At 40.1% G+C, this 72,089-nt stretch overlaps 3 protein-coding genes across 3 annotated transcripts; all 3 read right to left on the bottom strand.

The window, feature by feature from the left end:
* Positions 1–8,917: 8,917 nt before the first annotated feature.
* Positions 8,918–9,556, bottom strand: LOC129766953 (uncharacterized). Its single transcript, XM_055767551.1, has one exon. It carries the CDS (start codon positions 9,554–9,556, stop codon positions 8,918–8,920), a length of 639 nt encoding a protein of 212 aa, XP_055623526.1.
* A 10,100-nt stretch (positions 9,557–19,656) lies between these two features.
* Positions 19,657–20,985, bottom strand: LOC129766952 (uncharacterized). Its single transcript, XM_055767550.1, has one exon. The coding sequence runs from the start codon at positions 20,983–20,985 to the stop codon at positions 19,657–19,659; it is 1,329 nt and encodes a 442-aa protein (XP_055623525.1).
* Positions 20,986–21,011: 26 nt separating this feature from the next.
* On the bottom strand, positions 21,012–68,007 carry LOC129766951 (uncharacterized). The gene is made up of 4 exons (XM_055767549.1): positions 67,893–68,007; positions 67,679–67,833; positions 25,146–25,365; positions 21,012–24,445 (listed from the first exon to the last, which is right to left on the bottom strand). Exons 1-4 carry the CDS (start codon positions 68,005–68,007, stop codon positions 21,012–21,014), a joined length of 3,924 nt encoding a protein of 1,307 aa, XP_055623524.1.
* Positions 68,008–72,089: the final 4,082 nt, after the last annotated feature.

Here is a 72,089-nt window from a genome sequence, read left to right as displayed (position 1 = left end):
GTTACGCACTCTGGACCTCCGATTTTTCTCGAATGCCACGATGGAGACAGGACTACATTGGTAATAACCCAGTTCGAGCAGTCATGCATAGTTTCAATGCCGTGTTTAATCGTTATGAATTCAGCGAAAACTCAGCTCTGTTTCGCACAAGGCTCCGAAGAAATTAGCATAAGATTATATTCATTAAGACCATGTAACGTCGGATGAAATAAATAAAATAATAAAAATAATTATAATAATAAAATAATAATATGGGTTTTTCCAAAACCTATATTATTAAATGAAAGGGCTTGACTAATAGAACACAGTTTTTTTTTTTATCCAAAATATATATTTTTATTAAGGCTCATATGGCGTCAGCCTAACGAGGCCGGGAGTTCAATATTTCGACAATGTTTGCTTACAACTATGTTAGTAATATGTAACCGATTACTCGCGGTTGGCTCGAGGTTAGTATTACAAGTGTTCTCATAATTGGTATGTCGCAGTCTTCGATGCTCTGTACGTGTGCCCGACATGGGATACTTCCTATTGGGATGCAGCTGACCATTAATCAGCAACGCCCCCCTAGTCTGTACCCCATATCTAACGTGGTGCGTCTTTCTCGACTCGAGGAATCCAGGATAGAATGGTCACTAGCCGGCGCAATCATCAGCTCGTGTAGAGTTGTCATAAGCGGTACAACCTTTGGCTCTTGTTGAATGATCAGTGGACTGCACAACCTTTGGCCCGTGTATCTGTAAAGAGTGTGTGTATGTATTGCCGCGACTAAGTAAAAGTTTATCGTTTGGATAGGAGAGATATGAAACGGGGACACAACGAAGGAAACATCATTAAACGTCGACATCGGCGTTTCTGAGGAACAGGTATAGATGAAGCAGAAGATCAGGATCACGGCTACCTAAGATATCCCGGACGGGGATATCCGATTGTCTGCCTTGTGCTCTCAGTGCTCTAGAGAGCTGAGAGCGAGCAGCATGGACCCGGATACACGACCAGACAACATGCTCGATGTCGTGGTAGCCATCGCCACAATCACAAAGATTGTTTGCTGCGAGCCCAATGCGATAGAGATGCGCGTTTAGGTTGTAGTGATTGGACATAAGCCGAGATATCACGCGAATGAAATCACGACCTACATTCAATCCCTTGAACCATGCACTCGTCGAGACCTTAGGGATAATCGTGTGTAACCAACGACCGAACTCATCTTCACTCCACATGCGCTGCCAACTTACGAGCGTATACTGACGAGGAATGTGGAAAAATTCATTATAAGCAATTTGCCTTTCAAAAAGTGTGCCTTCTGAAGCGCCCACCTTAGCTAGCGAGTCCGCTTTCTCATTCCCCCGAATCGAGCAATAAGAGGGAACCCATACTAAGGTAATCTTGAATAATTTTTCGACCAAAACACTCAATAGTTGTCTTATTCTTGTTAGGAAATAAGATGAGCATTTATCAACTTTCATTGAGCGGATTGCCTCTATTGAGCTGAGACTGTCTGAAAAAATAAAATAGTGGTCGATGGGCAATGTTTCAATTATCCCTAATGCGTAATATATCGCACCCAGTTCAGCGACATACACGGAACAAGGATCTTTGAGTTTGAAAGAGGCACTGGAATTTTCATTGAAGATGCCGAAGCCAGTGGACCCGTTTATGAATGAACCGTCAGTAAAGAACATTTTATCAGATCTAACTTTCCCATATTCTGCCGAAAATATCGGCGGAATAGAATCGGAGCGTAGGTGATCTGGGATTCCATGGATTTTTTGTCGCATGGACAGATCAAAAATGACAGAGGAATTGCAGAAGTATGGGAAGCAAACTTGGTTGGAGATGCCTGGTGAAGGGTGCACGTCGTGGGTAAGGTACTCATGATATAAAGACATAAAACTTGACTGAGTAGTCAGTTGGAGTATATTTTCGAAGTTATCAATCACCAATGGATTCATGATCTTGCAACGGATGAGAAATCTGTAGGATAATTCTGTGAACCGAAGAGTAAGCGGGGGTACTCCTGCCAAAACTTCGAGACTCATCGTATGTGTCGAATGCAAACACCCCATGGCTATACGCAAGCAACGATATTGTATTCTCTCCAGCTTGAGAATATGAATCCTGGCAGCTGATCGGAAGCAAAAACTGCCATATTCTAACACTGATAATAACGTTGTTTTGTACAACTGGATGAGGTCTCCTGGATGGGCACCCCACCATGTTCCGGTAATTGTTTGGAGAAAATTGATTCTTTGCTGGCATTTCTGTTTCAAATACGCAATGTGTCTCCCCCAGGTACATTTAGAGTCAAAATATACTCCAAGGTATTTGAAAAACATCGAGTGCCTGATCGCTTTACCGGATAGTTGAAGCTGGAATTGGGCGGGTTCGTGCTTCCTAGAAAAAACGACCATTTCAGTTTTCTCCGTAGAGAATTCGATACCCAGCTTGAGGGCCCACGTGAACAGATTGTTCAGGGTATCTTGCAACGACTTTTGCAGAACGACGGGATTAGTACCCGTGATGGAAATAACTCCATCGTCTGCAAGTTGTCTCAACGTGCAGTCTCTAGTTAGACAATCATCCATATCATTGACGTAAAAACTGTACAAGAGGGGACTTAGGCAGGAGCCTTGTGGTAGGCCCATAAAACTGTAACGAGAAGATTTCGAGCTGCCATGAGAGAAAATCATGTGCTTTTCTGACAGTAAATTGTACAGGAAATTATTGAGAATTGGTGAAAGTCCACGATTATGAAGCTTCTCTGAGAGAATTTCCATGGAAACTGAATCAAATGCCCCTTTGATATCGAGAAAAACGGAAGCCATTTGTTCTTTGCGAGCAAATGCGATTTGGATTTCAGAAGATAGCAGCGAGAGACAATCATTTGTCCCTTTACCTCGGCGGAAGCCAAACTGCGTATTTGACAGCAAATTGTTCGTTTCGACCCACTTGTCCAAACGAAGTAGAATCATTTTCTCTAACAATTTACGAATACAGGATAACATTGAAATCGGCCTATACGAGTTGTGATCGCAAGCCGGCTTGTTGGGTTTCCGTATGGCTATCACTCTCACTTGTCTCCAGTCATGCGGGACAATATTCAGCTCCAGAAACTTGTTGAACAAGTTCAGCAAACGCTGTTTTGCCAAGTCGGGAAGATTCTTCAACAAGTTGAATTTAATCTTGTCCGACCCCGGAGCTGAATTGTTACGTGAGAGAAGGGCAATTGAGAATTCCACCATCGAAAAATTCTCATAATCGCTTTGAAGTGGAATGTCGCGTACGACGTTTTGTGCAGGAACGGTGTCGGGGCAAACCTTCCTTGCAAAGTTAAAAATCCAACGGTCAGAGTATTCCTCACTTTCGTTTGTATGGTTCCAGCCACGCATTTTCCTAGCCGAATTCCAAAGAGTGCTCATAGCGGTCTCCCTTGACAAACCATTGACGAACTTCCGCCAATATCCACGCTTTTTTGCTTTAATCAAACCTTTTAGTTTGGCTTCTAGAGCTTGGTACTTTAGAAACCATTCCACTAATCCAGTTTTCCTGAATTTTTTGAAAGCGGATGATTTTTCAAGGTAGACCTTTGAACACTCCTTGTCCCACCAAAGTGATGGAGGACGACGTCGGAAAGTGGTAGCCGGTACACGTTTCTTTTGAGCTTGAAGTGCGCTTTCGTAAATCAAACTCGATATAAAGTTATACTCTTCGAGTGGAGGAAGTTCATGCATTGAAACAATTGCTTCAGATATTATTTCCGCAAATGTTCTCCAGTCAATATTCTTCGTGAGGTCATACGAAATATTGACTGACTCACGAAAGCTTGATTCATTAGCGATCGATAAAATTATTGGTAGGTGATCACTACCGTGGGGATCTTGGATTACCTTCCACATGCAATCCAGGGATAACGAAGAAGAGCATAGAGATATGTCTAGCATGCTTGCCCGTGCAGGAGGGTTGGCTATTCTGGTTGCTTCCCCAGTATTCAAAACTGTCAATTTGAAGTTGTCGCACAGATCATAAATCAAAGTGGCACGGTTGTCATCGTAGAGTGATCCCCATGCTGTTCCATGGGAGTTGAAATCACCTAAGATTAACCGCGGCTCCGGCATTGCCTCGATAGTATCAAAGAACTGATGGCGGCCTACCGTAGTTCTGGGAGGGATATATATCGAAGCAATGCAGAGGTCTTTGCCATTGATTTGTGTCTGGCAAGCAACAACTTCAATGCCTGTCATCGATGGGAGAGTGACTCTATAGAAGGAGTGTTATTTTTTAATCCCCGATAGTACGCCACCAAACGAGTCATTTCGATCGAGGCGAATAATGTTGAAATCGTGGAAATTCAGCTCATTGGCTGAAGAAAGCCATGTTTCACAGAGAGAAAATACATCACAGTTAGAGCTGTGAACTTAAAATTTAAACTGATCTAGTTTAGGAATAATGCTTCTGCAATTCCACTGTATTACAGTGGTCAAATCCTTGACCTCTTGCCCTGAATCAGGCATCGAGGGAAATGAACGCTGCCAAAAAACCACATTTTTCTTTCAAAAATGTTCTCACAATCGGAAGCAAACATAATACTTTTAAGAGGGTCATTTATATTTAAAGCATTTAAAATGTTGTCCACCAGGTCAGAAAGCGCAAGCAAGCCAGATTGTTGCTGTTGCCTCGACCGCGAAAAAGGAGCAGACGTGTTGGGTGCTGCTCCGGGAAGTGCTGAGGACCCCTGGTGCGTAGAAGAACCGCTTAAACCAGGAGGTACTTGCTTCAGTCTATTCTCAGCACGTTCGATTCGAGTTTTCATTCCAACTTGGGAAGTTTCGGTTTTCTTTCTGGGGAGTGATGGAAAAGAAGTAATTTTTCTTTTCCTGATGGCACCCTGCGATGTACCGGAACTTCCTGCATTGGGAACGTCAGCAACAGGCTCGTCGTTCTGCAGAATGGAGTAGGGATTGTCCTGGGTCGTTGGAACGGGACTCTTAAGCATTTCTGCATAAGTCCGCTTGGAACGTTCTTTTAAGGAACGCTTGATTTTTTCCCCTCGTTGTATGTACACCGGGCATTGAGTAAGATCATGAGGAGTCCCGCCGCAATGAAGACACTTGCGCTCTTTCGGGCAAGGATTCTCATCATGGATCTCTCCACAATCTGCGCAACGTTTTTTGTTGCAACAATAGGCGGCCGTGTGACCGAGTTGCATACATTTGTTGCATGGGGGATCCTCCCCGCCCTCTGCCATATTAATAAAAACGAAGAAGTAGACAACTGTTCGATATGAACAGAATATAATAATTTGGAAAATATAAATTAGTAAAAGAAATTATATTTCTATATAAGTTATTGTTGAAAATTTTATTTATTTCAATTGTTGTTATTATGTGTAATTTGAAAATGAAAAAAGTTCCAATAAAAGTTCAACGGTGATGTAAGAAATGAACACCCCTAATGTCAACGCTTGCCGATATGATAAACACAATGATAAACAATGGTATAAATCGAGCACAGAAGCTATACTGAATGATGGAAGAGGTAAGAGGAAAATAAACTTCTACTTGCCCCGCTGCTGTGTAGCGTGTGTGATGATGTGACTTGCTGCCGGATTGTCTCGATAGCGCACCACTTTTTGTGAGCTTTACTCGCTCGCAGCGCACCAGATGAAAAAATACACACTAGAAACGGATGTAAAAAAAACACCTGTATCGGATCAAATATAGGTTCGACCGATCTGCTTGCGAGTTGTCGAAGCAAGCATTATAGAACACAGTTATTTATGGGGAATGCAAATTCAAAATGCCCGCCACCACAAAATTGCGATATATATATTTTCTCCAAAACCCAATCAGTATGGATATCAAATGGAATTATTTGACTAATAGTATAAAGTATATCACGAAAACAACAAAAACGAAGTAAGAAATAAAAATTGAAAAAAAAATTGTTTAATAGTTTAAATGTAGATAATACTAATGATACTAATAATGTACTAAAAACTAGAAAATCAAAAAAGTAAGAAAAAACTTTTTAAGTAAAAAGGTTTCATTGTAATGAAACATAACAACAATACAGATATTGCACTAAAAGCTCAAACATAATTAGGCAGAAACCAGTTTGCAGTTATCACACCCACTTATATTTTTTCCAAATGATTGTATGTTTTGTATTGGAGCGATGTTTTTTTTTCGGTTTTCCCTACCCCTCCCCCCGGGAGGAGCCGGACAATTTCTGGCTACGACACTGCAATATAAAAATAAACTAAGGAAACAACTTTTTAAGTTAGACGGTTTAATGTACTAAAAGTTAGAAAATAGTTAGGCAAGTAGCAGTTAGTAGTTATCACATCCGTTCCTTCATAAATTTAGGGCAATGATGAAACTAAAATCAAATCGTGGGGTATATGATGAAACAACTAACTGTGGATAATGGAAATCCAACGTTTATTTCTTACCTAATTTTCTTCGGAATATTTTAATGACGTACTGTATTCTATAAGTCAAATCATATCAATTGATACCGATATTGAGGGGATTTCAAAAAAAAAAAAACATAACCGACCATTCAGTGTCGGCGACCTTTTTGAATTTATGTTGTTTATTATGTTTTGTGTTCTCCAAGTCAAGCCATTCAGCCATTTTTTAGCGACGGCCAAATTAAATTTTCCAAGATCATGGAATACGCAGTTTTATAATGACAGTACACCCAAACTAGCGTTGGCAGAAAACATGTCATCTTTGGCAGAAAAGATGCAATTTCCTGGTCATGAGAGTCAAATGCGCAAATAACGAGCTATTTTGAAGATTAAATATGGTTTGTATGTATGCGAGCAGACATCTCTTTCTGTTTCCTTTTCTCTTTTCATTTGGAATTGAGCAAAAAAAAAGTCCATACAACGTCAATGGGGATCGAACCAAGGCCTGCTGGAATGCGAAGTTGCTTTACACGACCACGCTATCCATATAGCTGCCAGCGCTATTATAAAGGAGTGTGATAATATTACACCTCATCATAAAATGAAGTTGGAAGGTGTTTTCTAAGCCGAAAAATAGAATGAAAGGTGTCTTCCAAATTTCAGATGAATCGGTCAACAGGAAGGGAGTTAAATTTCTATCAATGTGGTACAGCGCTACAGACAAAGTTACAAAGTTACAAAGTTACAAAGTTACAAAGTTACAAAGTTACAAAGTTACAAAGTTACAAAGTTACAAAGTTACAAAGTAACAAAGTTACAAAGTTACAAAGTTACAAAGTAACAAAGTAACAAAGTTACAAAGTTACAAAGTTACAAAGTTACAAAGTTACAAAGTTACAAAGTTACAAAGTTACAAAGTTACAAAGTTACAAAGTTACAAAGTTACAAAGTTACAAAGTTACAAAGTTTCAAAGTTACCAAGTTACAAAGTTACAAAGTTACAAAGTTACAAAGATACAAAGTTACAGAGTTACAAAGTTACAAAGTTACAAAGTTACAAAGTTACAAAGTTACAAAGTTACAAAGTTACAAAGTTACAAAGTTACAAAGTTACAAAGTTACAAAGTTACAAAGTTACAAAGTTACAAAGTTACAAAGTTACAAAGTTACAAAGTTACAAAGTTACAAAGTTACAAAGTTACAAATTTACAAAGTTACAAAGTTACAAAGTTACAAAGTTACAAAGTTACAAAGTTACAAAGTTACAAAGTTACAAAGTTACAAAGTTACAAAGTTACAAAGTTACAAAGTTACAAAGTTACAAAGTTACAAAGTTACAAAGTTACAAAGTTACAAAGTTACAAAGTTACAAAGTTACAGAGTTACAAAGTTACAAAGTTACAAGGTTACAAAGTTACAAGGTTACAAAGTTACAAAGTTACAAAGTTACAAACGGGTCAAGCTAGATCAAACCTTTTAACCCTTTCATTACGGCAGTGTGCTCCGCCGAAGTGCTACCTGTACGGAGCACTGCGTCGAAAAGTATGCACATCGCGCTGGTGTGATCGAAGAGCAGAATGAATTGGAGGGGGTTGTATCCGAGACACGACCCCTTAGGACGTAAGACTACGCAATCTTTTTTTTAAGAATTTGTTGGTTTATCATTTCGGGTATTATTTGCGAATACGTCGAAATTTCATAAATAACTCTTTAGTAAAACAGTTCCAGAGACCCTGAAATGGTTTGATGATTTGCATGGTTTTGTAGAATCATTTCGAGAAGCAACGATTATGTCTTGCCTTTGCAAGAACAATACACTAATTGGTCATATGTCGCAATTTGATTCTTTATATCAATGCACGCATTGCACTGAGTATTTAACGAGAGGCATTTTCCGTGCATCGCCATTCAACAAGCATCAAACACGCGTCTAACAGATGCACGCAATTGCAGCGATATACAGGGTGAGTAGTAATAACTGTCAGTAAAGCAAAATTAAACACAAAAATTAAATCACAAAATTTAAACGCTTGAGAAAAAAATTTAATTTAGAGTGTATTTCATTTTAAGTACATCCATAACATTTCTCTTAAATTAGTCCAATTCGAATCTTGCTCCCTTTGCTTTAATTACCAGTCGCAATCGTTGTTGGAAAGCGTTACAGCTGGCACGCACGATATCCTGAGGCATTTCATTCCAAACCTTCTCCAAACGTTGCTTGAAGGCGTCCACTGTCAATCCTTTGGTACCCCCAGTTTGCCAAGCATGTAACCCCATGCAGAGAAGTCGAGAGGATTCTAATCTGGCGAAGAGGCAGGCCACTCTTTCCAAGAAATAAAATCCGGAAAATTGTCTTCACACCAAGCCTGTGTATCTTTTGCCTGATGAGACGGTGCAGAATCTTGTTGGAAGCAGTATGGCGTATTCTTGTAGTGTTTTCCGACAATGGGAAGCAAATGGTTCTTCAAAACATTGTCGATGTAGTCGATGTCGATGTCGACACTAAATAGTGTTGATTTTAACACCAGGTTCGATGAGCAGCAAGGGAACTTTCAAATTTTTGGAGAAACATCCCCATACCATACCATATCCCTGGAAACATTTTGGAATCTTTTTAACAGCCAGCTTGTCCCGAGGAATATCAGAAAGATGTGCTGCATATATCCGATCATTTTGTTGATTGTGGTGATCCTGTAACAGGAACAATTTATCGTCCGAAAACAGAATTTCACAACCACCGTGCCGCTTGAGAAGCTGCCGACATCTTTCGACTCTTCCAGCCTTCTGCTTTTCAGTCAAACCGTGCACCCGTTGTTTTTTGTATGGGATCAACCGAAGATCATCTTTCAAAATAGTCTTCATGGTTGACTGCGATATCCCCAGCTCCTTCGCCATCTTACGTCCAGACTGAGCCGGATTCCGTCGAACTCGCTCTCTTACTCGTTTGATGCCTTCCGGACTCCTCACAGTGCGTTTACGACCAGGCTTGGGGAGTATTTTCCAAGAACCAGTCTTGTATCGCTTGATGGTACGAAAGATGAATCTTTCGTTGATTCCGAGTGGTTTCAGCTTCTCTAAGATATCACACGGTCGAAAACTTTTCAAGAATAGACTTATCACAAGCTCCCTTTTTGCGGCCATGGTTACCACGACTCTTAAACGAATGAAAATTCAAACCAAACTTGCGAGGGATGTTGACATTTGAATACACTCTAAACGAAAAATATGCAGACACATCTGTGATTAACCCATCTTAAATTAAACAAGTCTATAAAACACGGAAAGTTATTACTTCTCACCCTGTAAATGAAACATCGCGAGAATGATCGTTTATGATAAATCGTTTCTCGACTCTCGGTCAAAACCATCAACAAAGCTAGGAGCTTGTTGCATCAGAACAGAGCCGATGCGCACGTAAGCAAATACGATTGGCAACTAAAAGTATCGAGGGTGTGCTATTCACATGTACAGGAAATGAACAAGTTCTAAGTTTCTAAGCGCAACGAAAACAAGCAACACACACAAAGCTAAACACTGATGGCTAGAAGCGACTTATAATCATTTGCACTCTTCTCTTTCTTCCCCTTCTTTGCCATGGCTCGGATGATTGTGCACTTCAAGTGAAATATTCATGTGAGCTGTGAACGCACAGCTCGAGGGGAAACATAAAACACAAATCGAGCAGACTAAGAGATCTTTGTTGTTCCGGGCACAGGAAGATTCTGAGAATTTTCCTCTTTTTTCACTTGAATTCTTTTTATCTCTTCATTTGGTTTACATTATAATATAATACTACATTTCATGTGATAAACCTAGGGCTTTAAGTTAGAATTTTCCTCAGAGGAGATGCGATACATATACGCTAGCGACAGCTTACTTACTATGCGAGGGCGGAGTTTACTTCGCAAATATTCTCTTTTCGCCCTTCGTTGTTTCTATTTTAGCGGCTGCATAAGTTGCCCGTTATTAACAGCTCTTTTCGAGAAAGTACACAAATGGACAGAAAAAATGGGGAAATGGAGTACTTCCAATTTTCATCAATTTAAACCATATACAGACGACGGGATTGCAATGTATAGCACATCAAACGAATCTTAGAAAATTTCCGACTCGATTGGTATGCAAATCGTTAAAATCCGTTCGCAGCAAAAATAGTTATTAACGTTAACTTCATTTCATAAAAACGTAATCTGTTTTCTGATTTGGCACCCTTAACCCTCTACCGCCCAAGTTTTTGACGTAGGACTACGTCTAACCGGAAGATATAGGGGGTGAAATGGAAATCTAGGCACTGAACAAGTAGGAAAAAATGCAAGATTTGGAACGCTTATAACTCGAGCATTTCTCAATAGATCGCGAAGGTTTTTGCATCAATTGATAGAAAATATATCTACGCATCTATCATAACGAATAACATTTCATTTTTCTTGAGATAAATAATTGAATAATTGTGAAATATCAAGCATTGTCAAAATGCACTATGTGCCCATTTTTGATTGGTCCATTTTGTGCTCCTCAAATCGTACCGACCAAAACGGGCAACCAGCGGCAGCAGCGAAATACAATAAAGCACGATTGGAAAGGAAAAAGAAAAAATATGAACGAAACATTGGTCGCAGTCTCACACATGCGTAATTCTCGAGCCAACCAGTCAGCTTAAAAATCCCCGCTCCGCTGCCGTAACGATCATTCTTTGTGTGGACACCGACTGGACAACATCGTTGCTGGACGGGCTGGACGGCGAGGGATCGAGTGCCTTTCTCAAGGCAAGAGGGCGGAGGTGGTAGCGCTGGAGTAGAATAGAGTAGATTTTTCAAAGGGCCTTTCTCAAGGCTAGAGACGAATGAACTGCAAAAGTTTAAAGTCTCTATAATACAATACCTTCCTTCCTTCCGTAACGATCATTCTCGTTCAAACCGTACACCACATCGGTTCGCATCACAACACATCAACAAACCAACCCAAGCAGCCATGTCTGGACATGGTAAAGGGGGAAAAGTGAAGGGAAAGGCAAAATCCCGCTCGAACCGGGTTGATCTGGAGTTCCCCGCAAGGGTAGCTAGGCCGAGCGCGTTAGTACCAGTGCACCAGTCCACCTAGCCGGCGTTATATAGTTTCGGCCGCCGAAGTGATCGAGTTGGCTGGTAAAGCTGCTCGCGACGATAAGAAAAACCGCATTCAGAACAGAACACATCAAGACAACAACAGGCAGTTGCAGCGAGTGGCGAGTGGCAAACGCAATCGCAAAACGGCATCAAGTAGCAGAAGAAAAAAGTTTGTTCTTTATACAAACTGCTTTGGTGGCAAATCCAGAACAAGGCGGCATGGAGGGCGTTCGAAATGGTTTTTTTTCAAAACCACGAGTACTAAGTTTTCTAAATTGGAACCATTCCATAAAACAAGGCGCTTTTCAGGGCCATTAAACCTTCCAAAAAAGAGTTTAGGAAATACAGTTCAATGCTTTCTAAAACAATATCCAAAATAATAATAAAACACAAATTGATTTTTTCATAATATGATGAGTATGTGAATTTGGCAGTTGTTCTGAGCTTATTGATTTTCACCAATTCTTAAATTGCTTCCAGATTGAAAGTACATTAATTTACACTTATCTCGACATTTAGCTAATTGGACGGACCTGTAATGCGACATCTTTAGTTGGACATTTTTGTAAACATAGAGTTCGGGGTCCACATTATGACCCCACATTGAAAGTCGACATTGCACCACTGTCATCGCAAATGTTCAATTACAGGTTGAAATTACCTCCAATCCGATACTGAGTGGTGGTAATGCGACGTGCCATTAAATGTAATTTACTGTAAAATATGTCACAAGCTGGATGGAAAGAAATTTTCCAACTGTGAAAGCTGTGACGAGTGGCAAATGCAATCGCTAAACAGAAAGGTTTAGCCGAACAAGATGGGGATATCGAGTGATAACAAAACAATAAACTCTTTAGATTGAAGATAATTTTGTGATCCTGAAAAGGAACCTTTTTAGCCCGCATGTGAATCCAACGAGCGAACAAATCGTAATGAATGTATTTTTTTGCCATCGCTCCCTTTTAACGCTCATTCGTTCGTCTCGTTGGACTCGCCCCTCTGGCTGAGTCTGCCGATTTGTCTCTATCCTGTGAGTGTGTACCGCTAGAGTATAAAACACGCGGACCCCAAAAAAATATCTTATTTTCTTTCAAAGCGTAAACCCGTGTGGTTGTACGGCATCAGCATCGTGGACGTAACAAAGGAGGACAAGTTAAGGGAAAGGCAAAGTCCCACTCGAACCGTGCATGTCTCCAGTTCCCTGTTGGTCGCATTCACTGATTGCTCCGCAAGGGTAACTAGGCCGAACGGATTGGTGCCGGAGCACCAGTATACCTAACAGCGATTATAGAGTTTCGGCCGTCGGAGTGCTCGAGTTGGCTTGCAAAGCTGCTCACGACAATCAGAAAACCCGCATCAAGAACAGAGCAGCTTCGGTTCGGCGCTCATCAAGGCATCAATTAGTTTCAGTGAGTGGCAAAGTGTTTCTCCGTCGCATTAAATGTAATTTACTGAACAACATGTCACAAGCTGGATGGGAAGAAATTTTCCAACTGTGAAAGCTTTGGCGAGTGGCAAACGCAATAGCAAAACAGGAAGGTTTAACCGAACAAGATGGGAATATCGAGTGATAACAAAAACACAACACCAAAGGTTCTTTTCAAAACCATCAACATATTCATAAAGAGTAAACAGTAAACTAATCCATTTTTCAGGTAGATTTTCAGGTTCACGTAGGAGAAGAAAATAAAACAACATATTTAAAATATATCTTTAACAAAAGCTGTCCCCTTTGTATAGTCCTACGTCACTCCGGTTATGTCCCCGACATTACCCACCCGTCTTTTTTTATTTATCCATCTCGAATTTCTGACTTTCAACATAAGATACTCCTATCAGAAAGCTACCAGCATAAAAACAATGTGTATGTGTGATAGATGAAAATATTCTAAAGACGTTCTAGTGGGGGTTAATGTAAGACGTAGTCCTACGTCAAAAATCAATACTCCGGATAATCGAGTCAGACCTGTAATACCACAAGGCGTTCAAATTGTTCATTTTCTATGTTTTTTAATGATTTCCTTCAAAGATAAATTATAATCATGGTTTGTCCGGTTTTAGAAATCACCATTTTTGAATGAAAAAATTGTAATGGGTTGTGTTTAGGACACGATTGCATATTTTCGACGTAGAACTACGGAATTATATTATTCATTCCACTTGTTTATCACTTCGGATATTATTTTAGAATGCATCGACATTTTTGTAATATATTTTTAGCTATTCAATTTTTTATTACTTCAGTAGACTCGAAAGCTATCAGCACTTCTCGTTTATTTGGTTCAACTCGCATCAGACTTTCTCCTTCCCACTCAGATATCGATCACAAACTATGAACCCTTTTGCTCCTATATTCCGCTTGAGATGTGATCGAACCCCACAACATGCAACAGTAAGGTTACCCTGCTGGAATTTGAAAGCGTACTTTCATGAAATATACGTTTATCTAAATAAATGCAGTGTATATCTATATTCCAAAATTTTGGATACTCTTCCATATCCCCACTAACAAAAAAAATCTCGTATGCTGTTCTTCTTTGTCGTAGCACACCTCGATACAGAGGGCTTCTTCCCCTTGTATCGAGTTGTGTGTGTGTGTGTGTGTGTGTGTGTGTGTGTGTGTGTGTGTGTGTGTGTGTGTGAAATCAGTATTAGGCATGAATGATCCGCTCATTGTGTTATGCTAGCTCACTCGCATCTGTGTTTCCATTCTATTCTATTTTTGGTTTCCGCCTTTAGCCCTGAGATAGACCTTTGTGCAAAGAGACTCTATTCCATACTCCTCCTTCACCCGACAAGAAAACAGTCCTCTCCCGCTCGACGCTCTGCGGCAACCATGTTGCTTCGATGACCACAACAGGTTAGGTCAGGTTTTGTATTATAGAGACTTTAAACTATTTCAGTTCATTCGTCTTTAGCCTTGAGAAAGGCCCTTAGAAAACTTTACTTTACTCCTGCACTACACCTCAACTCTCATTGCCTTGAGAAAGGCACTCGATCTCTCGTCGTCCAGCTCGTCCAGCAACGATGTTGTCCAGTCGGTGTCCACACAAAGAATGTTTTTGTGTGGCTTGAAATCGCGGATGGTTTACTTAAACCAAATATGTTGAAAACGGGCAGAAACGTATGCATCGGTTGCTCGTTATTGACAGCTATGTTCGAGAATGCACACAAATCGGCAGAACAAATGCATGGGAAAATGAGAATGCTTCCAGCTTCCATTAATTTGAACTGCTTAGGCATTAGTGTATTGTACTGTATAGTATATCAAACGAATTATAGAGAATTTCCGATTCCATTGGTGTGCAAGGTATCAGAATTTGTTCGCTGTGAAAATAGTTATTAACGTTAACTTTATTTCACGAAACGTGACCTGTTTTCTGATTTGGCACCTTTCATGAAAGACGTAGTTCTACGTCAAAAATTCGAATTGTCAAGTAGATGTTGCATTTATCATTGTTTGAGTTTACTGTCAGCATATTGATCCATTCATAATTCAAACTTTCTTAAGAATATTGCCTTTTCTTGGGCTTTTTTAAAGTGTTCACCTCAACACACTCAACACAGAGAAACTTTATTTCTGCTATGCGTGAAGGTCACCATAAACCAACTGCAACGCGGCGAGCGGTTGCCATAGAAATCATGTGGACAAACAACATTAGTGAATTGGACAACTCATGATTAGAATCAAGGTAATCGAAATGCATTAATTACATGCTTTAGCTATGAAAATATCATACAAATGGTGTTCAAGTATGATGTTTACAATATTTGTGAGTGTTATAATCCAAAAAATGTCTGAATAATCATCTGGTGATTGATTAATAGTTAGCTCAAATGAGGGGCGCATTGACACCAATACAAGGTGGATTTCCTAATCGTCTAAAACACGTGAATCCGTGAAAATATGCTATAAAACTACTGTAAAAAATGAAAAAAAAATTGTTTATTTATATGTTTTGAAACATTCTAATGCCTGATTTGACACGGGTGCGCTGAATTAGAGGATTCAAACAAGTGGACAAACCATGATCATATTTTCGACTGGACAAACCAAACTCATTTACCTTAACTGTTCTGTCACGTCACAGCCTGCTATTCTCCATTGAAACACCGAAACGTAAAAGAGAGTGCTGCATTCGATCTAAAGCCTTTTTATAGATGTCGATTGCCGGAAGTCAACTAGTTTTTTTTTTCTTGATTTTTGGTTTTATGGTTTTATGGTTTATGGTTCTCATAGATGGTTCTGCATTTGTTCATCAAACAGTTTTATTTGATCAAAGCGTACATTTTTTTAAATCAAAAAGAGCCAGCTTGAAGCATTCATTTTAGATAGGGACGACTATTTGATACTAACGAAATGGGCCACAACAAAATCGGCGTTTTTTTCAAAACCCGTAAAGTAAACGATAACCCTTCGGCAGAGCCTCGTTTACGAACCTAAAGAATGTGCAAATTGCATCTGTGAACAAAAACGTCCCTCGTACCATAATGTGAAGAAAGTGATATAAAGATAGGCAAAAGATGGCAAGAAAGTAATGCTCCTTCCATGCGTCGATAATGATAAAAAAAATATCCTTGGAGATGTCGGCTAGGTTCCGTCATAAAATTGGAACCGTTTGTCCCAGGGTGGAACACGTCTATATGGCATGGGATACATTTATAACTCGGAGACAACAAAAGTTGTTCGATTCCAGAGGACCTCACTTGAGGCTTTATTTTACCTATTTTTTAACCCAAATCCAATCTCACATATTGAAGATTTAGTCAACATTTCTTCGTAGTTTGAGCTGTCTTATACCGAATCATTCCTCTTCGAGTAGTCATCCGTACGGTATCAAAATTGTTGTTTTTCGATATGTTATCACTAGCAAACCTCGCCGTAGAGTATTGCCGAGTATTATCGGTCACCTCCAATTGTTCGGTTAATTTGTCATCCCGTAGCACCATTTCACGATAAAGCAACTCGCACACCAAACTTTCTCCCCTCACTCACATCTTCTGGCTTCTCTTGACTTTCACCACTCCCAGAAGGTCCAGTGGCTGAAATAAATCAAGTTCTGCAGCAGTGAATGTCAAAGTCTATAAAAGCGTTGGCCGGGAACCAGCGAGTCATCATTACTCACGATTATTCTGCCTGTCATCGTTCTGCTTGTTTTGTCCGCTTCGATCCGGCTGGTTTGTTCCAATTTAGCAAAACTTCTGATGCTGCTGCTGGACACGCTCCGGCGCTGAAAAACAAACAAAATCATGTCAAATACTTTGCAGTAAATGATTTGACGGGTTTCCACCCCAAGCAAGACTGTTTACTGATTTTTAGATTCATTGTTCAGGTTCATTGCGTTTGGCACACAGGAAAAAAAACACTCTCATTGAAATGCAACGACTTTCCGTTTGATTAATCATCCCAATTTTCTAAATTTTTTCGTGTACAAATCGGGAAACAGTGGAAACAATCGCGCGAAAATTTGTGCTACGGCGTTTGTTGCTGGACAGCTCCACCGTCATTCGGCTCGGAAGGCTCAACTTTTCCGGGGGAAACGGCGTTCTCCGACTCACCCTTTTCATCGTTTCCGGTACTGAGAATCAATACAATCAGCCCGATGTCAAGTTAATCTAATCGATCGCAATGTCAATTCAATCTGCTCAATTTGTCCGTCGAAGATGGATGTGCACACGCACAAATATGTACGGGGGATGAAAGTATTAAAGGGATCGAGTTTGAACGACGAGAGCGGAATTCAATTTCTACGGCACTCGTCGATCGGCAAATTTATTGTGCAGGAAAAGTTGTGTTCCATAAGAAGGTGAATCTGCCAATGTACAACGTAAGAAATGGGAAGGATGCATCCTGTTTTGCTCCGCACCATGCAGAAATTTAAACCCACAGATTGGTTACATTTTGTGAAATTGTACTCGAGAGGAAAAGTATTCAATCTATTGCTGCAATCGAACCAATGAAATCCAAACTACCACTATTTCAGTGGTTATGTGTGCTCCAACAGTAAGTGAAACCACTCTCCGTAATGAATTCGGTTCCCTCATTTCAGCACATGAAAACACTTCCAACCGAGTGCAAGTAGCATGATTCATACATCACCCTTATCCTTTATTGCTACTTGTGCAAATAGTTGCTGCAAACCACTGGAAAGTTGTTTCGTATTGTATGCAAAATTCGTTCCATTTGCGAGATGGATGTGATTATCGCAAGAGCAGTTTCCACTACAACTTCTACTGGGAGAAAAAACAAAAAAGAAACCCACCATCCGTCGGTACCAAAAAATAAAACATCAATTGGATACAAGACGGAGTGTAATGTTTCTATCTCCCATCGGATCCATGTGCTCCCCATCAGCAACAGCAGCAGCAGTAGCAGAGAATCATTATTGGGTTATATCAAAACACCATTAGGATCTCGTTTGAACCCAACTCCCGTAGGGGCTGGTGTTCGGAGTGCAACACCAACAAGCCTGCAAATGGAAACCATTATTTGGACATCCTAACGATGAATGTGTAGTTTTGGTCAGCCAGGAGGGAAAAGTTTCGCAGCGAACCAGAGGGCAGCATGAAATAAGTCTCCGATGTCCTCCCGCAGGATTGGCATCATTAGTTTTTAGCAAATTATTTCGCTCGTTTCTGCTTTCCACCGGAAAGTGGACGGGTAATGTGGCAGAAGCTCCGACGGAAACTTTATACTCCGGCGGTGGGGAGGGTACGATGAGTTGTCATCGGAAGGAGGCCAACGGACGAGAACGGAAACAGCGGAATCGATTTGTGAACAAGAAATAATAATAGGATTTTGCACCAAGCACTCGAAGTTGGAGACACCCTCTCAGAATTAATTTATATATGGCGAATGAGGAAATATTACCTAATTAAGCATGTTTGTGTACAATATTTTTTTTACAAAGTTGGTCTGGACCAGCGGTACTCACCTTTTTTTTCATAGGGGCCACAAACACGTGTTAGTCATGGTGTCGCGGGCCGCAAAGAAAACAAAGGGTGTTATTCAAGGCACGACCACATTGTTAACATAGAACTACAAAATTATTGCCGGCGAGAACAAACATTAAAGAAATTCAATAATAAAACTCTTTGATTCAAATATTTGATAATAATGAAGGGGCCGATAAATGAATCCTTTCACTGGGTGATGAGCGCGAACGTTTCGCGAAGCAATTTAAGTAGATTGTCAAATTCATCCTAAGCATTAACATGTACAGTTGATTGCTCGCTGTCTAGAGCACTGGAACTGAAATACTGATCTTTTAGATTATCCAAGTAGTTTTTCAGTATCTCTTAGCAAAATTAAATCTCCAACGCAGAACGAAACATCTCAGAAGACGCAGAACGGCAACAGAAAATCCGAATAGAATCTGTTGTGTGGTGGCGGTGGAGGTGAAAAGAATAGCTTCGAAACAAATTTTCATTTACAGTTATCAACCGAAGAACACAACTCTCAACGCAGAAAAAAAGTTGATTGATTGAAAAAACCACAAATAAGTCATTAGCGATTTATAAGTCATCCAGCTAATCCTGGACGGCAACAAGGCTTTTCAAATGGTATTTCTCAAGGCCAATTTATTTAGTTTATTTTTTCAAATTTCAATGCTAGAGACGAATGAACTGAGAAAATTTGAAGCGTCCACAATTCAAAACAACATCATTACACCTGTTACGGCGAACCTGGGCGACTGCTGGCGTACACGGACGATAATACGGTGGAATCCGATGCTATGATGGACGAAGTCCTTTTCGGGATCTAATACTGAGCGTCAAAGCGTCGAAGTCCAATTATGTTTTAATAAAACCTCACTTTCGAAAATATAACTTTATTCGATAACGTATCGACCAGAACTGAACAATTCTATCCTATCGTGTAATCGACCTCGATCGTCGTCGGTTTCCCGCGCAACGATCGGGTGGGAGAAAGATAAAAAACGGAAATGCGGTTGATACGAATTAGCATACTAATTTCAAGCTAGCTATAAATTGTTTGGTTCACAATATGTAGTGGGATTCTGAGTTATACAATTAAATATGGTTCACTATTTTTCTTATGTTCTAACGTAAGATCTCCAACATGCCGGGCCCCGTTGAAAGCCACTTTCAACTAACCACCAAGCGTCTCCTTGCTTAGTGGGTGGTCGGTGGTGCATCTGCAGGAACTGTAGCGCTGATGTCTTGGGTGCGAGGCTGCTCGATAGGGAGTGGGCACACCTCTGTAATGGCTCGTCGGTAAGTACCTTGTGCGGTCCGGACCTGGACCACACGCACGTGTCCGTCTTTTCCTGGGAAAATTTGTTCCACCCGTCCAAGGTTCCATTTCATGGGTGGTGTTGACTCCTTCTTCAGCAGAACGAGTGTGCCTACGTCGACATCAGGATGGACCACTGGCCATTTCTGGCGGTTCTGCAGTTGGCCGATGTAGTCGCGCGACCAAGCCTTCCAGAAGTGCTGGAAACGTTTCTGCATTGTCTGGAATGAGTTAAGACGGTTGTCAGGAAAGTCACACAAATCTGGTTGCGGGAGCGAATTGATTGGCTCTCCCACAAGAAAGTGCGCAGGCGTTAGGGCAATCACGTCCGCCGGATCGGAGGACAAGGGCATCAACGGACGAGAGTTCATCACTCCTTGTATCTGGGTGATGAGCGTGTGGAAGTCATCGATGATCAGCAGCGAATCCTTCATTATACGGTAGAGGTGATATTTGAAGGTCTTGACGGAGGCCTCCCATAGGCCTCCAAAGTGGGGTGATCGTGCAGGGTTGAAATGAAAGGTTATTCCATTGTCAGCACAATGCGAAGCGAGTTTCTCGGAGCAATGCATCGCGTTGAACTCGCGACGATATTCCTGGAGCACGCGGTTTGCTCCGACGAACGTCCGCGCGTTATCGCAATAAATATGAGCTACACTACCGTGCCGCGACAAGAAACGAATAAGAACGTTCACGAAGGCGGTAGTCGTGAGACTGTAGACCATGTCAATATACACTGCTTTCGACCACATACAAATGAAAATTGCGACGAATATTTTCATTGACGAACCTCGACGGTTCGGTGGACGAACAGAAAACGGTCCGCAATAGTCGACGCCACTACTAACGAACGGACGCGAAGGCGTAAGACGAACAGCTGGTAGTGGTCCCATGATCTGGCAGATGCTTTTGGGTTTACATCGAAAACAAACCATGCACTCTCTGACGATCTTCGTAGCGAGGTCTCGTCCTCTGATTGGCCAAAAACGCTGTCTCAAGGTGGCTAGTAGTAGTTGAGGTCCGCTATGCAGCATTCTAAAGTGGGTCGCCTTCGCAATCAGGAACGTTAGATGCGCTTTCGATGGAAGAATTATGGGATATTTTGTATCGAAAGGAGCATCCAGATTTTGTAGACGTCCAAATATCCTCAGCAAACCTTCTGAATCGAGGAAAGGATTAAGCTTTTTCAACGGCGATTTAAATGTCATTTCCTTTCGTGCAGGACCTTGATGACCTAGCAAAAGTATTCCTTTTGAGCGACTTTAATCAAAGTTTTCAATGCGATATCAATCTCTGTGGCAGTAAGTGGGCCACGATGGTGATTTCGGGCTTCTCTCGCGCGGGCGTTGTGACTAAATTGGTGAATCCAAGCGACCTTGCGTAGCAGAGGAGAAAGAAGAGACTGTCGTTCGATCAATTCCGAAAGCAATGAAGTTGTAATGGTGGTTATCATGGACACTATTTGTCTGGCTTCTGTCTCTCGAGCCTGTAAGTGTAACGGCGAGAGCGCTATATTGTTCGGCGGCCAGCTTGACTCATCCTCGAGTAGGAACGGAGGTCCATGCCACCACAAATCGTTATCAATTAAGCGAGATGGGAGAATGCCTCGTGAGACTCGATCAGCAGGGTTATCGGTGGTTGGAACGTGGCGCCAAATACTACCTCGGGTGAGCCGATGTATTTCGGCGATTCTATTCGACACAAACACTTTCCACGAAGATGATGACGATGCCAGCCAGTGAAGTACTATTGTCGAATCCGTCCAGTACGTTACTGGGCAATTAATCTTTGTGGCGTCCAGTACAAACTCGGCCAGTTGCGCAGCGAGCACAGCGGCACAAAGCTCGAGCCGAGGAGTTGATAGTTTGCTGAGTGGGCTGACGCGAGACTTTGAAATGAGTAAATTGCATTTGCGTTCTCCCATTGAATTGATAGATTTGAGATAGACGCAACATCCATAGGCCTTGTCGGATGCGTCTGAAAAGATGTGAAATTCAAGTACCCGAGGATTATCCACCATAACACGGCGAGGAATTTTTAAAACAGCGAGTGTCTGAATCTCGGACCGATATTGGATCCACCAATCTTGAAATTCTTTTGGAACTTCTTGGTTCCAGTCAAAGTTTTTCGACCACATTAATTGCAGAAGGATCTTCGCGCTGACGATAGCTGCTCCGACTAACCCCATCGGATCGAAAAGGCGCGACATCTCTGAGAGCATTAAACGTTTTGTGATCGTTTCCGACGATGAAAATTTTGGAACGTTGAAACTAAAGTGATCGGGAAGGGGGTGCCAGAGGAGGCCGAGTGCCTTCACCGATCCTGACTTGTTGATTTCCAACTCTGTTCGAGTATCTCGAAGTGATTCGGGGATGTGTGAGAGAATGTTGGGGTTATTACTACACCACTTTCGCAAATTGAACCCTCCACAACGAAGCAGATTTATCAGCTGATTATTTGTTTCTATCAGGCGTTGCTCATCGTCATCTCCCGAAAGATAATCGTCCACATAGAAAGAACTCAGCACTTTCGCAGCAGCCAACGGGTAATTTTCGGCTTCATCCTCGGCCAATTTGTTTAACACGCGGGTGGCGAGGTACGGAGCAGGAGCAGTGCCATAAGTCACTGTTTTCAAACGATACGTTTTCAGTTGATCCTTCGGGTTCTCTCTCCACAAGATCAGCTGCAGCGCACGGTCTTCTTCGTGGATGAGAACTTGCCGATACATCTTCTCCACGTCGGCAGTTATTGCGTGCTTCGGCAACCGAAAGTTGAGAAGTGTAGACAGTAGCGGTGGTTGAACTGTGGGTCCAATATAGCAGAGGTCGTTTAACGATAGATTGTTGGAGCTTCGACACGAGGCGTCGAACACTACTCTCGTCTTTGTAGTAGTGCTCTCGGGACGTTGTATAGCATGATGAGGAAGATAAAAGTGTGGTTTCGACATATCTGGTTCAATTTGTTCCATGTGTCCCAACGAAATGTACTCGGTCATGAATTGTGAGTATTCTACCTGGAGCGTAGGATCTTTTATTAGTTTCCTCTCGATGGTCAGGAATCTGCGTTTCGCAACCGAATATGACGCTCCCAGAGGACACAACAACTCCTTACGAATCGGCAGACGTACCACGTACCGACCGTCAGCGGCTCTATAATGCGTATTCAAAAATGCTTCCTCGCAATGCTGTTCCTCGAGGGAGAATGCCTTTCCCTTCTCAAAACTCTCCACCTGCCAGAATTTATGAACTGCTGACGTCAAGTTTTCAACAGTTGATGCGTTGCAAACTACCACAGGACTATGGTGAACCGATGCTTCTCCTGCGACAACATATCCGAACACCGTTTTGCGCAACACCGGCATGCTATCGCCCAGTGTGATCTGCTCATTTTCTAAGATCGAGAAGAAATTCCTTATACCGATGATTATGTCTACATCGTGAGCGATATTAAATTTAGGGTCTGCGAGAGGGAGGTGGCGAGGAATAACCCATTTCGATATATCTACATTGGCAGTAGGTAAAATCCGAGTTAACGTAGGTAGTATCAGACAGTCTATACTAGTACTGTATGATCCAAAGCGAGAGGCAACTGTAATAGTTGTTTGGTGTTTCACTTTCTTGACCGATTGACTGATGCCGTAAACATCTATGTCTGCGAGCTTGCGCTTTGAGCAAAGCTTTTGGGCTAGTTCTTCGGTAACGAAATTGGCTTCGGATGCGCAGTCCAACAGTGCTCTGGCGAAGAGATAAGTGCCATCAGCGTGTCTAACTTTGATATACGCTGTGAGCATAAAGACAGCAGATGTGCTGCCTTTCGAAACGAACGATTGGTTTGGAGTGACGGATTGGCAATTAGTCACTTGCGAGGAAGAGCGGGCTGAGCATGACGGTGTAGACTGCGTACCCGACGAAGGTACGTACGAAAAAGAGCGATTAACAAGCCCATCCGACGGCGACGGGGCTAGTCCCGTAACCCGAGGGACCACGTGACATTGATCGGCAATGCACGTAACCGACGGTGGCGCTTCGACAACCGTGGCCGATTGTGAGAGTTGTGAATATTGGCCGACCTGTGCTGCCACAGATTCAGATTGAGCGACAGCATCCGAAGACTGTGAATTCAGATGCAACAGTGTGTGATATCGTCTGCTGCATGTTCGACACGAACCAGCTGAACAATTTTTCATCAAATGTGACGCCTTCAAACAATTTAAGCAGAGGCCGTGGCGCTTGGCCACATCGAAACGTTGTTGTGGCGAAAGTTTCTTAAAATCGTCACATTGGGATAATATGTGTGAATTCTTGTACATGATACACTTCGGGAAACTATTTGTAGTGTGATACGAGGAGGTTTTACTTCTGACAGGTTTTAACTCGTGCTTTGATTCGGATTTGTTCACTTGGTTCGAAATCTGGGAGAGCGTTAGTGATTGTAGAATTCGTGCGCGTTTCTGAACAAACTCAACTAATGTTTGGTACGTTGGTCGTTCAGTTTCATCGAGCTGTTGTTCCCATTCCTTCTGCGTTGTCGGGTCGAGCTTACTGCTTAGCAGCTCTACAAGGAAAGAATTCCAATGATTGTTGGAATCTTCCAATTTGTTGAGCACATTGATGTACTTTTCGAACTCGTCAGCTAAGTTGGATAGAGCAACTGACGATTCTTTACGTACTGAGGAAGTAGATAACAGTGCCGAAAAATGTTCTTGATCAGCAGATTCTTGTTGTCAAATCTCTTCCTCAACAGATCCCATGCGATTGTATAGTTAGTGGATGAAACAGTAAGCGATTGAATGAGACGTAAAGCTTCTCCTTTCAGCACAGCTTTCAGGTACTGAAATTTCTGTACCGATGAAAGATGGGAATTTGTGTGGACGAGAGTAGTAAAAAGGTCGTGGAAATTCATCCAATCATCAAAGTTTCCACTGAACTCAGGAATTTTCAGTTCAAGGAGACGAACAGAGGAAGCGTATGCAGGTGGAACACCAGGCGAAGCGGGAGGTCGGTCAGTGCGCTCGGTAACAATTTCGAGTTTTCTCGCCAAAGACCCTTTCAGTTCGAAGTATTCAGTCTCGAACGAAGCTCGAATTTCAGCTAAGTCGTCGGTTAAGTCCTCGTCTAATTCAATTTCCGCCTGAACCTCATTGAATTTCTCCCACAGCTCATCTAGTTTTTCAAGACGAAACTTCAGTTGAGGGAAATCGCGATCAAATACAAAATTCACGTCAAACGCTTTCAGCAATTTAGCGGAACCAACGATGTTATTCCTACGCAGAATCATCTTCTTAACCTTTTTTGATATCATTTCGATGTCCTCGTTTATTTCACACAATCTCGCTTTATTTTCACAATAGAAAGCTTGGTCCACTCACCTGCTCCTATTCGATATAGGTTACCTGGGTGCTCTTGACTAAACCTGCGTTCCTTGTTCGTCAGCGACCACGTGGTGAAGAATTCCGTGTCCCGTCTAGACGTCCAGATCGAGAAGACTGCCTTGGCAGTGTGATGTTCCGCCTGTAGATTCCGTGGAAATAGCAGCAGCAGCAGCAATAGCAGCAACAGCAGCAGCGAAACTCCTTTGAACAGCGATGTCTATTGTTCAAGGCCAACCCACGCTAACCTCTCAGGTCGGTCGAGAATGATGATGACCAGGCAGTCCCGGGTTTCGGCACCAAAAAATGTTACGGCGAACCTGGGCGACTGCTGGCGTACACGGACGATAATACGGTGGAATCCGATGCTATGATGGACGAAGTCCTTTTCGGGATCTAATACTGAGCGTCAAAGCGTCGAAGTCCAATTATGTTTTAATAAAACCTCACTTTCGAAAATATAACTTTATTCGATAACGTATCGACCAGAACTGAACAATTCTATCCTATCGTGTAATCGACCTCGATCGTCGTCGGTTTCCCGCGCAACGATCGGGTGGGAGAAAGATAGAAAACGGAAATGCGGTTGATACGAATTAGCATACTAATTTCAAGCTAGCTATAAATTGTTTGGTTCACAATATGTAGTGGGATTCTGAGTTATACAATTCAAATATGGTTCACTATTTTTCTTATGTTCTAACGTAAGATCTCCAACAACACCAATAAATCCAAACACACTCCTGAATTCTTCCTTCAACCAAGAATAATGAAACATAGGTTTTTGGATTTTGTTCTGTAGGCCCAGCTGAAGATGGTTGATTCATGACTCATTCTTGTTCTCGAGAGAACAATACACGCACTCAGAAGAATACACGTAACGCACTCAGTATGCATCGCGACATTGTTCTCGTATTACACACAGTGCGGCTTCAGGCGATTATTTTTTCCCCCACTACCGTTATCAAATAGGATAACGCTTTGAATCAATAATTCGTACAATCCCCACGGTATTAGAACTGACAACGTACATCCTGTTTAATATTTCTCTTCTGTTTCAATTCTGCTCTACACCATGCTTGCTTCTTGCCTCTTCTGAAGACGTATTCTATGGTGAAAAAAATTGTTCAACACAGTAAGGTAAATGATTTTGGTTTGTCCAGTCGAAAATATGATCATGGTTTGCCCACTTTTTTGAATGCTCTAATTCAGCGCTCCTGTGTCAAATAAGGCCTTCGAATGTTTAGAAACTTATAAATGAAATTGCCTTTTACATGATTTATAGTAGTTTGATAGTATATTTTTACGAAATCACATGTTTTAAAGGATTATAAAATACACCTTCTATTTGTGTGAATGCGCCCCTCATTCGAGCTAACTTTTAATCGATCACCAGATGATTATTTGGCACGTATTCAGATATTTTCTGGATTACAACACTTATAAATATTGTAAACATCATGCTTGCTCACCATTTGTATCGGATTTACATAGCTAAACCATTGAATTACCGCATTTTGATGAACTCAATTCTAATCATGAGTTGTCCAATTCAATAATGTTATTTTGTCCACATGATTTCTATGACAACCGCTTGGCGCGCTGCAGTTTGTTTATTGTGTCCTTTGCGGATAGCAGAAATAAAGTTTCTCTGTGTTGAGTGTGTTGAGGTGAACACTTCTAAAATGCCCAAGAAAAGGCAATATTCTGAAGAAAGCCTAAATTATGAATGAATCAATATGATGACAGTAAACTCAAGGAATGATAAATGCAACATCTACTTGTGAATTCGAATGTTTTCATTCAAAAATGGAGATTTTTAAAACCGGACAAACCATGATCATTTTTTGGGCAAACCATGATCAGAGGTGGTCAAACCATGATCATAATTCTTCTTTAAGGAAAATCGTTAAAAAACATAAAAATTTGAATAATTTCAACACCTTATGGTAGTATTAGCAACTAGAGACTTGGGGCTTTTCAACAAACCCAAACTCGTATCGATTATGTGTGATTTTCATGAAGAAACTTCGATTTGCATTTACTAGTTGCGTAAAAACACCCCAAATTGGACAAACCAAGATCATTTACCCTAGCAAAAAAGAAATTTATGTTGACCAGCGCGAACGCAATATTTCAAGAACTTTCACTGAAAACAAACGACATGCATCGACAAATCTTGACTAAGATAGACTTTCAGGCAGGTACCGTCATCCGGGGACAAATTGATAACCGGGGTGAAATTGATCAAACGTATTACGTAAAACAAACATGAATTTTCAGAGGCATTATGCAATTTAATTATGAACTTGTTTAATCTGACATTTTCAATAATCATCTGAAGATTCTTTTTGTCAATGTCTCTCAACAAATCACTTATTAGATGGCAAGAAAATTAATATTTTTTCTGAATAGTATTTTCGTTTATAATTTAACTATGGTAAAGAAACATATTTTCAACACATCAAAACAATATTTATAGACGCTCAACATATCAATTCACTTCTAGCCAATACTTGTTGAGTTGAATAAGTAATCAAATACTTGTAATCACTATTCAAACAAGTGAGAAAAAACTATTTTACAAAAAAAAGCACCACGAATGACCAGAACCGAATCCCAACATGGTCTCCGGATGACCTGCAGATCAGTGTTTAAATCGAGTTATGGAAAGGCATGACCACACCTTTAGGTGGATGTATATTGTATCCTCAAACCCTTGAATTGTCATTTAAATGACCTTAGGAGAAAAAATAATTGATTTTCTTTACATTTTTGTGCATATGACACCAGAAAGTCCCGAAAAACATAGATTGATCAATTTCACCCCCACACCTCTAACACATGTTTAAATTTTCGCTAAAAATATTACAAATTAACGCCTCAGGATTTTTTTTTCGAACAAAACATTCCATTACGTTTTGTAGCCTTGGCACCAGTACTGATTTTAAAAATAATTGGATATAAATCTGACACAAATATTCAGAAATATTCACATTTTTCTGTAAATAGTGATCAATTTGCCTCCGGTTTACGGTAGGGGAAAGAGGGGTAGTTTCTGACGGTGGCAGCTTCGGACAACGTAAAAATTGAGTGGTACAATTTTCAACCAAACTAAAAATATAAGTAAGTTAACAGCCCTCCCACCAACAGCTGTCTTATGGTTTGACATCTCCTGGTCGTTTATTACTTACGAAATAAAAAAACGTGCATCCAACGGGGAAATAAAGGTCTATTTATTAGATAAAATTATGATTTGTCTACGGATGGTGGTTGGGCACATTCGGATACTGTTTAATACGTCATAAAATTTGTGTCTGACTGTTGTTTACCAACAAACATCAATCTATTTTCAGACCTAATGATGGTTCGAAACTACAAAAAGAAAACCGATAGAACCAGCATCAACGAAGATAAGATGGAAAGAGCTGTCGAACTAGTTTCGAATAGAGTCGTTTTCATGATTCTAGCTCACAGGTGGCTAACAACTGGGTCCATTGTCTTTGCTAATTTTCCAACTAACGGTTGCATAACGGGAAAACGGTTTCTCAATGCTCTGAAATATTTAAAAAGGGTTGCAAAAAGCAACGTAAACGAATCAATTTTAAAATAATAAAAAAATAATCAAAAAAGTCATTGCATTTTGGAAACAATTAAATATTGCCGAGAAAATTGCACAATTCATGTATCTTTTCCACCTTATGTCACAAACCGCTTACAACCGCTGGATGTTTCAGTTATGGGCCCTTTCGTGCAAAAGCTCTCAGTTTCCCAGAGCGATTGGTCACCCAACCATCCTGGAAAAACTATTTCGTTACACGACCTTTCAGGCATAGTTGCATCGGCTTATAATGCTTTTTTCAATCTGAGTAATATCCTAGCTGGATTCAAAATGACAGGTTGCTATCCATTCACAAGAAAGGTTTTTCCGGACAAGGCTTTTGAATGCTCAAATGATTTCACAGAGGAACGGAACGGAGGTAGCAACTGGGTAATACGACAATGCTGCAAAACATTGCGTCTGCAGCACAGATAAATTTTACTTTGGCAACTTTCTCCCACACATGGGGCACATTCGGACAAAAAGGCAATTTTCAAAAATTCGAATAAACCATTCGTAATTGCATCAACGCACACCTCTAACACGCTCATATGATGTATTGATGTCTAAATGACAACCAGGATGAATTCAGAATTGTTTTTAAGTTTACAAAAAATATTAAATATCATGCAGAAAAAAAAATGTGTCCGAATGTGCCCCCTCTTCCCTACTCATATTTATAATTTTTTGTGATTTCAATAGTTTGATTTCAAAGCAGTTTTGAGCAATTGAAACTAGTTTTCGGATAAATATGTAACCAGCATCTCTCATACACCTTTTATCTTTCGAAGTGATTGAACATATCAAAATCTTTGCTCCCCAAACGTAACTCTCTCGTTTTAGGAATTTTAAACCTACACCTCATTACAGATTCAAATATGATGTGAAGCTAAAAAACAGAGCGACTCTTCATATGACGGCATGCAAATCGCCGCGGTACTCCACCGAAAAAAAATGCACAATCCTGTACGATATTTATCTTTAATTCTTCCTTAGAATCGAGCAAAACCGCTGTGTGTGATAATTGCATTGAAAAGACTGCTGTCTGATAGATGGAGCGAGAGGACTTGAATGATGATGTTAATGATGATGATAATTTGAATTAGGTATTAAAATTCATTAGTTCATTCGCCTCTGGTCTAAAAAAAAAAACAAATTTGGAATAATAAATTAGACACTTGGCCGTGAGAATGGTCATTTCGAAAGTCTCACTGCCGTCTGGTCGCTAGCTAGATGACTGATGAATTGTGAATACTGTAATTTGAAATCGCGAATGACTTGATTATATTCAATGAATAGATGAATAGAATATAGCGGAGCATAGACTGCAATATACACACTGTCCGTAGAACGAATGCTGCATTTGCATTTCAAGCGATCGATTTGCGTTTATCTGGTTAGCAGTGACATTTAAATATTGTACCTCGGCCACGGGAACACGAGAGGAAAATATGTATTCTTCCAATTTTCGTTAATTTCAATCATTTATGGGTAACGTCCCGAATTTCTTAGTAAATTTTCCTGTGCGTTTTTTTACGGATGGCTTGCGTGGCCTGCACCAACCTCCTGTCCCGCCGGAGGCCCGGGGAGCAAAGCTCTTTTTAGACTCCCCGCAGGCACGAAGACAGTGATCAGCCGCCTCTGACATGGGGAACAAACGTTATTTTGAACCGCACCTCCATGGTGAATAGACGCTCGGATATGCCCACTTCCCTTTCAGCATAAATTCGTTGAGAGCTAAAATAATTATTAACGTTAAAACTATTTCCAAATTGCACAAAGAACACACAGAATGACGCTTGGGACTAGCAAATCATTCTCGTTGTGCAATTTTCGGTGATTCGAGCTTTAAATGGTGAATAACGACGCCGGCCACGTCCTTACAGTCACCAGGGGAAGGGAAGGAATGTTAGTATGATATTCGCCGCCAGAAGGGTCGCCTCTATAGCGTGGTTCCCTAGCGTTTATCATGAAAGGGATATTTGTTAGTGGGAATGGTTAAGAAAAATCAGGATTCACTGCGGTAAGTGATGTGATTTAAAAAATCTACCCAGGATCATTTCCAAAACCATAGAAGGACACACCTATACCAATACAAACTGCAGCTCCATCCAAACAAAGTACATAATGTACTGTGAAGCAACTGAGCAACTACCCACACTGATACAGATGGGTACCTCCGAAAGATAGACAACTATCCAAACTAGTTATAGGAGTAAAATAAGCTGGCGTTAAAATTAGAGGCTCCGTATAAACCACTTATTAGATATAAATATCTACAATATGTTACGAACTTATATTCACACAGATTTATATACAAACTACGAAAATCCACTCCATTTTATTCAAATTAAATATAACATTCAGTTCAAAATTGTCAGTTCTAATTCTAACATTTGGAAACCAGAAATTTACAGTTGGATTCATTTTCCAAACTAATGCCTTAATAATAATGAGGATTGAATTAAACCCACACACACACAAACACACACACACACACACACAGCCGTGGAGTTATCGGCCTAGAATAGCACTTCGGGTCTTGGTCCCTGTCCCTGTCGTATGAGGCGACTAATCGGGTGACAACGCGAGTAAGGGCCCGGTAAAGCCTATTGGAGATTGCACGGGGGAAATACCGTGTACAGGAGCAACGCAAGGAGTGCCAAGCATATCAGGATTGACGCCAGTAAGATCCTGATTACGACATGGAAAACGGACACGTTACGGAAACGATTTCAACACGACGCTAAAGGCTGACAGTCGTACTATCCTGTTCCCTGAGTAAGGAAGAGTGACACCTTCCTGAAACGGCGTGTGGGCTAATCGTGCGATTGCCCCCGTCCCGGTAATAACTTGGCAAGTCTTCGGGTACGTTCGATGCTCGTCTAGGCTCAGGCACTAGGTACTAGGCGTCAGATGTCACATTCCTGACTTGCGCTGATCTGTCTCTGAACACGGTCCCCATAAAGGACCGTGTCAACCCCTGCATGGCCTCACTGAAACGACCAAAATCATAGCGTAGCCGTACCGAGTACCCCGTGATAACGGCAGCTGGATAGTTTAGGGATTGCTGCAATACAGGTGATGGGCAGATATCCTATCCAGCAACTGGTTGGAGGTTCACATGAAGGTTTCGTAATCGACAAAATTAATGGAATCTTCATGTGTAGTTGCTACGCACCCCCGAGATGGACAACTGAGCAATTCCACCAGATGCTAGACGCAATGACCGAGGAACTAATTGGTAGAACACCGATCGTCATTGGAGGCGACTTCAACGCCTGGGCGGTGGAGTGGGGAAGTAGATGCACCAACATCAGAGGGTACAGACGCGTTCAGAGAGCACGAAACAGTGCTGATAGCGAGGAACGTAATACGGTGTACCGAGCAGCTAGAGCCGCCTTGAAACGGGAAATTACACTGAGCAAAGCGAACTGTTTCAAGGAGCTGTGCCGAGAGACAGATGCCAACCCATGAGGCAACGCGTATCGAGTCGTGATGGCGAAGATCAGAGGACCTGTGACGCCCGTCGAATCGTGTCCCGAGAAGCTGAAGGTCATTGTGGAGGGTCTATTTCCGATGCATGATCCTACGATATAGCCACCGACACCGTACGCCGAAATAGCTACCGAACGTTCTCAAGTTTCCAATGAAGAACTGGTAGCAGTGGCGAAGAGACTGCAGGTAAAGAAAGCGCCCGGCCCCGACGGAATCCCCAACGCGACCATGAAAACGGCGATTCAGGCGTTCCCGGACATCTTCAGGATAGTGCTACAGAAATGCCTGGATGATGGTCACTTTCCTAAGAAATGGAAGATCCAAAAGTTAGTGTTGCTGCCAAAACCAGGAAAGCCCCCGGGGGTACCAACATCATATAGGCCTAAATGCCTGCTGGATACGCTCGGGAAACTCTTGGAAAGAATTATCCTCAACAGACTGACGAAATGTACGGAGAGTGACCATGGTCTGTCAAAGATGCAGTTTGGATTCCGGAAACGCAGGTCCACCGTAGATGCTATCCGGACAGTGGTTGAAAAGGCAGAGAAGGCATCACAGCAAAAGCGGAGGGGCGACCGACATTGTGCTATAGTAACGATCGATGTGAGGAATGCTTTCAACAGCGCTAGCTGGGAAGCCATCGCCGAGTCCCTACACCGTATGAAGGTTCCTGGGTACATGTGCAGAATTCTAGGAAGCTATTTTCAGAACCGCGTCCTAGTCTACGAGACGAGCTTGGGGCGGACAACGTTGAATATAACGGCCGGAGTACCATAAGGCTCTATCCTGGGCCCAACGCTCTGGAACGTAATGTATAACGGTGTACTGAATCTGAAGCTTCCCAAAGGCGTGGAGATTGTGAGCTTCGCAGATGATATCGCTCTCACAGTGGCAGGCGAGACACTCGAAGAGGTGAAGATGCTTGCAACCGAGTCCATCGTCTCAGTAGGGAACTGGATGCAAGCAGTGAAACTGCAGATTGCTCATAATAAAACGGAAGTATTGTTGGCGAGTAACTGCAAAGCCGTGCAGCGAGCGGAAATCACAGTCGGGGAACACGTGATAACTTCTAAGCGTAGGTTGAAATACTTGAGAGTTATGATCGACGACCGGCTGAATTTCAACAACCACGTCGACTACGTCTGCGAGAAAGCAGAGAAGTCCATTAGCGCGATAGCGAGAATAATGCCGAATAACGCAGGACCTTGCAGTAGCAAAAGACGTCTGTATCATCGTCCATACTGCGGTACGGAGCACCAGCCTGGTCTGCGGCTCTCGAAACCCACCGGAATCGTAGAAAACTGGACCGTACATATCGGCTCATGGCGATGCGAGTCGCGAGCGTGTATAGAACGATCTCGTTGGAGGCAGTCTGCGTTATCGCCGGCATGATCCCGATTGGCATCACTCTGGCGGAAGACGGACAGTGCTACAGACGGAAGGAAATCAGAGGTATCCGGAAAACAGCGAGAGTAGAATCACTCTTGAAGTGGCAGCAGGAATGGGACACGGTGGAGAAAGGTAGGTGGACATAAGGGCTCATACCGGTACTATCGACCTGGCTGAACAGGAAGCACGGGGAGGTGAATTTTCATCTGACACAGTTCCTGTCTGGACATGGCTGCTTCAGGCAATATTTGCACCGGTTCGGGCACGCAACGTCGCCACTCTGTCCGGAGTGTGAAGACGTGGAGGAAACACCAGAACACGTGGTATTCGAGAGTCCCAGGTTCACCGCAAGACGTGAGGGGCTGCCTGCCCTTCATGCCGGGAACATAGTGGAAGAAATGTGTCGCGAGGAGGGCACTTGGAACAGTGTAATAGTGCACATCATGTCCGAGCTACAGCGGATGTGGAGGGTCGACCAGCGTGGTAATAACCCCTGACCGTAGAAGAGAAACAACTGCGAGGGCTGCTGCAATGGACTGTACCCCACGAGAGTCGCTGTGACGGAGTGCGCGTTATGTTGGAGGGCACTGCCTAATCGGCGCTCCGTTGGGAAGAGAAATCCTGCGAGGGTGACTGTGACGGGTTGCGCGTCAAGTTGGAGGGCAATTCCTAATCGGTACACGTCTCGACGGGTAAAAGGAAGCCTGTGCAGCGGATATGTGCGTGGCGGAGTACAACGGAAGCGTAAATGAGATGTATAGAGAAAAAGGGAAGGATCAACGCTAAAGGGTGTGTCACATCAAATTGCATCACGGAAAAAACGCTGTAGAAATTCTCCCAGTAGACTGATCCATTTGAAAATTTTAGACAGTAAAATAGAAACTATTAAACAACTTTTGGCATTTTCTTTTTATTCATACTTCGAGCCCAAGCCCGTATGCTCGCACCTTCCTCTTTACCCCGTCCATAAGGTTCTGTACAACGTCAGGTTGTAGTTTTTTTTGAACAGAAATCCATTTTCTCTTGAAGTCCGCCTCCGATTTGACAACTTTTGGGTTCTTCCGGAGAGCCTGCTTCATAATCGCCCAATATTTCTCTATTGGGCGAAGCTCCGGCGCGTTGGGCGGGTTCATTTCCTTTGGCACGAAGGTGACCCCGTTGGCTTCGTACCACTCCAACACGTCCTTTGAATAGTGGCACGAAGCGAGATCCGGCCAGAAGATGGAGCATCCATTTTTGCCGTTCTTCACGTTCCGGTCGAGGGTTAGGTTCTCGAAGTATCGTTTTAGTACTCTGCTGACCGTGGATTGGACGATTCCCAGCATCTTACCGATGTCCCGATGTGACAACTCCGGATTCGACGTCATTTTTCGAAATTTACGAAAAATTGACAGTGAAGCATGGCCAACGTGATCTATACATTATTATCTGATTATAAGCGAAAGCTGAAGATATAATATATAATATATATATATATATATATATACGCTAACTAAAGGGTGTGTCACATCAAATTGCATCACGGAAAAAACGCTATATATATATATATATATATATATATATATATATATATATATATATATATATATATATATATAGCGTTTTTTCCGTGATGCAATTTGATGTGACACACCCTTTAGTTAGCGTTGAAAACTCGTGAATTGCATGAGCACAGCCGCCCCCTGAAGTAGTCGCCTAGATGTGGTCCCGGGGGGAATGAGGCTACGAGTAGAGGGCTTGGTTTTTGTGGGTGCGATCCCCACTCGACGTCTGGGTTATCCCTTCCCTGATAAGGCTGGAAGAGCGTTCCTCACCTCTATAAAAAAAACACACACACACACACACACACATATATATATATATATATATATACACATAAAAACACATGAACACAAAATAAGTGGTTCAGATCCAGAATCTAAAATCCGAATCCTCAATTTGAAATCTGGAATGAAATTCTAATGTTTGAAATTTACATTATAAAATCAGGAATTAAGTTAATATTCTACAGCCTCATTCGGGATTTAATGTTTTGGGCAGGATAGTACCAAACAAATTCCCCAAATTGTAGAAATTGTAGCCAAAATTTTATCTTATTTTATTTTATCGATCCAGTACCACCCTCCCATAAATATTGCACCACTTTTAAAGATACGCATACAAAGGAGCCTGATTACAAACGTCACTTCACGGTGAAAACGAAAAACATTTCGCCCTCAGCGCGAAGCGACGCTCGTGATCAGGCCCATAAACACAAACTTTTTGGCCATTTAGTCTCTTCTATACCGATAACAAAACGAGAAGAAACAGATATCACTAGATGTAATCATTATCAAATAAGTATCATTAGTGTGATGTTTTTGGCCAAGAAGTCGCGCACAAGCAACGATGTGTGAGCAGGGGCGCTATCGTGGTGAAAAGGCTATTTTTTGTTCTTCCACAAATCCGGGCGTTTCTGGCGGATTGTTTCTCGCAAATTGTGCATAACTTGCTGGTGCCTCATTGACCGTTCTACCCTGTGGCAAGAACTCATGATGCAACACGTCTCTGCAATCGAAGAAAACTGTATGCAAAATTTTCACATTCGACCGAACTTGGCGCGCTTTTTTCGGTCTTGGTTCGTACGGCAGCTTCCATTGAGATGATTGAGCTTTGGTATCCACGTCACAACCATAAACCCACGATTCGTCACCAGTTATGACCCTGTGGAGCAAATATGGGTCGTCGCGGACAGAGTCCAACAGCTCATTAGCAATGGCCATGCGATGCTGTTTTTGGTCGAAATTGAACCGAAACTGAACCGATTTAGATGATCGACATATCAAATTAAAGCCAATGAGCTCTCGGTAACATAACTCGATATCAGAGATGCAATTTTTTCGTTTTTGTATCATGATTTTTCAAAGTCAACCGATGTTTCGGAAAAACAATTTTGCCCCATTTTTCCACTACAAAACTTCAGAACTTTTGAACTACTGGACCGATTTGAAAATAGAGGGCGCTATATCTTTTTTAAATTTTTTTATGGAAAGCTGAAGATTTTTCACATAACATATCTCGATATCAGAGATTCTATTTTTTTTTTCATTTTTGAGTTATTATTTTGCAAATTTCACATATTTTAAGTCTTCGTTCAATATTCCTATGTTACTAGACTAGACCTATGCGACTAGAATCCAATTTTCCCGCAGGTGTGATATTTTTTCAAAGAAAGTAAGATTATTGACTTCAATTTAACTTTTCGATCATCATCGGTTCAGTATTTCAAATGTTATGATTTTTTTTGCAAAAAGTCACTTTTGGATAAACGGGGAAAATTTTTCGAACCACCGGTAAACTTTGAAAAATCATATCTCAAAAACCCAAAAAATAGAATCTCTGATAACGAGATACGTTATGTTAAAATTCTTCAGCTTTCAAGAAAAAATATAAAAAAATATAGCGTTCTAGTCCAAAGCCATGATAACCATAAAAACCCAGTACAATCAATAATTACGAAGATAAAATCCATTTTTTTATGGTTCATTATCATCTAATCGATGATATGATATCATCTGGTCGATCATCTAAATCGGTTCAGTGGTTCAAAAGTTATGAGTTTTGGAAAAAAGTAATTTTTGGGAAAAAGTGGAAAAAATTGATTTTTCGAACCACCCTAAAATGGAAATGGACACCCTAATGGAAAAAAAGAAAAATACGGGTCTAATGTTTTTCGTGAAAGAACAAAATTACCGGTTTCTTATCGGTTTGGCATGGAATGGCTGTATAATTACCTTTGAGTGATGTATGTTTAAATTGCATACGAACATTTTCTCATTAATATAACTCGCCGTGAAGCCAAGTATGAACATTCTAACTTCTATTACCTTCTGTTCACTGTAGTAAATAAGTGTAACAAAGTGCAGCATCGTAGCCCGATAATGTAACCTGGTTTGTTGGAACATCCGGGCAGGCACAAGCCTATCGAGGGAGACTTCAATAACTGCAGATCCACTGGAGTTCACAGGAAATTAGTCTCTAGCTTCTCTACTGTGATGAATGATGTCAAAAGATATTTTTTCCCCAGCAACAGGACAAAGCATTCTTTCACTCAGTACCCCTCACCGCCCACGATTTCAATTACATCCGCAAAATATGCTCGCTGTAAATATCCGCCATCCTTCTCGTATCGTTTCGCGAACTATGAATTCATCTACCCGCCACCAAACGGTGGGAATTAGTACGCGGTTCGCTGCACAAAGAGCGCTCTCGGGCTGGCGGTATTCTGTGAATAACACATATTTCCAAACTAAAGCAGCATCAGTTTCATTTCATTTTATTTTCCCCATGAAAAGGTTCATAACTCGTTCACTCGCTCTCTCTCCCTGTTTGATAACCAACGGTTGCTTTTTGTGAACAACCGAGCGTTTAATTTGATGTAACGTTTCATCCCGTTTTTCCTATTATTGCAAAATTGAAGCACACGGTGCGGGGAGCGATATACGATGTGAACGAGTGAAATGAAATAGCGAACCGGGAAGGAGTAAGCTTTTTATTAAATTGACTTTGGAAACAGTTTTGTATGTGAAAAAAAATCTGGCGTAATATTTTAAGGTTCAGTAACTCTTCAGACACACCCTGCAACACATGGGCTCTATGGTACTTTCTAGCGTGAAATGTAATTCTATCTCCACTGATGATCAAAGTGTGACTCGTTTGTAGCATGAACCGGTAGTAAAATCAATTCGAAGAAAATCCGAAAACAGCTCCTCGTTCTCATCTCGCAGCTTATTCAATATCGCTGGTCCAATCCATGGCGACTTTAATTTATCTCTGCATGGCGGTGTAACTTATCGTATCCAACATCAGCCCAACGGGCACAAACCGAAATAGTTCTAGTTCTACCAACCGAATCGATGAATGCTTTGGGCGTTAACTTTTCCACCCCACATCGAATGTATCCACACACATCGCTTTGGCTGGTTCGAAGCCGAAAACGAGACGACAAATACCACGTATCAACTGGCAGCGTTATCATTCGATTAATCAATCAATCAAAATGTGGGTTACATTTTTGCTGGCACTTGCTCGTGCTCGTGCGGGCTCTTCTTAGCGTAACTTTGGCAGGCTAGCGGTGACACGAGAGTACGAGAGTTCCGGGGCTTATCATAGATTAGAATTTGTGTTTGCCACATTGTCCACCCAGTGCCAAACGGTGGCCCCGTTTCGTATAACGCGTTTCCGATATGCCAAACGAATGCAGGAACCGCTCCACTGTCGGTTTTCTGATTTTAGTCGAAAAAGTGTTTGCAAGGCTGGAATAATATGATAACGGTTGGCGGAACGTTCCAAGCTGGTATGTTTTTGGTGAGATTGTTTTCGGAAATTGTTAAAATGATTATTCATTTACTCTCATTGTCAGATCGAGCATTTTCCTATGCCAAAATGCGAGCATGGTTGTATAGTAGAATTTGATTTTCTAAATGAAAAGTTGTGGTTCCCCTATGGAAAAGTGCGGAATAATCACGATTTTTTTTTGGTACCAATGTTTTCTCCCTGTTTATACGTTCAACGAAACAAATGGCGAATTGAACGAATCTACCCTCGGTGCAATTTAACTACCCAATTTAAACCTCAACGAAGGAATTACATTAGCAGGTATATCGATTATTATTTTGAACGTTTACTCAACTGTTTACATAGTAGATATCCGTGTATGAAACAGGGGAGAGTTAGGGAAATGTTAAGATAATTTGTGCATTGGAGGAATTATGTGAATTGAAGACTTTGGAACATTGGCGAACGTTGAAATGCAGAAAATGTTGTCCACTCTAATTTTCATTGTTTCGCTCATTACTAAAGAAAAAAGTTGATTCTATCCAATTCATGACGAGCAACAAATTTTCGAAGTTTACTTATACACACAAATTTTGAGTTTTTTTTTCTCAACTTTGAAGCTTCGTTCAGAGATGTTTGTAATATCTTATTTAATGTGTTTTCCCTCATCAGCTACGACTTCTACACTTCATTGAGGTAGAATAAATTTTTTTTCATTTATAACATCTTCGATTCTTGGAAACTCATGAATCAACGAGTTGTCACAATGCATCCGTTTTTCGTGTTGTTTCGCTTTTGAAGCAGTGAAACACCAGCGTTCGACGTCTTTCGGCTAATATTTGCTCGGAATCATATTTACATTGTTTTGAGCCATTGTTACCGAAATGCATTGTAATTCGTTGCACCTTTCATCAGAACCCCTTGGCAACGATAAACAATAGAAGAGATTCGAACCATTGTTGAAATCGTCATATATTAAGAACCATTGTGAGCAAGTGAACTAAATACGCGGATTCGTACTTTTAACCAATTTAAATTATTCCATCATCATCTCATTTTCGGAGTAAGAATTGGAATTACCTTTATTTTTATAAAATTGTAAAGCCTTGAATTCACATTGCACTATTTGTAGGCTGTTGAGGTAACAGAACAGTCTGTTTATTAAACTGTTTGCAGAAGAATTTAACTTAGAATATTAAATGTAAGGATGAACTCGTACATTTATATTTATGAATAACAATAATGAAATTATTTTAGGAATTTTATAATTATCCTGCGAATAAAAACGGAAATTAATAAAATTAGAAACCTGCATGCGGTTTTGTTGGCAACATTTGCGACAGCCATCGTTTGTCCTATTTATAGGAGAGGCGTTCTATTACCGCCTATTGAAATGCATCGCTATTGATTATTCATAGTTCGAATCATGAGCAATCAGTGTGACCTTTAAGCACTTGCACTGATTCAGAACAATTGAGAAGTGCAAATAATTTACTGAATTTTGACATAGGACTACGTCTTTCATTTCTTTACCGGGATGTAAATTCAAAGTTTCGAAAACGAAATCGTTACGCCGTAGAACGAGATTTTGAGCGTTAATAGCTCCTAAACAACTGAACGAAATGGATTGATAAACACTTCATTCGAAAGAATGTCTACGCGTTATATACTTGTTACCTTTTGATGCAAAAACTTGTTTCAATAGCCTTAAAATTGCTTTCAAAACAAGCTATTGAAATCACCAATCGGCATATAAGCGAGCGCCGCTCGGAAATCCACACATCATTCTTCGTGAGGACACCGACTGGACAACATCGTTGCTGGGCGAGTTGGACGGCGAGGGATAGAGTGCCTTTCTCAAGGCAATGGAGGTGAACGAGTAGGAATTTTCCCAAGGGTCTTTATGAAGACTAGAGACGAATGAACTGAAAAGTTTAAAGTCTCTATAATTCAATAAAGAAGAAGAGGAAAAGAAGAAATCCACTCAGTTGTAATTGAACAGCGATTGGAGTATGTTGACGCTGTTGTGGCGGAACCAACTTCGTTCATCATGAAAGCGCTGATGAACGGTATCACCAAGAGCCTGTTTGTGTACCTTAGGCCAGAAGGGAATCCATCTGGAGGATAGTGATGCCACTAAAAAGGCGACCAAGAAAGTAACAGCATCGGAATTGGCACTTTCTGTTTTTTATCCGAACATTTTATCATTGATTCCTAATTACCAATACATAATTATCAATACCGAACACAATTATCAATTTTTCTCATCAGTAAAAACATGTTACATTGATATAGAGAAAACATATTTGAAATTGAAAAGGTAATTTTCTTTTACAGTTTTTACTTTCTGAGTGTTTATTCAATCCCATGCGAATTTTGATTGGACTAACAACACCTAATACTATATGTAGAGCATATTGGAAATCACTTTCTTCACTTTTCCAATTTTTTTCGTCGTATAAACTTTCCTTGGGTGAAAATGAACATAACAAAATAGACAACTTAAACCAAACGACCCGTTCTCGAGTCACGTATGCTATTAGATAGAAACAGTAGTCGTTTCTGCAGGCACTCTTTGGCGTAAACCTTGATTGTTGTTGACTCATCGTGCTTGAAGTAATGAAGCTATTTTGATCTTTAGTCCACAACTACATTTGGTCTGCCAAACCATACACGTTTTACCGAATTTCTTTTTTGGTCTTAAAAATAGTCTAAACCTTATCACGTTCGAATGCGGTTAGATGCAGTCATTTTGCTGTGGTTTGTTTTGTTGTACACATTATTCCGGAAATCATCGTGGGTAGAACTTGACGAGAACTTCTCGGGAATAATTTTGATGGAAGATTATTTATTTGTAGAAGCGTAGAGGACCAAGATATACATTTTTCTAAAACGATAGGAATAGCAGATCATTTTGCTAATGCGCTCCAAGAAAAAACAACCACCTATCAAATTGGTACTGTTTATTGTGATTAATGAGTTATGGTGCTGTTTTTGGCCAGAACAGAGGCGGAATTACAATAATAATAATAACAACAAAGCAGCAAACGGTTCCCCGTGAAACGAGCGATGATTTCCGACGGAACACCGGGAGGGTGTTGTCAGTGAAATGCGGACGGACCAAATTGATGATAACGTTTTTTCATCACGATGAAAAATGTTTGAATTTCCGTGGAGCTGCCAAATAATAACGGTGATTCGCCATGATGGCTTCCCATGTAAGCGCATGCCGAAATATGTGAAATATAGCGCAAAATCATTCCATCTAATAATAGTACATTTTTACAAAGTTCCGAATGAGCTGTAAATTGGAATCGTGCCAACACCAAGAATTCCCCTGGAGAAATATCGCATTCCGCCGCTGAGCGAAATCAAGCAGGCCAAAGTCCATTGCTGTCAATGAGCATCCGCAGCTCACATATTTATAGCTTCCTGCCCGAAGCTCTTCGTCTGTTGTTTCCTTATTGAAGTAAAAATAGTTTTTAATTACCGCTTCCTGGCTGTGTTGCCTCTCAACACGGTCGATTGGATGCGTTGGCTGGAAGCTGTGCACACTTTGCAGCCCACCGTCGGAGCGGGGCAGAAATAAATAACAAGTGTTTTTTCGCCTTTCAGCGAGCGTTTTCTGGTTCACTCCTTCTGGTGGAAGAGAGTTATTTAATTTCCCTCGCCTTTTTTCGACGTCCGACCGAAAGCAAGGGTGAAAACACCGGCGACTGTTCTGTTCTGGTGTTGGTTCAGCTGCTATTGACTTGGCTTGGATGTTTCCGCCGGCCGCTTTGTAGATATTTTCCCCGGAGTTCTCTCTCTTTTCTCGGTCGGTCAGAATTTACAGTCTTCGAGCTTTGGCTCTTGTATAGCTAGGTAACGGTTTTAACCAGAACTTATAATTAGTTTACTTGACGTTGGCCGGAAAGGAGATTGGGCCACAAACAATGTTGTTAGACTTTTTTTCACCGTATGCGTTCACTATATGTCTTGTACAGTTCATTGGTAAATCACCGTGTCGTGTGTTTATGAAAAATGGTGAATTATACTAGGTAGGTTCCTGAGCGAGTTTTGTTCGTTAGATAACAAAAACACGAATTTATGGGTTGAAATACATTTTATTCATTCAATTTAAATTCCCAAAACATTCGATCTCTCATGTTAAGACTGTCGGAATGCGAAAAGATAAAAAAATTTGAGCTACTTCGCACAAATCCATACAGATGGACACCTATGTACACCCAAACAAGCGTTGGCTGAAAACATTTTATCTTTGGCAGAAATGATGCCATTTCGTGTACTGACCCTCCAGCGCAAATAATGAGCTGTTTTAAAAGCTTAAAAATGGTTTGTATGTACGCGAGCAGACATCTCTTTCTGTTTACTTTTCTCATTTCATTTTGGATTGTGCCAAAAAAAATTATACGACGTCAATGGGGATCGAACCAAGGCCGGCTGGAATGCAAAGCTATTATCCATACAAGTGAGACACAAATTTCTACATTACTCGAGAATTATTCAAGCAAATGGAACCAAAGGGCCTGACCGGGTAAGGGAGTAAAAAGTGCCCCCAAACCAAATCACTAGCTGTATGGCAAATATTGTAATAGATAATAAATAACAAATTTTGCCGGTTTATTTGAACCCCTATGTGGTTTGACGTAGAATCTATAGTGAAAAACGTACTTTTTCGTTTATTTCACGCCATCCTCAAAAGATCCGAGATAAAAATTTGAAAAAAATACTGAATGTGCATCTTACCTCGGTGTATCAAGAAAAATTATCAAAAAAATATTTCATCAAAAATTTTAGTACTAAAAAAAATATTTAAATTTTGAAATTTTTTTTTGGGATTTAGAGATTCAGTACTACTCTAATTCATATTTAAATGTGCTCTTACGGCTTTTCTAGATTGATAAATATCTTCCAGCTGTTTTTTTTTTCAAATATCGAACAATAAAAATAAAATAATAAAAAAAAATAATACACAGTACAAAAAAATGTTATAGATTTTCTGGCATTTCGAAATTTTGAAAAAAAAAATATAACTTTGAGACCACAAATCCGATTTGTTTTTTTATATTTTAATCTTTCAATTGAAAACAACGAATACAATAAAATAATCGATTTCAAAAAAATAAAAATAATAATGCAGACGATTTTTTTTTTTTTTTTTATAATTCGTTTATTTGTACAGGCTCAGTTACATAGGTTTAAAGAAGCCAAACTCTCAACTATACTTTTACTATTAACATGTTTTCTTAATTCTACGGTTAATGAAATAGGAAACCGATTACTCGCGGTCGACTCGAGTTTAGAAGGGTGACACATTTTCTTTAGGAAAAGGATGGGATGTAAGGAGATTGTAACCATGTTCACACTCACACTCACACTCACTTTCACATTCATACTCACACATCACACTGAATTCTTAAACTATCCTCACATCTAATATGTATTAACAATTTAACTTATTCTAATGTTAGGGAACCGATAGCTCGCGAAGGACGAAAAGGAGGAGAAAATGGGGGGGAAAGTATGTAAGAACAATCACACTCGAAGATCGATATCTTTAAGGAAAACATATATTTGGGACATGTAATCAAGGTCTAACCGAGCCAACACATCTCTCACCGGCACATTGGGCTGCCTTCCTCGAGCCCGAAGGGAGTTTTCTAAATTCGATCTGGCGACAAAATATAGCTCGCACGACCAAACAACGTGTTCGATGTCGTGGTAACCATGGCCACAAACGCAGAGATTGCTGTCGGCAAGCTTGAAACGAAAAAGCAGCGCATCTAAAGAACAGTGATTGGACATGAGTCGGGAGAAGGTCCGAATAAAGTCCCGACTCAAGTCCAGACTTTTGAACCATGGTTTGAGGCTAACCTTAGGGATAATCGAGTGGAACCACCGGCCCAATTCATCTTCGTTCCACTTGCGTTGCCAGTTAGCGATGGTATTTTTACGAACTAAAGAATAAAATTCATTGAAGGCGATTTGACGCTGATAAATATCGCCTTCAATTGCACCTACCTTTGCTAATGAGTCAGCCCTCTCATTACCCGAAATGGAGCAATGTGAAGGGACCCAGACAAAGGTAATGACATAACAGCGTCTGGATAAAGCACTCAAAATTTATCGTATTCTCTCAAGGAAGTACGGCGAGTGCTTTTCCGGCCTCACTGAACGGATAGCTTCGACAGAGCTAAGACTATCCGTTACAATGTAATAGTGTTCAACAGGTCGTGAGGCGACGCTGTCCAGCGCCCAGTGTATTGCTGCCAATTCAGCAATATATACTGAGCAAGGATACTGAAACTGTGTGAGGTGCTAAAAAATACGTTGAACACTCCAAATCCTATGGACTCATTCATAGAGGACCCATCAGTAAAGTACATATTATCACAATTGACACGCCCATACTTTGCTTTGAAGATCGTAGGAGCGATCCTCGATCGAAGATAATCTGGAATTTCATGGATTTTCTCCTTCATGAACAGATCAAAATGTACAGAGGAATTGATGTAGTCAGAAAAACAAACACGGTTGGGAATATACGAAGAAGGATCAACCTGCATGGTGATGAATTCATGATATGAGCTCATGAATCCAGAATGAAAATTTAGCTCGATAAGCTGCTCAAAATTTCCGATCACCAATGGGTTCATAACCTTACACCGGATGAGGAACCGAAGAGATAATAAATTGAAGCGATCTTTTAGTGGGAGTAGGCCTGCCAAAACCTCGAGACTCATGGTATGCGTTGAGGGCATACATCCCAACGCAATACGGAGACAAAGATACTGAATTCGCTCGAGTTTAATGAGATGTGTTTTGGCAGCTGATTGAAAACAGAAACTGCCATACTCCATCACTGAGAGAATAGTTGTTCGATACAACATTATAAGATCTTCAGGATGGGCTCCCCACCAGGTGCCGGTAATTGTACGGAGAAAGTTTATTCTTTGTTGACATTTTTTACTCAGATACCTAATATGGGCCCCCCAAGTACATTTGGAGTCGAACCAGACCCCAAGATACTTGAATGACATAGCATGAGTGATCGGTTTACCCAAAAGTTGAAGCTTTGGTTTTGCTGGTCTATGCTTCCTAGAAAAAACCACCATCTCTGTTTTCTCCGTGGAGAATTCGATCCCTAGCCCAATGGCCCAGGTTGAAAAATTGTTCAAAGTAGCTTGTAAGGGTCCTTGCAGGTCGGATTCGTTTGATCCTACGACAGACACCACTCCATCATCTGCAAGTTGTCTTAGGTTGCAATTTTGTGTAAGGCAATTGTCGATGTCGCTTACATAGAAGTTGTACAAAAGGGGGCTTAAACATGAGCCCTGAGGGAGGCCCATGTAAGAGATCCGACTCACTGCCGAATCTCCATGAGAAAAATTCAAATGTTTCTCACAAAGCAAGTTATATAACATATTATTCAATAGAGGCGGCAGACCCCGAGAGTGTAATTTGTCTGACAGGACCTCTATTGAAACTGAATCAAACGCCCCCTTTATGTCCAAGAATACTGAAGCCATTTGTTTTTTTTCGGCGTAAGCCATTTGAATTTCTGAAGAAAGCAACGCAAGACAATCATTCGTCCCCTTGCCCCTGCGGAACCCATATTGTGTATCTGAGAGTAGGCCATTCGTTTCAACCCATCGATCAAGGCGAAACAAGATCATTTTCTCCAACAATTTCCGTATACAAGACAGCATTGCTATTGGGCGGTACGAATTGAAGTCGGACGCGGGTTTTCCGGGTTTTTGAATAGCTATAACTCGTACTTGTCTCCAATCATCTGGAACAATATTATGCTCCAGAAACCGATTGAATAAGTTCAACAAGCGATGTTTCGCCACACCAGGGAGGTTTTTTAACAAGTTGAACTTAATTCTATCCGATCCTGGAGCCGAATTGTTACAAGAAAGGAGAGCAAGAGAGAATTCTACCATCGAAAACTCGGAATCAAGATCGCACCTATCTTGTGGTATGTCTCGAACAATTTTTTGCACAGGAGCGGAATCAGGACAAACCTTCCGTGCAAAATTAAAAATCCATCGATGTGAATATTCTTCGCTTTCATTCGTTGATGAGCGATTTCGCATGTTTCGAGCCACTTTCCATAATTTTTTCATTGACGTTTCTCGTGACAAACCTCCCACGAAATTTCGCCAATAAGCACGTTTTTTCCCTTTGATCAAATTTTTGAACTGATTCTCAAGGGCTAAATACATTTGAAAATTTTCAGGGGTTCCACGTTTCCGAAAAGCTTTAAATGCATTTGATTTTTCTACATAAAGCTTGGAACATTGGCTATCCCACCATGGATTGGGAGGCCTTCGGCGAATGGTGGAACCTGGGATGGGTTTCGTTTGAGCGCGAACCGCGCTGTCATATATCAAACGAGAAAGGAAGTTATACTCCTCCAATGGAGGTAAACCATCTCTGGAATTGATGGCTAGAGCAATCGCGTCCGCATATTTTTTCCAGTCAATGTGTCTTGTGAGGTCATATGCCATGTTTATAGATTCAGAAGAATTCGACCCAATGGTGATGGAAATTTTGATTGGCAAGTGATCACTACCGTTGGGGTCCTGAATTACATTCCACTTGCAATTTAACGATAGTGAATTCGAGCAAAGCGAGAGGTCAAGAGCACTAGGGTTAGCAGGAGGTTTAGGTACACGTGTTGTTTCCCCAGTGTTCAAAATGGTCATATTGAAGCTGTTACAAAGGTCATATATCAACAATGAACGATTGTCGTCGTACTGTTCCCCCCAGGCAGTTCCGTGAGAGTTGAAGTCTCCCAAGATCAATCGTGGCTCAGGAAGGAGTGAGCACATGTCATCAAGTTGTTTGCGGCTAACCGCAGCTCTCGGAGGCCAATACAAGCTGACAATACAGAGGTCTTTGCCTCTGATGTTTGCATGACAAGCAACAGCTTCGATCCCTCCAATAGTTGGAAGGTCAATTCTAAAAAATGAGTGGCACTTATTGATCCCCAAAAGCACCCCTCCGTATCTATCATCACGGTCCAAGCGTATAATATTAAAATCGTGGAAAGAGATATCATCTCGCGAAGAAAGCCAATTTTCGGACAGAGCAAAAACATCACAATTGAAGTTATGAATTAAAAATTTGAATGTATCCAATTTAGGGATAAGACTACGACAATTCCACTGTAAAACAGTGATGTCTCCGACCTCTCTATTTGAATTAGACATCAAGAGAGATAATCATTGCAAGGAGGGGCCATGTTTGCATCAATTGTTGCAAAATTGTCTTTAATACTGGAAGCATTGAGATGACAATGGTTCTGATGGAGTCGGAAACATTAAAACACTTGAAGATTTGATCCAAAAGGTCAGACAACTTTATAAATCCCGATTGGGAAGTTGAACTGGACGGAAAAATAGGGACAGTTGGGGTTTTTGATGTCCCCTCGAGTGCTGGGTCGTTCGAAGATGAAATATTCCCACGGAAGCCAGGAGGAACCTGATTTTGCTTGTCCGCTGCACTCGATTTTTTAGGCAAGCTAACAGAGGATATAACCGTGGGGACTTGTTCTTGAACTTTGGGAGTGGTCACATTTTTGCGCCGGGGATTCCCTTTGAAAATAAACGGTGTGCCCTCGCTAGCTGTGTCCGCTTCCATTTCATCAACTGGCAACGCGGAAAAGGTATTGTGTGTTGAGATTGGTTGTTGTTGTTGAGCCAGTAGAGAAGCGCCCTTTAAAATTTCCGCAAAAGTACGTTTCGATCGTTCCTTTAAAGAGCGCTTCTGCTTCTCCCAGCGACTCTTGTAAGTTTCACAAGTTGAGAGCACGTGTGGGGATCCTCCGCAATATGGACACTTATGCTCAGTCGCACTGCAGGATTTCCCCACATGTTGCTCTCCGCAAGTGGCACAGCGCTCCTTGTTGGCACAATAATCTGCTGTGTGACCAACTGACTTGCATTTGTTGCAAGTCATGGGCTTTGGCACGAAGAGTCGCAGTGGTAGCCTCAATTTGTCTACCATAACGTAGTCAGGGAGGGCGGAACCAGTAAAAGTTACTCGAAACGAGTCGGACGGCGTGAATTTTGTTTTTCCCTCTTCCTGGGACACTTTTCCTAACTGTTGGCAGTCCAAAATTTTAACTATCGACCGAGGAAGCTTTTTAAATCTGCCATCTCCCTTTTTTATAAATTCGCTCGTCAGACCCGTTTCTGTAATCACCCCCGAAATTTCTACGTTATGGCAGGGCACATAGGCGCGATATTCTAGGATGAATCTATTGTCGACAACAATCTCGTTAGCTTGCTTCCGATCAGCCACGACAACACGCAGTTTGTTCGGTCTAACCTTTCTCATTTCGACCACGGAGGAATAATTTTTTGTCAGATCTTTCATAATCTGAATGACGTTCAGCGATTTCCCGTTGGGTTTGGGCCGGAAGAAAACAACCCATGGACCAGTTCCAGGTGCATCCTCTGGATAAACCTTGACACGGGGAGAGGACAAAACAGAAGAAGAAGACGAGGACGAGGTTTGGGCGGGAACGGGGACGGTAGAGGGGGGAGATGAGGTGGATGGTTGAGAGGGATCAGGAACAACAGATGAGGAATGCGAGGTCGATGGTTGAGTTAAAACGGGGGGGTTCGGGGGATGAGTGGCGAGGTTTGTGGATTTCTTAGAGGGGGGCTTTTTAATCGACGACTCTTCTGTATCACACGGAACGCGCTTAAGCGATTTTCCGGCACCTTTTTGTGCAACGGAAAGGGAGTCATCGAAGGAGATCTCCATATTAAAAGACCCCCCACCTTCATCCATCATTTATGTGACTGATAATTGCAATAGTTTGAATGATTCCTATAACCTAATAAAAAAAAACAAAGAAAAACAAAAAATAATAAAACTACTTGCTAACGCACACCAGTGCGATGATTGCGGTAACGGCTGCTGCTCGATCGGATGATTGCAGACGCCGCTGCGATTGTGCACTTTTCAGTCCGGTGCTCGTTCTCACGTTCTCACTCACAGCGATTCACACGAGATGCACCAGTACAATTGAACTTAGCGATCGGCTGATCGCGTGTTGGGCGCTCGGCACAAATGAAATGGTGTATCACACCACTAAGCGCGTTCTTCCACACTGATATTGTGTGCGTGCGACTGACCACCGTGTCCGACTCCAATTTGCGATGGCGATGAATTGGCGAGAAATGAAAGCCAGCCACTTTGGCAGGCCTTGTTGCGGCTTCTCCACTCGCTGATTGCGAGGTTGAACACAATGTCCACAAGACCACGGTAAACGCGTGATAATAAAAACACCAGGGCGAGTAAGGTTAATAACAGCTTACAGCACTCGATCACGATTACGGGAACGCGAAAGTAAACGACTGATTGCTTGCGCTGTCCAGACTTGAATGAATGCAGACGATGAAGAAAATTATTTTTGTGTCACACAATGCTCTTAAAAATTCAGGAAAAATTACGCCACATGTAGAAAAAAGACACATACGAACGCATTTAAATAAAAATTTGAGCAGGAGTGGGTCTCAAAGTTATATTTTTTTTTTAAATTTCGAAATGCCAGAAAAACTGTAACATTTTTTTTGTACTGTGTAATTTTTTTATTTTATTTTTATTATTAGATATTTGAAAAAAAAACAGTTTGAAAATATTTATCAATCTAGAAAAGCCGTAAGAGCACATTTAAATATGAATTAGAGTAGTACTGAATCTGTAAATCCCAAAAAAAAATTTCAGAATTTAAATATTTTTTTTAGTACTAAAATTTTCGATGGAATATTTTTTTGATAATTTTTCTTGATACACCGTGGTAAGATGCACATTCAGTATTTTTTTCAATTTTATATCTCGGATCTATTGAGGATGGCGTGAAATAAACGAAAAAGTACGTTTTTCACTATAGATCCTACGTCAAACCACATAGGGGTTCAAATAAACCGCCAAAATTTCTTATTTAATATTCTTTACAATATTTGCCATACAGTTAGTGATTTGGTTTGGGGGCACTTTTTACTCCCTTACCCGGCCAGGCCCTTTGGCATATTAAGGTTTTAGAGTGCAATAAATGTTTCTATGATGGTGAGACTCTCCACCTCCCTCTCTAAAGGGGGGGCTGCCATACAAATGAAACGCAAATTTCTGCATTACTCAAGAATTAATCAAGCAAATGAAACCAAATTAGGAATATTGAGGTTTTAGGGTGCAACGAATATTTCTGCAGTGATTAGACTCGCCACGCCCTTCTCAAAGGGGGGACTGCCATACAAATGAAACACAAATTTCTACATTACTCGAGAATTATTCAAGCAAATGAAACCAAATTAGGCATATTGAGGTTTTAGGGTGAAATAAATGTTTCTATGGTGGTTATACTCTTCACCCCCCCTCTCTAAGGGGGCTGCCATACAAATGAAACACAAATTTCTGCATTACTCAAGAATTAATCAAGCAAATGAAACCAAATAAGGGAAGGTGGAGGTTTTAGGGTGCAATAAATGGTGCCACACAAATGAAACACAAATTTCTACATTACTCGAAAACTAATCAAGCACAATTTGGGATGTGAGGGTTTTTTGGTATGAGGAATGTTTCTATAATGGTATGACACCCCTCCCTCCTCTGGAATGGAGAGGTGGTCCCATAAAAAGATTACACATATTTCAACCAAAAATATTCCAACCAAACATGACAATTGAAAAGTTTCGGAAACTCTGAAGGAAAAAGGGAAAATTCGGAGACAAGTGCTGTTAGTCCATTTGATGTTTGCACTAGCGAAATTGATCGCCGGATATGTTGATAAGAGCAGAACTCGAGGAAGGAATTGTCCGATTTAGGGCTGTCTTTATTCTATCATATTTTCTGTATAAAACATTTATTCCATGAAACGGAGAAACATGTTATTTGCAAGTGGTTGAAAAATCTTGAACGTGAATTGTGTCTGAAAATGATCTGATATTATAATGATGAGTTTTGTTAGAAATACTAAGAATTTTATAGTAAAAAGTGAATTGAACAAGGACGAATAGAAGATTGGACCCATGAAATTGCTCATAGTAAGAAAACGTGAATGTTTGAAGGTGTTGATTACAAAAAAAACAAATTTTGGGCGGGACGAAGTTTGCCGGGTCAGCTAGTATATTATACAAATGATATACATGTATTGGGGAGTAGAACATTTTCTGTTATTTTTCAGCTCATTTAATGTAATAAAATTGGGATGCCATAACATGTGCTAAAAATTAACTTTGGGTGCAGAGGCGACGCGTGACCAACTGAGCTACCTGTTCAATTGCATTTGCAACATTAAAACGAAAGTATTGCGATGACAGATTTGACCATTTTTATTTTTCAAAATTTATCTATACAGTAAAACCAGTTTCTGTGCGGTTTTTTATGCGAATTTTTTTTGTGGTATTTGAAAGGAAATACAGTAATCGTTCATTTTGTTTCTATCTTTGATGTGTATTTTATCGCTCTACATAGGGACTATGTCAGTTAATTCCCATTCTCATGTTTTGTTTTGTTTGTTTTAAGGTGTCATTAGGAGCTTATTGACGGGAGCAAAGAGTTGATTTTATGATCTGCGCAAGTGAGTTCACGTATCAAAGTGAAAAAAGGAAATCGAATGTTGATCACGAATGGAATCATTAGGATTTGTGTTATTTTCTTAAAGAAACTTTTTTTATGGTGTCCCTATCCACCACATAACAAAAAGTTATTTTTTTTTCAAATTGTTTAGCGAACGCGATTTTTTTGTCCCCATCACTCGAACAAAAACAGGTTTGCTTGTGTAACAAACGAATTCTACGGTCAACTATGAGCGCAAACTTATCAATGAGTTCCTCATAAAGAAAAGACATCTAACTTATGTCATAAAGGTAATCTCTACAGTCATCATCATAATTCTGAAGAACCGTTTCTGGTCGGATCTCGACCGCAAATAATTATTGATCCGTCGAACAACAAAAAAAAAAAGGTTTTTTCAACGAATGCCGTTGTATTAGGCAATGTCAGTATCATTCTGGTCAGCCGTTTCGGAGAAGGTTTGAAGCGGGTTTTGTCCAATGATAATCGGAATAATGACTATAATTTTAAAAGAACCGTCAGCTTATTACAAAGCTTCGGTTCATCGAATTTCGAGTGGTATGAAATAAGCATTTTCAAATTCCCCGTAGGTGATGCGACATCGAAGTCGGCAAATTTTTCGTGGTTCAACAAAGCGACGAATTTGTATTCATCTAGTTCCTTAAACCGTTTCGTTATTTCGTCAATAATTTTGTCTATAATCGATCCATATAAACGACGACAATTGGTGACGTTACTGTCATTCATAGTTTCGCCAGATACATCAATTGCATCTTTGAGTGTACTATCGGAATGATGATCTGCTTTAAGCTCCTCTATAGAAGCAAGCCAAGCCTTGACGATACGCACAAATTCTACTACTTTTTTGCAAAATTTGATAAAGAACATCCGTATGTGCAAAAATATTCGCAAAAAGTTTTAGCAAGAATACAGTGTTGAACTCAAGCATTGTTTCACCAATGTTTGCACACCAAATTTATCTCATCATCGCTCTGGGCCACAATTTTGTCAGCATTAACACCAAAGTACGCAGCTATTTCATCCACATGTTCGGCCAATACAGCGGAGGTATTGAAACGTAAGCAGACATACGTGAACTATATGTACCGGGTTCAAAGTCGTCGAATGAACCAAATCGATAAAAACTCTCGAATTAATACCACACATCAACGAAGAATACCACCACATCCATAAAAAGCATGAATGAATTTGTTCGTTTTTGACGTAGGACTACGTCTTTCATTTCTATACCGGGGTGTAAAATCAAAGTTTCGAATACGAAAGCGTTACGTCGGAGACCGAGATTTTGAGCGTTAATAGCTCCTAAACAACTGAACGAAATGGTATGATGACAACTTCATTCGAAAGATAAAATGTCTACGCGTTCTATACTTGTTACTTTTTGATCCAAAAACTTGTTTCAATAGTCTTAAAATTGCTTTCAAAACAGGCTATTGAAATCACCAATCGGTATATAAGCGAGCGCCGCTCGGAAATCCACTCAGTTATAATTGAACAGCGATTGGAGCATGTTGTCGCTGTTGTGGTGAAGCTCTTCGTTTATCATGAAAGCGCGGATGAACGGTGTCACCAAGAGCCTGTTTGTGCACCTTAGGCCAGACATGAATCCATCAGGAGGAGAGTGATGCCACAAACGGTTCCCCGGGAAGATCTCGAAGCAGCCGCTACACACACACACACACACATACACGCGCGGAATTCTTTCCGTTTGAATGCCATTCAGCATCGACAAAGATCCGGAAAATAATCTGCCAGTTCCTCTGGGAATTTAAAAATACATTCATGTGAAAGAGTTTATTTGAATGTTTTCTATTCATGTAATACTGTGACCAAATATGTTTCAATCAAGTGCTATTAACAGATGGTTATTGAGTTAGCATTAACCACTGGTGGGCTTCCAGTATCGAGGAAAATGTGGAAATATCTAATCGTTACTGAAAATAATCTGCAAGTTCCTCTGGGAATTTAAAAATACATTCATGTGAAAGAGTTTATTTTAATGTTTTCTATCGATGTAACACTGTGACCAAATACATTTGGTTTTGTGATTTTTCAATCAATCGCAATTTACAGGATAGCTTCTGAAGATTATTCTTCCCCATCAGTAGGATATTTCCGTATCCAATATTGTATGCGCCCGCAATCGATTATTGCTCAGTCGCCGAAAGTTCCTAGCTCAGAGAGTTCATTCCCCTCTAGTTTGCTTCCAAATTGCCATCGTAAACCACGCCTTCTCTCGATTCAATCACGCACAAAAAGCATACTTAAGCGATATTCTGGTGGTGAGACGCATTCATTTTTCGTGAGGACATCGACAAGACAACATCGTTGCTGAGGATGCTGGACGGTGAAGGATCGAGATCTGAAACGCAAGCAGTTTGTTTGAAACTGTGAGGGAGCACAGAGAAGCCGATCCTCTGGGAATTTAAAATTACATTTAAGTGAAAGAGTTTATTTTGATGTTTTCTATCCATGTAACACTGTGACCAAATATTTTTCAATCAAGTGCTATTAACAGGTGGTTGTCGAATTAGCATTAACCACTGGTGGGCTTCCAGTATCGAGGAAAATGTGGAAATATCTAATCGTTACTGAAAGATTATTATTAGGATAGCTCCTGAAGATTATTCTTCCCCCTCAGTAAAATATTTTCGTATCCAATATTGGATGCATACAACCTTGTACCTCCAACGTAACGCTCTCGTTTTCGAAGTCCCCCAAATATTCATTTATTCATTCATTCAGAATGGATTCAGATTCAACTTCAAACAAAGGATCACTGAATCAACGATAGTCCTACGTCACCATTGCGGTTATACCATAGATATAACCTACTTTCTGTTTTTTATTTGCATCATGCTCGCTCGGAGTGTTTGGTGCTGTGTACTCTCGCGGTCTCGTGCCCTCTCTCAAATTTTAATGACGTCAAGAAAAGAAAGAGTTCTGAGTTCTGAAACGATGACAACTACGAACAAACACTGAAGAATGGTGGTGTGTATTTTCCATCGTTTGCATCGGTTTTGTTCAGCAGAAATATTGAACCGAAAACGTCATTTTTACGCAAGGCGGCGCATTAGTAGTAGTGATGCGTTTCATACGTAGTTGACTGTGTTTGCCCTGTGTTTGAATGACAGCGGGTTCAGATGAATGGTTTGAACCCGGTAGTTATTATTGCTTATTTCGTAGCGTTAAGCTGTGTTGCGCGCCGATTGGGGTGTATGCCAATGTAATTATCAGATTATATTCTTTACGGCGGGTTTAAGTTCCACTATAATAGAAAACATAATTATGATATTGGGGATAACATGGAAATCACAAAAAAAAACCTTCAATAATTCCTCATCCATGTTACAAATGTGAAATTATATACATTTTATTCTGAGATTGTCTACCTGTCCTATGAACAGTTTGAACAGGCGGACGAGACGCCTCTGACATTTTACACTTTTTCTTTTATAAATGCGAAAATGCAAGCCAGGCCGCTGAATTGTGAATAATGTTTATGGTGCCGATACTGCAACAGTAAAATACTTGCTACTCAATTTATTCTTCGATTTTTTTTTATCTTCTTTTAAGTTTGTTTTTTTTTTTAAATTTTTCAATTTTTATTTTAGTGTAATACTCTAAATTAAGGTTATTAAATTAAACTAAACTAAATTAAGGCAGCAAATGGACCGCTTGAAGCTAGCGATTGACCAGAAACGTCCAGAATTGGCCAACAGAAGAGGCGTTGTGATCCATATTAGTACAACGCAAGGCCACACCATTCCGAGAGTTTGATTGGGATGTTTCAATGTATCAATGGAAAGTTCATCGGAACCAGTGCTTTTACGGACGGATTTTCTTCCGGGAGTAATAAGATCGCAGTTCAAACATTCACTGTCTTTAGTCAGAACGCTACTGACTAACTAACTTTACCTGACTAACTTTATCTGATTAACTTTATTGAGGTTCACAAAGTTTTATCAACTTTCATGGTTTACATTGTTGGTCGCTTATCCTATGTTAGTAAAGAAAATAAACATGAAAATAACGTAGAAGTTTGGTTCTTTTGACGCGTGCTGTGGTGTTTATTCGAGTTGACGCGTCTGGTCGTAAAGTGGGTCAGTTTATTATGCTACGCGCTGCGCTTATGCTTTGAGTTTAAAATGATGATCAACATGATGCATGGTCATTGCTCCGCTTCAAATCAATGTGTCGATTGAAGCAGAAGAATGTCAGTAAGCACATGTTGAGCAAAGGAAATAATTTTTATGTATAGTTTTTTATAATTTGTACAAAAATTGTATGGGCATTGGAACTAATGAAAGTCAAATAAAAATTTAATGGAAGTCGGATGACTAATGCATAAGTTACACATTCACGATATAGTCCGGACCTGAAACCGATTACCACCTTTTCCTCGCATTACAAAATTTCCAGAGTGATCAAAAATTGGGATCAAGAGAAGATTGTAAAAATCTATTGCTAGAGTTTTTCTCCAATAAGGACCACGACCTCTATGATAGAGACATTATAAAGCTACTGTTACGGTTACAAAAGAAAATTCGAGAACATAACAATTCCAGAGAATTCTAGGGAGAACATATTTTATTGTCGATAGTTTTCCTTTTCTTTCGAGTGATTCTGTGGTTCGCGATGAGTCATACAGAAGAGCTATATATTACAATACATAATGCATGATGCAATTTCAATAGAACGTGATGCAATTCTCCAGCACGTAGCGCGAAGAAAATTTTTAGAATCAGGCTTCAATAGAAAGCAATGTGTATATAATGTAAATAGTAAACATATTGCATCGCGCGTGGTAAATAGGCTTATATGCATCGTTAGGAGAGAAAGTAAAGGAAAATGGCAAAAAAATGTATACTCACGTGTGTATAAATAGTCGATGAATTTTGAAATAAAAAACAGGTAATCAATTACTCTCAGAAAAGTCTAAAAGTGTATCAGTTACTCTCGGAAATTCTTAGAGTGCACTTCTTCTGTGTATTTTTTCAGTCCAGCAATAAGCATAGGCCTTTTATGGTACTAACTTGTACTCGACTAATATTCACAGAATCATAAACACGCTTCCACAAAATTAAATTAAAAGTACGTGGGGTTAGCACCACGAGTTCAACGCTAACAGCTACCTTTAGAATGGTAACAAATTTTACAACAAAACGGTGCATATTTGATCCAAATCGGAGCATATTAAGCAGATTAAAAATAGTTTTTCATCTAAATATAATGGATTACTTTTATCCCAATGCGAAAATGGAGTGATGTCTGTCTGTCTTTCTGATTCTCATGGACTCGGAAATTACTGAAACGATCGACGTGAAAATGTGTATGTAAGGTTTTTTGGGGCCGGGGAAGGTTTTTATGGTAGTTTGAGACCCCTTCCCCTCTCTGGGGAGGCTGCCATACAAATGAAACACAACTTTCTGCATTACTCCACAACTAATCAAGCAAATGGGGCCAAATTTGGGATGTGAGGATTTTTGGGTATCAGAAATGTTTTTATGATAGTATGACACCCTTCCCTCCTTCGAAATGGAAAGGGGGTCCCATAAAAATATTACACATATTCCAACCAAACATATTCTTACCAAACATGACAATTGACAATTTTCGGAAAACTCTGAAGGAGAATAGGAAAAATCGAAAAATTCAATTCCCATATGTTCTACATTTATATAGCGACAAGCGTTGTTAGTCCATTTGATGTTGGCCCTAACGAAATTGATCTTTGTTCAAAAGTGGAAATGGATTTAAATGTGATAAAGGGCACTCCTATATCTTCTTCTATCCATATAAATAAAAATGGATTGCCGAATGTTTTGATAAGAGCAAAACACGAGAAAGGAATTGTCCGATTTAGGGCTTTTTTGTATTCTATCATATTTGCTGTATCAAACGTTTATTCCATGTAACGGAGAAACATGTTATTTGCAAGTTGTTGAAAAATCTTGAACGAGAATTGTGTCTGAAAATAATCTGATATTATAATGACGAGTTTTGGCGAGAAGTACTAGGAATTTGATAGTAAAAGGTAATTTGAAAGAGTCAAGTGGAAGATTAATCAATGAACAGTTCTGCGATTGGGCCCATGAACGTTCACTTAGCGTGATTGTTTGAAGGTATTGATAACAAAAAATTAATTTTGGGCGGAACGAAGTTTGCCGGATCAGCTAGTATACGTATAAAAATCAAATAAAAAAATTCGACTCGATTATATACAAGATTAGATTATATACAATGGAAAGAAATCGAAGACTGTATATAATCGAGTCCACGCTGTATTTGTTTTTCATAGTTTACATATTTCTTCCTGCTGATGTTTTTTTTCATTAATACCAAAAATTGATTTTTTAAAATTAATCGATGGTACAAAAAATTCATTTTTCCACCACAAAAATTTATAACCTTTGAACTACTGAACCGGTTCAGATGATCGACAAGCTAGACTGATTTGGAAAAATATTATACTTGGAAAAAAATCGGATTTTGTTTTCGTAATTATTGATTGTATTAGTTTTTCATAGTTTTCATGGTTTCGAGACCAAGGTCGTTATATTTGTTTATATTTTTTTTTTCTAGAAAGCTGAGGATTTTTCACATAACATATCCCAATATCAGAGAGTTGTTTTTTTCGTATTTGAGTTATGATTTTTCAAAGCTAACATGTTTTCAGTATTCGTTCGATACATATATGCGACTAGAATTCAAGCTTTTTTTCATAGAAGACTGATTCATTGGCATTGATATATTGATAATCTAAATCGGCCCTGTAGTTCAAAAGTTATGATTTTTGAAAAAAAGTCATTTTCTGGAAAAACGGGAAAAATGATTTTTATGACCATCGGTTAATTTTGAAAAAACGTAACTCAGGAATAAAAAATGACGCTTCTTTGATTTTTGGAAAGGTTATGTAAAAAACTTCTGCATTCAAGAAAAATATTAAAATATTAAAAAATATTGGTCCCGAGATCATGTAAACTATGAAAGACAAAAACAATCAATGATTAATGATTATGATTATATTATGAATCCAAATGTGATCTATAATAATTCTTGACAAACTCCACAGTAAAACAATTAATAAATAAAATCCGGAAGGAATATTATAGTCGACACGATGATAAGCGACTAATCACAATAGATATACTCAAATTATATGGAGTACTTAACTTTTTCTTAATATTATCCTGCATGAAGCTCTATCATAAGTTAAATATGAATAAAACAGTATATATTTGTTTTCCAATCTACCATCAGCTCAATGTTGTCGCTTTGCTTTTTCCACTTCAAACAAGTGCTTCAAAGCTTCGCGCTGTAAGCATGCTCCTTCGCTGCTAATCGAAGTCAGATATCATAAACTCCACTCTCGCAATTGCTACCCGCAATTCGCATTCGAATTAGATGGAAGTGAACACGAACAGCAGCAGCCAACGAAATTGAAACGCACGCTGAAGACACGCATTCGTTTGTGAGCACTCAAACCAAATCTTATTACACTTTTACAACCCTTGCTCGCACGGAAAGCGAGTTAAGCCATCACGATTAGCTGCCGCACCAACAGCACACATATAAAACTCGCAAACTTTATCGTTTGGAACGAAATTGATGGCTCTGCGCTTAAATAAAACACAAACAACAGACGAGATGAGCTACGGCTTGCGACTTTCGGCATTCCAAACCCCTCCCAAACCACAGGGCCCTATCGCGGGGGGAAAGCTCAGTTGTGGCCCGTAACCAGAACCTCCAACTCTCGTAGGCAAAAGCCGATGATGATTATGATGACGATGCTACTTTCACTTCGAAAAGTCTTCCCCGGGTCACAGTCAGAAGTTCTCGGGCTCCACCGCCCCTTCCAACACAAAACGTCATTATGTTTCGTTCGAACTTTTCCACCACCGGCAGTCTCCCATGCCGTATGGAGCTCATTTTCTGTGGATTACCCGTATTTGACGTACAAGTATCCCCGGAGAGACCCAAACCCGAGCCCGAACTTTTCCGCTCCTCCGGCAAAACCGCAAATGAGAAATTCGACCCATCAACGAACGGCCGCCGCATACGCTTCGACGAGATTTGTTGGCAATTTGTAGGCAAAAGTATTCCATCAAATGGAGATTTAAAAGTACACAGCCACCACCGCTAAGGACAAGGAGGGGTAGAGGCGGGGGGTCTTGGCTTGACGGGAGGAAACCGACACCACCCATAAAACTGTTATTTTCACTACCGGTAAGTGAAGCATTTTTTTTTTCTTCCTAGAAACGTAGAATTAATTCATGTGCTACGGTCAGAACTTTAATAATCAAAACGAACCGAGGCGAGTCGTCCCATCGAGCCCAGAATATTCACTTTCATAGGTTGCCAATTGGCAGGAGAACGGGACAGATGGCCCGTTTGAGGCTTGCTCCTAGAAGTAGAGAGGGGGTTTTTTGAAATTTTCGATTGATGAAGAGCTTTTCAGATGGGGGTAGGTGATGATTTGGCATTATGGTGAGGGGTGGCAAATGTGGGAGAAAGAAGGATGTAATGTGAGGCCCAGTAAAGGAAGGAAATCAATGAGCGAGCGGTAGGAAAGTTTTTCAATTTTCAGTTGCTTTGTGGATCGACGAGACGTTCAAGGCTTTGAAATTAGATGGTTTCCCCGGCGAAGCCCGACTTCAGGAAACGATGGCTACGGTTGCGAAAGAGGGAGAGATGATGCAATGATTTGTGGATGCTTTTCTGATGGAACGGTTGGTTAGAAGTTGTAAACCGACACATGCAGAAAAAACCATCATTCAACAATTATATGCGCATAAACGAATAAGTATAGCAGGATAAAATCGAGTAGAACTGTTTGATTCAATTAGAGCCCGAAGTCGAACAACTTGCTCGTTCTCGGAATTTGTTTGGTGCAAGGAAAATGTTAAGCACTCGGAAAGATGGTTATTTACATTATTCTGATTATCTGATCATATCTGATTATTCTGATTTATACATTTTATAAAATTTTATACCCAGCTATTTTTTATATCAGTTTACTTCCCTGCATATGAACTGGAGGACTCTGTGCTGAAAGCGATAAACCTCTCGAAACAGATTGTCTAGTACGTGTCTGTGATTCAAAATTTTCATCAAAGTGCCTAGCTGGGTAAGGAAGTAAAATGTTCCCCCAAAGGGTTGAAATTTTGGCTATGTTTGGATTCATATGTGGCTCACCATAGGATCTATGTTGAAAAACGTACTTTTCAATGTTTTGCGCGTCATTGTAGCTTCGAGATAATAAATTTCAAAAATATTGAAAGTGCATCTTATTATGGTATGGTGTAAGTCCATCAGAAATAGAAGTACCGTCATCAGGGGTCAAATCGATCAAAGGTACCACTGAGAAGAAACTTTAATTGCTGGAGGGATCATGTAAATAAATTTAAAACTTTATCTGACACATATTCATAAATCATCTGAAGATTCTTTTCGTCCATGTTTTTCAACGAATCGTTTATTTAATTGCATAAAAATTAATATTTTGCTGAATAACATTTTCTTTTCTATTTTCAAGCTTAGTAAAGAAACATATTTTCAACCTACCAAAACGATATTAATACACGCTAAACATTTTAACGGAAGACAACTTTTATTTCTAACCAATCAACCTAAATTTCAGTCGAGGCTTCTCTGCCTCTAAAAATCCACACCTCTAACAGTATCATTATATCAATCAACTTCAGAAGTATTCTTTTTTATCCTCCGTTCGAAAAATCTTCAAGTGTTACTTGAACCAAGATAAAAGGTTTTATCGTTTAAAATTAATCATACAAAAAGCGATTGGGTGCAAGAAATGATCTCAACTATTCAGCCGAAACAGTTGAAAAAGCGGTGTCATCAGCCCAATTGAAGCCTAGATGAACTCATTGACGTAATCTGTTCCGGATCAAGATTCCGAGGGAAATTAGCTCTACATGACCACAAACAAATCCCATCAAACGATATATCGCACTTCATGGTTTGTCAGAACTAGCACATTGGTGTCCGTTTCAAGCGTTTTCGGGCATAATAACGGATAACCTGGAAGGTCTCCGGATGAACTGCAAATTAAGCTTTGAATCGTAATATGAGAAGGGTACGACTACATCTAAACTCTTGGATTACCATTTGAATGACCGTAGGTTAAGAAATCATTGAATTTATATACATTTTTGTGCACATAACATTAGATTGATCGATTTCACCCCAAAGCTATGTTTGAAAATTTTGCAAACGCTTACAAATTTTTTCAACAGAAATTTCTACGACCAATTTACGTTTTCCTGAGAATCGTGATCAATATGCCTCCGATTTAAATTCGCCTCTCAGTTTGCTGCTAACTCGTGCAGACTGAAAGTAGTGCTCCTCTCTCTTCACGCTCGATAAAGAGAATAACGCTTCACTCTCATACAGTCTCGTTTTGCTTCACGTCCATTCCTTTCGTTTTTCACACCGAAGCGAAATTATCAAATCGTCAAATGAACATTAATGGTTTTATATCGAATGAAAATGCCCTATTTCGAATGAAAATTTCGTTGAAGCTCGAACCGTATTCTCTGACACTAATGAAAATGACGACGTTAAAAAATGTGTAGTATACTAGCAGGCTAATCAGTTGTAAGACTAATATGTCCCTTGTAACTCCACTTTTTTGAAAGACTGACCGATAAAATACATTTTAGAGAAATGAAATCGGATGAAACTTTCAATTGAAATCAGTAATAGTCCTTTCACATGTGAAACTGAAAGCGTTATGAAGCCCATTCAAATGGTAACGAATAGGGAAGTTTTAATCGTCAAGTGAAAGCGTCTGCTTTCAAATTCTAAGGAAACGATAGCAAAACGAATACGAAATTGAATAATCGATGTTTCAGTATGCGTGGTGAATACACACAATCGAAATAAAACATTCACAGAAGAGAAAGGAAGAAGTAAAAAAGTTATGTTCATCTTTTAATTTCGGAATTGTCAAGCCCTGACCACGATATATCGTCAAATAAAATCACCATAGAAAATTAAAATTTTGTTGACATCTCGAAATTTGAATTTTTCCCTAATTTTGGGATTCTGTACCGCTTTTTTCTCAATTTGGTCTCTCTCTCTCCCTCATACTCGGTTTGCAATTTAAAACTCAAAATTTAATACAGAAAAATACAACAATTATATTGAATAATTCTATCATTAGATCCTATGTTGATATGTTTAGTCTTATAAAATTAGATGCACTAACACAATAAAATAATCGTTTTCATGAAAATACAAAAAAAAAATGCGGTGGAAAATGTGAAAAAGCCGAAATAAACAGTACACTTAATTCTCTTAATTCACTTAAACATTATGAAAAAACACCAATACAAAAAACACGTACGAACACATATTACAGCAGTACTGGATAACAAAACATAATTAAAAAAATTCTTAATTTCTGATTACCAAAAAATTGTACCAATACTCTAAAATTCTAAAAAAAACACATATCAAAAACACGTACATTTAATGATTCAAATATTTAAAAAAAACATATATTCTAAGGACCAAAAAAAGAAAATTGAATTTTCGATAGGAATTTTTCTGTGATTTTTCGCGCTAGTAGATGTATTTTTTAATTTTCACCTTCAACTTTCAAATTGAAAATGGTGCGAAAAAACAAGAAAAAAGTTTTCCACCACAGCTCTTATAGTGAACCATCTAGGGATCCTACACAATACTTTCCATAGCGCTGATGATAAGGTTTTGGAGCATTTTTTACGAATAAACGAATACAATAAAATCATAGATTTAGCAGACGGTGAAAAAATGGGAATATATTTTCGTACTACGCGATGCTCGTAATTTTGTGAAAAAAAAAAATCACAGATATCAAAAAAACACAAATATTTGAATATAATGTAGAACGGCTCTGGGTCTCAAAATTATCTAACACGCTATTCCCCTAACAAGTTTATTACTAATAATGATACTTTACTCGTTGACATTCAGGATCAGAATGTATATTCGAAATTGATTTGGTTTACAAGAAGTGTTATCCGGAAAAGTCTGAAGTTTTATTTGGGGGGAGGTGCTTCGATTATCAATTGTCTATTCATGAATTTTGGTTAAGTGGAAGGGGTTTAGCCAACATGCTTCATGTACACTTGAAATATGTACAGCCTATATATTGATGCGTAAGCGAGAATAACCAATTGGCCACTTGTGTTGTGTCATGGGAACGATGCGCGGATGCGCGTGTGCGCCCAGGCACAAATAGAGGGATTAAACTACGCCTCACACTCATCGATTGTATAAGAACGCGTTTGGCTTTTTATCGATAGGTGACTATTACAACTTGAGATAGAACATATGAAAAAACAATTTTTTTTATGAAAGTATTCAAATGGGTTTAATGTGCTGTCTGGTCTCGAAAACGATTAACAGACCGTTGTCGGGTATCCAGTGAAGCGGGAATTCCTTTGTAAATTCAAGGCTAATGCTGACAAAGGTATTGGGTTCAATTCCTGAACGGTCAAGGATTTTTTCGGGTTGGAAATTTTCTTGACATGCCTTGGGATATGTAATATAATGGGCCTGAAGTATTGGCTAGAATTAACCTTGGGTTTGCTCAGCTACTAGAACTCGGAAACGATCTCAATTACAGGCCGTGGCCGAGGATCTGATAAAGCGGAATTTCCCTTGTAAGTTCATGGCTAATATTGACATACGCATTGGGTTCCATTCCCGATCGGTCTAGGGTCTTCCCGAGATGGAAATTCTCTCGACATGCCATGGAATGAATACTTTAGATAAAGGCTTGAATTGTTCTTTCGATTAGTAATCTATGTTTGCGGGATAACCAATCCGTTTTCTTTTCAATTTAATGTGCTCACTGGCTAGTATGATGTAATAAAGAAATACAGTAACTCCATTATTATCAATAAGATATCTCGTCCTGCTCAAACATTTGTAGGGGAATGAGGTGGGATCATCATCATTATTTGAAAAAGAAAAAAAAAATTACATGGGTCAGCGTCTCTGGTAAAATAAATATAGGAAGGTTGGCAATTATTTTATTTGGAGTGGTTTGCACTTGACAACAATCGTTTGATTGTCAAGATAATCCTCACATTGGAAACATGATTCGAAATATTTTAAGCAATTTTGGACTGTGGGAAAACTTGGCCATTCAAGTACGTGGGAAATGAAAGGCGTTCAGCTTTGAATATGTTTTCTGAAATTTATTACATGCTACAATTATAAAATAAAATGAATTTCGAAATATATATAAAAACAATTTTTGTGCCGCGCAAACTTCTAAAATTCTGAGGAAAAAAAAATAACTTGAATCTAGAAAAGACGTAAGAACACATTTAAATACGAATTAGCGCAGTACTCAATCTTCAAATCCAAATAAAAAAAAAATCGAAGTTTAAAAATTTAGGTTTACTTCCGTACCAGGCCGGGACTTTTAAGTTTTGAATTTGATACTTATATCACTACAGATTTTCTGAGAAAAAACTAAGATGAAACAAAATCTTTTAGACTGAAAACACATATTTTATTATGACAACCCCGCTGATGAGCTGCTTCACGGGTTTGGAAAGGATTTAAATTAAAATAATTAAAATAATCATTTGTCTCTATAACAATAGAATAGAAATCGTAAACGATATCTTTTATACCCTCGCCAGGTGCATTGAGTCCTGCCAAGTAGCAAATATAAAAATTCATTGATTGGGTTGCTTTTTAATCTTATTTGCATAAAGTGCAGGGTACGTGTAATCATACCAAGTCCTTGTACTGTGGGGCGTGAAAGATTACCACAACGGTAAAGCAACCAAAATCAAATTTTCAAATTTTCAAACATACTCTCGGCCACTCTCGGAACTTATTCGGTTGATTGCTCGTTGGCTAGAGCAATACTGGAATATAAAATTGCTTTCATTTATTTCTGGTTTAGCTAACATGTGAATGTACTATTGTTATTTGTTTCAGTGGCTAAGCGATTGGTGATTTGCAACTTTGCAACGGGACCATTGGATTTTTTGCAACCCTGTGGTATACGCGTATCTTTCCATTCGCAAAAAAGAAAATCTAGGCTTCATAAATATCTCAATCAAGTGCTAATAAAATTATTATTTTAACATTGAGATGCCAAAGTCCCTCTAGGAATGTGAAGGTCTTTTATGGAGCGAATGATGATGATCAGTCAGTTTTTTATGTGAATTTATCATCCAGCATCCGAGCAGAATATATAATAAGCACCTGAACAGCACCGAGTTTACGCATTATTCCTTCGCGCTCTCTAAACATATCTTTCGGTTGGAAAACCCACAAAACATACAATGTGCGAATGGGAGTGGGTTATACCATCGTTCTTCTAAAGTCCAGATAGCCAAAATCTTGGGAAATGAAAAGATTATGCAAATACATCGCTCATATGGCAACTTTCGGCAGTCCTTCCGCATCTTTAATCCCTTAAAAAAATCACAAACAGACTAAAAAAGACATATTTGCCGAGGGAAGAAAAAACCCCAGCAAAGCTGCTGTTTATGACACTCACCACTCACACTGGGATTATCCCCATAATTTATTTACATAGGACCCATCCTAGCGTTTCTCGCGCTCTCCGTTCGCTTGTGTGTCCCCATTCATGGTGAAAACTTTGTAAACTTCTGATTTCAATCTGCGTTTGCAAAAGTCCACTATATTATCAACTTTTTCTATTTTCCCAAAAAAAAAGTTTTGTCATTTTGACACTGGTACCTCAACAATCCCCCCCCCTCCTACCACCGGACAGACGGGTTTCACGGTGCTCAATGGACCGGAGCGGCAAGCAATTGCTTTCCCGGAAAGCTGACCGGACCTTTCCGAGTGGTGTGGCCTCCCATCACCACATCCCAAACAATGGACCGGACAAGATTTGTGCAAATCATTCCGTAATAGTAGCGTGACTGGTTCACATCTATACGAAAAGCTTTCAACCGTACCCAGCGGCGGTTCCCGCCACTTAACACCCAGCGTCACCTTTTTTTTCCTTCTTCAACCCCGTTTTCGATTTTCATCCCAACATCAAACAATACACAATATTGAGGCCATCGGAATTTGCTTCTTGCAATCTCTCCCAATCGCTCACCCATGAAGAACGGATTTTAGATACTTCCGTTCCGTTTCGGGGCGTCCGAGCAGCAGCAGGAACAGCAGAAGCCGTTGCTTCCGAGAAGAGGATAAAGCTTTTAGCACGGCTCAAATATTTACCGACGGATTTGGCGTTTGTGGATTTGCTACCGCCTGCCAAAACTTAAACAGTTTAATTAGACTTTAAGCAGTTGAAAAATTAATCAACCGACCTGACTTCTCGGTGGGCTTGCTTATTGTTGTGGGCTTTTTGCCAGCTGAAGGATGTGGGGAGTTTCTTCGGAGAGGTCCTCGAGAATTTGAGTGGGCGATGCCTTCGGAGTTCATTAGTTACACGCCAGATTGATTTGTGGGGCTTGGTGGGGGATGCAAAATCACTTCCCCAGCGAAGCGACCTCTGGCAGGATGTTTGTAACAATAAGTTCGGTTCCTCGAAAGTTTCTAAACTAAATATTAACATCATATCGTACAGCTGACACTGATGATAAGAGCAAAAATAGAATGAATGGGTTTAACAGAAAAATGAGGTAGCTGCAAACATTCTAGAGCACAAACGCAACAAAAATAGTATTTTCAACACAACTAAAAATTTCATAAAATTCCTGGCTGGGTATGGATTAAAAAGTACTTCCAATACAAATCACCTCCTCTATGGAAAGTAATGTATAGGGTACCAAATATATATATAAATGGATTTCTGTCTGTCTGTCTGTCTGTCTGTCTGTCTGTCTGTCTGTCTGTCTGATTCTTATGGATTTAGGAAGCTACTGAACCGATCAACATGAGAATTGGTATGTAGGGGTATTTGGGCCCCGGGAGAATGTTTTCGTGATAGTTTGAGACCCCTCCCCCCTCTCTAAGGGGGGGCTGCCATACAAATTAAACACAAATTTCTTCATTACTCGAGAATTATTCAAGCAAATGAAACCATAGTAGGCATACTGAGGTTTTAGGGTTCAATAAATGTTTCTATAGTGGTTAGGGTTTTATAGTAAAAGGTAAATTTAAAGGGGTCAATTAGAAGATCAATCAATGAACAGTTCTGCGATTGGACCCATGGACTTGCTCATAGTAAGAAAACGTGAATTTTTGAAGGTATTGATAACAAAACACAAATTTTTGGTGGGACGAAGTTTGCCGGGTCAGCTAGTACAATAAATAAAAATTGTATGCTGAATAAAATGTGTAGCAAGCAAAATTCGGGGCTCAACGTGTTAATTATGTTCCTATTTGCTATTTGATATGTGTGATGTTTTCAGTAAATTTCAGACATTGCGCGGTACGAAAATATCTCATAATTTTGAGCTTGAGCTTGGGTAGACTGTACAATTCGTAGTTGCTCTCCGTGATTGACCTGAACCAACCAAATTGCACAAAGAACACACAGAATGACGCTTGGGACTAGCAAATCATTCTTGTTGTGCAATTTTCGGCGATTCAAGCTTTAAATGATCAATAACGACGCCGGCCACGTCCTTATAGTCACCAGGGGAAGGGAAGAAATGTTAGTATAATATTCGCCGCCCAAAGGCCAGAAGGGTTGCCTCTATAGCGTGGTTTCCTAGCGTTTATCATGAAAGGGATAGTTGTTAGTAGGGAGAGGCAAGAACCAGGATTCACTGTGGTAAGTGATGTGATTGTGTAACGCGAACTATTGACGATTTTATCTTTAGGTAACCTGAGAAGGAAAACCTATAAAATAAATTGGACGTGTTATATATTCCATTTTCATCGAACGTTCTTTTAATGTAGGTTTTATAGAAGTCCAATCGTAGCGGGGAATTTTTTTTCAGGAAACCTGATAAGGTAACCGGGAAAACTTCTGTAAAACTAATAAACCAAATTATACATCGTATTTCATCATGAGTATTCTTAACAAACTATATTTGGGGAACCTGAGAAGGTCACTGAGAGATACATTGCATTAATTAACAAGTGTACTTTTTATTGAACTTTAATCGCGACGGCATTGGGTTTTTTTTTAGAAACCTGAGAAGGTAACCGAAAACTCCTTTAGAACTAATAAGTCTAGAAACATATATCGCCATTCATCGCACACACACACCTTATCAAACTCCAAATGCGACTTTGGAGACCTATATTTGGGAGTCCAGAGAAGATCGCCGAGAGCTCGTCTAAAACTAATTGGACCGGCAATATACCTCGTTGATCATTGAGCGTACCATTTATAAAAAATTAAAGAATGAAAGAGTTGAAGAACTAACCAATTAAATATTAAAGAATTCAATAATTAGAGAACTGCAGAATTAAAGAACTAAAGCATGAACGAAACCAAGAATAAAGGAACCAAAGTATCAAAGAATTAAGGAATCAAACAATTAAAGATCTAACGAGCCTCCGTTCTGTTGAGCACGAAAACTACTCAACACTTTATGTGCCCTATACACGCGCCGGAGAACTACAGCATCCACCTAGCGGAACACGAGACGCTTCCCCTTCTTTTTTTACTTTCAACACCCCTGGCTGGTTCGGCACTCCACTTATATCCCCAGAACATATACACGAACACACACAAGTGACACATACCAGATCGGGTCACCTCCCTCGCACACCCACACAACCAGAAGGCATTCACTGGATATCTGTATGTACAGCATGACACAACGTACGATCAAAAATTATACACACCCACACACCAGAACAGGCCTACACGTAACAAATAAACAAACCTACAGGACAAGAAACAAATCCATATGACAACAATCACACGAGCAAAAAAATAAAAACAGAGAACAGTCAAACATACAACCACACCACCCTGAACCCCTTGAATGGAAATGACGAGTCCAGTTCGTCATAAACTTTCCTGCACAAATCGACAATAACGAGCCGCACTCGCCAGAAACTATTGAGGTTTGATGCTTTTTTCAAAGCAGCATCTGTAAGTCGTATCAAGTCTATTGCTTTGCTATTCTTGTGTGCATGCTTCTAGCTACCGCTATAATGCAAACTGTATAAATCCACGCCGCCATGCAGTGTTGACTGAAAACAAACCATCGTTCTAGGGGTCAATGAAGAACACGCTCCCCATTCTACACTGATGCAAAACCCGCTGCATGCGTCGAAACCAGCCTCCATGCCAAGAATACATGTGTTCCTCTCTGCTCTCTGCAGTACACAATACAACATAAGCCATCAAAACAGTAGACTCGAGAGACAGAGGCATAAGCGCACATGTAGTTCGATAAAAAGAAGAAACACAAATACAGATACTACTTAGCTTAAAAAGTGTTGTGGCCAATTCAATACCAACTGCCGATATGTGTGAACCCAGCTGTCCATCGCATCTTCCGCCTCCCACAGCATCGTGCTGCTCTCGTACTAGTAGAGTTTTTCGGTGATGCTCTCACAACTCAATTACAAGAACTCTCAAGTTCACACGCACACCACTTAGACCTACATTCGCTGTGTTGGTGACTAAAAAGCGATCCATTTCGTAGCCAAAATTCACGGATCCCCCAAACCGAATGATTCCATTTCACTGAAAAAATATCTCATAATTTTTAAATATTTTTTTTTCATTTTCGAATATTTTTTTTTCTAAAATATTGAATTTTTTGTATTAGTGTATTGGTAAAAAGTGCACCCGTGGTCGAATGGTTAGCGTCTCACATTATCATGCCGGGTGTTCGGGTTCGATTCCCGTTCTGGCCGAGGGAAATTTCCTTGAGATCACTGTGGTCACGCGTATTCTAGAGCTTGCCCCTCAGAATATATTCAAGGCGTGTTATTTGGCTTAAGAAATCTTAACTAAGTATTAATAAATGAGGCTAGTTAATGCATACGTTGAGACGGCAAAGGTTCCACAGGGAACGTTAACGCCATTCAAGAAGAGTATTGGTAAAAAGTGCACCCTGGAAAACATTGCCAAGTTAGAAAATTAAGTGATTCTTCTGAATAAAGGGTGTGTCACATCAAATTGCATCACGGAAAAAACGCTGTAGAAATTCGCCCAGTAGACCGATCTTTTTGAAAATTTTAGACAGTAAAATAAAAACTATTAAACAACTTTTGGCATTTTCTTTTTATTCATACTTCGAGCCCAAGCCCGTATGCTCGCACCTTCCTCTTTACCCCGTCCATAAGGTTCTGTACAACGTCAGGTTGTAGTTTTTTTTGAACAGAAATCCATTTTCTCTTGAAGTCCGCCTCCGATTTGACAACTTTTGGGTTCTTCCGGAGGGCCTGCTTCATAATCGCCCAATATTTCTCTATTGGGCGAAGCTCCGGCGCGTTGGGTGGGTTAATTTCCTTTGGCACGAAGGTGACCCCGTCGGCTTCGTACCACTCCTTTGAATAGTGGCACGAAGTGAGATCCGGCCAGAAGATGGTCGGGCCCTCGTGCTGCTTCAATAGTGGTAGTAAGCGCTTCTGTAGGCATTCCTTAA

This window comes from Toxorhynchites rutilus, chromosome 2, assembly GCF_029784135.1.
Source record: "Toxorhynchites rutilus septentrionalis strain SRP chromosome 2, ASM2978413v1, whole genome shotgun sequence".
In the NCBI taxonomy this organism is placed as follows: domain Eukaryota; kingdom Metazoa; phylum Arthropoda; class Insecta; order Diptera; family Culicidae; genus Toxorhynchites; species Toxorhynchites rutilus.
Note: the sequence above shows the minus strand (reverse complement) of the source record. Positions and strands in the feature narration are given on the sequence as shown.

Bases quoted from the DNA above. Each gene is read 5' to 3' on its own strand.
- LOC129766953 (XM_055767551.1), bottom strand. From the start codon at position 9,556: ATGGCCGCAAAAAGGGAGCTTGTGATAAGTCTATTCTTGAAAAGTTTT.
- LOC129766951 (XM_055767549.1), bottom strand. From the start codon at position 68,007: ATGAACTCCGAAGGCATCGCCCACTCAAATTCTCGAGGACCTCTCCGA. The intron at 67,834-67,892 runs GTCGGTTGATTA...AAGTTTTGGCAG, and splicing joins CAAGCCCACCGAGAAGTCAG to GCGGTAGCAAATCCACAAAC. The intron at 25,366-67,678 runs GTGAGCGATTGG...CTTGAACAATAG, and splicing joins CTAAAATCCGTTCTTCATGG to ACATCGCTGTTCAAAGGAGT.
- LOC129766952 (XM_055767550.1), bottom strand. From the start codon at position 20,985: ATGACATTTAAATCGCCGTTGAAAAAGCTTAATCCTTTCCTCGATTCA.